Below are 72089 nucleotides of genomic sequence, written 5' to 3' on the forward strand. Positions count from 1 at the left end.
AAGCAAAGCTATCTTAACTTCCTTCTACAGTGCTGCTCCCTTAATCGTCATCAGGACAAAAAGGAGATACAGTGGATACCCAGAGAGCATGACTGCTCACACATGTGGACAACACTAAGATGTGCTGAACACCCAAAGGGTGATACTGTATGCAGCATATGCTTTTTCTAATCTCCCCCCCCCCCCCCCCCAATCCAGCTTCACCTCCGAGGATGACCCTTCCGCATAAAACTGCTCCATCCTCCCAGCATAGCTTCTTCCTCCTAGTGCAGTTATCAACTCTTCTCTCTCACCACCCCTCCCCCTTTCCAACACAGAGGTTTCCTTAAAGAGGAACTTCAGCCTAAAGAAACATACTGTCATAACGTTACATTAGTTATGTTAATTAAAATAGGTAATATAATCTCTTACCCACCTTTTTTAAAAGAACAGGTAAATGTTTGATTTCATGAGGACAGACATCTTTTTGGTTGAAAGGAGGTGACAGCAAGCATGAGACACAGTTCCAACTGTCCTGTGTGCTGATCACCCCTCCCAGTTGCTAGGCAACATGAACAACAACATAGGAGATCCCATCATGCTTTGCACAGAATCAGGGAAAAAAAAGCCTGGGCAGTTTCCTTTGATGGGGCGAAGCTTAAAGAGAACCTGTACTGAGTAAAAATATTTAAAATAAACACGAGGTAACTTCAAATGAACATTGCATTAGTTACCTTGCCATCAGTTCCTCTCAGAAGCTCACCATTTTCTTCTGACAATAATCCCTTCCAGTTCTGACAATATTTTGTCAGATCTGAAATATATCAGTTGCTGTCAGTTATAGCTGAGAGAAAAACTGATGTACCAGGTAATGTCCATGCTTCCCTATGGATCAAGAAGGCGATGTTACAGTTTAACTGTGTGCTGACCAGAAAGCTGTTATGGGTAATGGCCATTTTCAAAATGGAGGACGGAAAATTCCCTTGATCACAGTGAGCAAACCGGACGCGGGACAGGAGAAAGACACTGAGGAGTAGACTACATGGAAGGTAAGTATGACTTGTGTATGCTTATTTTGACTTTTAATGGTCAGTTCAGGTTTTCTTTAAGCTTTTGTGCAGCTAAAAATAAGGCTGATGTAAGAAAAACAAGGTTCTGATGCTGTGAAACTGCTAAAGAAACACCAAGCCTTTTCAGTGCTGCTGAGTAAATTTTTAGTCTGGAAGTTCACTTTAAATATCATCAATGCCGCCATATATATCCAATCCCATCACACTTTTGAAATATGAATGAGGGAACCAGATTTTCCATAGCATCTGGCAGACCTGATGAGGAACTAGTACTAATTTCCAAGGCTTACATATCTATTCTGTGATACATGGCCAGCCTTTGACCTGAGCGACCGCTCAAGGCGCTGACTTCCAGGGGGGCGCACACGTACATTCAACTGGCCCTGCCGACATCAGGCCTTCACGGTGCTGTGAAACCTAAGGCCGGTCCAGTTGTGGTTACAGACTATCAGATGGCAGAAAGAAGCCTCTTCCCAATCGTAATAATGTTAAACAAAATTGCTGTTCTGTCAACAACAAAAAAAGTCATGCAGAAAGTGATATTTCTTGGTAGTCCATATTCCATAAACCACACTCTAGAAATACATGCAATCATAGCTGTCTTTCTTTTGTAAATCCATGGCTAACTGCAAACGGAGCTGGAAAATTATATTCTGACAACAGATATACAGTATATCCACTTGAGGACCGTGGGCTTTACCCCCCTTAAGGACCAGGCACTTTTTTTCCATTCAGACCACTGCAGCTTTCACGGTTTATTGCTCGCTCATACAACCTACCACCTAAATGAATTTTGGCTCCTTTTCTTGTCACTAATAAAGCTTTCTTTTGGTGCTATTTGATTGATGCTGCGATTTTTACTTTTTATTATATTCATCAAAAAAGACATGAATTTTGGCAAAAAAATGATTTTTTTAACTTTCTGTGCTGACATTTTTCAAATAAAAGTAAAATTTCTGTATACATGCAGCGCGAAAAATGTGGACAAACATGTTTTTGATTAAAAAAAACCCATTCAGCCTATATTTATTGGTTTGGGTAAAAGTTATAGCATTTACAAACTATGGTGCAAAAAGTGAATTTTCCCATTTTCCAGCATCTTTGCCTTTTTTTGACCACCTGACATGTTTCATGAGGGGCTAGAATTCCAGGATAGTATAAATACCCCCCAAATGACCCCATTTTGGAAAGAAGACATCCCAAAGTATTCACTGAGAGGCATAGTGAGTTCATAGAAGATATTATTTTTTGTCACAAGTAAGCGGAAAATGACACTTTGTGACAAAAAAAAAAAAAGTTTCCATTTCTTCTAACTTGCGACAAAAAAAAATGAAATCTGCCACGGACTCACTATGCTCCTCTCTGAATACCTTGAAGTGTCTACTTTCCAAAATGGGGTCATTTGTGGGGTGTGTTTACTGTCCTGACATTTTGGGGGTTGCTAAATTGTAAGCACCCCTGTAAAGCCTAAAGGTGCTCATTGGACTTTGGGCCCCTTAGCGCAGTTAGGCTGCAAAAAAGTGCCATGGTATTGCCGTACTCAGGAGAAGTAGTATAATGTGTTTTGGGGTGTATTTTTACACATACCCATGCTGGGTGGGAGAAATTGTTTGATTTTTTTTTTTTACACACCATTGTCCATTTACAGAGAAAGAAGACACCCTAAGGTATTCCGTTAGGTGTATGGCGAGTTCATAGAAGATTTTATTTTTTGTGCGACCACCAGGGCAGGAGGCAGCCTGTATAATACACTTTGTAAACATTACATAGTGTATTTTACACTTTGTATGCGGCGATCCGGGTGCTAGTAACCCGCCGGCGCTTCCGAACAGCCGGCGGGTTACAGCGCAAGGGGGGCGGAGTCATGCGCCGGCGGCCGATCGCATCACGAATGACGCGATCGCGCCGCCCATGCCCTTACAAGGACCGCCGCCATTTGTCAATACGGCTGTCCTTGCGGGGTCCACTTCCCAGCCGCCAATTGTCTATACGGCGGTCGGGAAGTGGATATATATGCAGCATATTTCTCACAAAAGTAGAGATCAACTTTAACCCTTTGACCAGTTTCTCCATTAAAAAAACTTGATGGGTTGGCATGCCCCTGTAGAAGTCATAAGAAAGAAACACTGAAACAGGTTTACCTTTTTTATTTTTATTAGAGAAATTGTGTGACCAATGTTTCCTAAATAAATATACATAAAGTAAACATAATACAAGAAGTGTATTTTACCTTAGTTGACTGCAAGGAAATGTTTCAGGTCCTAAACATAAATACAAACTATTTGACTTGCACAAGTCAGGCTCAATTCAATTGCTCGGTTTTGAATCCATAGTTAAAAAGTATTTTTTTTTTCTTTAACGGACTTCTAAGGAGTAGATCTGTGTAAATGGATATGCATACTGACTAATCACTGACATTTACATTGTGCTAAAAGCGTACATAAAGGTTGCATGAGTTACGCAAATATTGCAAGTGTGCTACACAAACATTGTACATATTACCGATGTGTGTTGAAAGTCTACCAATACCGCGTGTTATATGGGCAAATCATATGATGTTTGCATAACACACTATTTCCATAATGTAAGCTAACCTTTACATGCACTAACACCACAATGTAAATTTATACAGTGCAATGTGTACAAACCAGCACACAATTAAAAGTGCATAAAAAAAAGGATAGGGTAAAACAAGCAGCATAGAAATTAAAGTGTCAAACCATTATAGGATTAATACAATACTGATTAAAAAAAATTAATCTATAAAACAAAACTATTAACCCTTGATGAAAAATCACAGGCACACAATCACACCTAATCAGAAATGAATGAGCAACAGACTTTGAAGCTAATGGTACTTGCATGGGATTTGTGGTACACTGGGGAAAAAAATGAATATCTTCCAATGACTTTCTGAGACTGTACCATGGAGTATTTTGTACTTTGAAAGGCTCATGTAAACTGATGACTATGGCAACTTAGTGCTATCTTTAATGCTATCTGCAGAAGAGACCAAGGATGATCAACATAAAACATTTATTACCTTAAAGAGGAACTCCAGTGAAAATCATGTAATTAAAAAAAAAAAAGTGCTTCATTTTTACAATAATTATGTATAAATGATTTAGTCAGTGTTTGCCCATAGTACAATCTTTTAAATCCCTTTTTTACATTCTGAAATTACATGGTGCCATTTTTACTGCTGGCAGGTGATGTAGCTGCTGCTTGCTTTTTTGGCAGTTGGAAACAGCTGTAAACAGCTATTTCCCACAATGCAGCAAGGTTCCCAGACAGGAAACTGCCAAGAGTACGTACGCAGAATTTCTTTGTGGGAGGTCATCACAATATCAGCCATACAGCACCCCCTGATGGTCTGTTTGTGAAAAGGAATAGATTTCTCATGTAAAAGGGGATATCAGCTACTAACTGGGATAAAGTTCAATTCTTGGTCGGAGTTTCTCTTTAAGTGGTTTGCCATGTGAACTATGCACTGTTAAAGTGGTTGCTTTTGAAGTTCCTTACAAACATACCTTTAAAGAGCTGCTAAGGCCATATTTACCTCTGTCAGAATTGCAGTTCCCTGGCTGCATTACTTTCTGAATTACTCCCTTGAGAACAAGTATGCATATCAGAAAATAAAAGCACCTCAACACTGAACTAGCTTCAGGTGTGTGTTGTAAAACATATTATAGCCAGAGTATCGCCTTTAGGCTGGATTCACACTACAACACAGCCATGCCAAGGACAGTACAGCGAATCCTATGTACGATCTGCTGTGATTGTCCCAGTCAGTCTGGTGTCCGGAAACGTTGTGCAGGACAGGGACTTTGTGTTCTGTCACCACAATGGATCCAATACTTAATGTAGGATCCCGTCAACATGTCTGCTGTATTCTGCTCAGAGAAATGGTACAGCTGCCTTTCTAGTGTGAGCCTAGCCTTTAGCTAGAAAAATAAAATCTTTAAATCTTCATTGTGGTAGGACAGTTTACAAATTCTGCCAGTCAGGCAATACAAAAATAATAATGCAAAAAAGTTGATGTGCATAATGCATTGCAAATTATAATCTACTCCACACAATACGCATTAAAAACACGCAAACCTGGACTACTTCAAGACTTTCAATCAGATGAAAAAAAAAATTACTAAATTGTATTCCATTTATTTTCTGACTAAACAGTAGATGTGCACTAAAGGGTACAAATGACAGGTCAGCTCCCTGCAGTTGAGGTAACATGTCTAAAGGCTCATACACACATCAGACCATAGTCTTTGGAAAATGAAAGATCACAGACCAATTTTACCCCCTTCCATGTAGTATGAGAGCCATACCTACACAGTCTTTTCTATGGAGCTGAACTTCCCATCAGACAGAAATCTTTGCAAGATGCTGCACACAAAGATGCTGTAGACATTCAAAAGATCAGTATCTGCAAAAGATCTGTTCCTGCAAAAGATCCGTTCCTGCAAAATGCATTCATAGTCTATGATATCTGCAGATCCTCATACACACCTTGTTTAATAGACATTCATCTGCAGATCAGATCCACCAGGATGGATTTTCAGATCTGCAGAGGATTGTCTGATCTGCAGATGAATGTCAGTTAAACAAGGTGTGTATGATGATCTGCAGATCTCATAGACTTTGAATGCAATTTGCAGGAACAGATATTTGGCAGGAACAGATCTTTTGCAGATACTGATCTTTTGTGTCTGCAAGATGCTGCACACACCGATGCTGTACAAAGATTTTTTTCTGATGGTGAGTTCAGCTCCATAGAAAAGACTGTGTAGGTATGGCTCTCATACTACATGGAAGGGGGTAAAATTGGTCTGCGATCTTTCATTTTCAAAAGACTATGGTCTGATGTGTATATGTGGCCTATGTGTTGGTCAGGGAGATTCAAGAATGGATTCTCACATGGAAGCACCTTGGTATAACCACCGTGTTTGGATCTCCCAGAAGGAGGCCTTGCCTGAGACCTACACACAAAATATTATACAATATATATATTGCAGCCTAAAGAAAAAATGCATATATTAGGTAAAGAGCCGGACTGTTTATATATTTATGTATCTAGTGGAATGGGTATTTAAGTTTATGATTTTCTTTATTTGATACAGAGAGCACACCCAACTTTAATTTAAAATTTGGATGAAATCAGGAAGAGTATGAATACTAGTCAGGCGTTTATTACAATTTATGTTGGAGATTATTTGCCACCCCTACCTGTCCTGAATTATACTTCTCGTTTACCCAGTTAGTAAGGAGATAACACAATCACCAACCTCTAGCAGAATTTCCAGAAGACTAAGCAAAGAAGGCTTTCCAGAGGCAGGAAACGAAGATTATGACACAGCAGAGCCCTAAAACTGCATTATAACCGGCAATAAGAAAATATCACTGTTGGAGACAAACACCAGAAATAAAAATAAAATCTGGTCTGTCCCCAATCCAGCAACTACAAATTTGGCTTGACGTTTCCCTTTAATAGCTGTAGTATAATGCTACATGTATAAATGCTTATAAATATATGTGAAAAAAAAAAGTATGCAAAAATGACTGCAACTTGAGTAAATGAATCAATTTACAGATATCTGCATATAAGGAATCTGTAAATAACTAGAGTAAATTTCACTGCAAGAGATATGCCCGCATGTTGACAGCCAATATGATTACACAATATATAAGTGTTATACTTTCCCTTGGCATATAGTAACAAAAGATGTATACCATTGTTCAATAAGTGATTTAAGGCAGATGATGGAAGCCTGTATAATTCAAATATTACTTAATAGTCTCCAATGCTACATTATTATATATGTTTTCCTCAGTCTTTTCTTACAGTTAAGTGCTTTTGGATGTTAAAGGCACGTGAATGTTTCTTCCAAGGTGCACAGGGTGCCATTTTATCCACAATAGTTAGAAAAGAGCACTCTCTATAAGCATGCCTCAAAAATGTTTTCACCATGGTTTAATTACTTTCCTTTAAAAAAAAAAAAAAAAATGTATTTCAGAAAAAAACAAACAAAAAAAAAACAAAACACCACATTGTCCTATTTGTCATTAATTTAAATATTATCCAGTATCCAATCCTTGTTGGAACGAGGAGGTACAGTCAGTGTCAGATTTCCTTCAGAGTCTTCTCGGACTCCTTTATGGAGGGATCCAGCTTCCTGGTAATATTCCTCTTCCTCATCAAAGTACCCGTTCTCCATAGCGTATGAGCAATCCGCACTGGAGGCTGCCTGGCAAGCACCTTTATATTCTTGGATGGATTCATAAAGCGAGTAGAGTTGACATAGGAGAGACATGTCAAGTTGCCTCAGTCCAACCTGAAACCACAAAAACAAAGAGAAATCAGTTCAGCTACAAAACATACACGCAGCGTTGTCCCCAGAATTTTTTTCCCAGCTGGGTGGCATTAAAAAGTAGCTGGGTGGGAGAAGGTCACACTGGATGCTACATAGTGAAGGGATCACACCGGGTGCTACTGGGTGATGAAAGGATCACACTGTGTGGCTTGGAATCGGACTGGGGGCTGTTGGTTGGGGACAGTGTGGGGGTGTGGAAGAGGCGATTACGCCGGGTACTGTTTGGGGGGGGGGGGGGGGGGGGAGAATCACGCCAGGTGCTACTGGGTGGGAGAAAAGGGGTTAACACTGGTTGCAACTAATAGAGGAAGGGTGGGGGTCTAAGACATAGTGATGTTGTTGGAGAAGGGCCTTTTCAGTCTGGGTGCTGCTGGTGGATTTGAAGACCTCTCTGACCTCTATCATCTAGCAGCACTCTGAGAATGTCCCTGTCCAACAGCATTGCATCTATGAGACCTCTCTAGCCAAAGGGAGACTCCACCACCTCCATTAGCAGCAGCCAGTGTGACCTTCCTTCCTCACCCCATATAGTACATTCAGCAGGGGGTTGAGAAGTGCTAACTTGAACCCTTGTGCAGCCTCCTACCTGACCTGGGATCTATTCTTAATTCAGCAGGACAAAGCAAATGCTAACATCCCCACCCCCAACCTTCTATAGGGACATGAGTGCAGCACATTCAGATATATGGCAGCCAGGCAAAAGGGTGAGTAATTATTGTTCTTACAGGCACTTTATGACAGAGGCAGACATGCCTGAAAGAACAGAGGAAGAAGAGACAGACATGCCTGTGAACAAAGCTGCGCATCCTCTCCAAACTTCATCTCCCCCAATGCTTGTAACATCACTGAGCTTTACCTGCCCCTCCACACTACTGACAGGAGCTGGGGAGGAGGGCGGAGATCGCGTCCCTGAGTGACAGCTGGCTGGCTGCACAGACATAGCCCTGCCGCTGTAATGAAGCAAGAGGAGGAAAGTCATTCTGCTGCAGACCAGGGCAAATGGTAGCTAGGCAGGGGGACAATTTCAGGTGGGCGCTCCGCCTAGCTGAAAGGCTCTCGGGAGAACACTGTACGCATATGAAATAATTCAGTGATCACATTAATAATGAATATGTAAAAAAGGCAAAAATACATAATTCATGTTTTTTGCAACCAAGAGACTGTTAAAAATTTATGTTCAACATGACTGGATTGTAAGAAACGAACATAGAATACATTTCTTGTTTTTCAGTTCTCAGCAGGGCTGAGGATCATCTATTTTTCTTTTATATACCTATGAACAGTATCCTATCAAAACTAAAAATCCTGTCATTGTGTGATGAAGCCCATCTCCAGGCACAGATCTGAAAACACCATCTAAACCTACATTCAGACCATAGTCTTGAATAGCTAGGAGACCCATTATAGACAATGTTTGCCTTTTCCCGTGCGAAAATATAGCATCTTTAAAAATTCCCTATGTAATTTTTTTTGCTAAAATGGGTTTCTACATCAAATTCAGGCTACCACCATCTTTAAAAATGCAAATTCATGAAAAATGCAAATGCATGAAAAGTGGAAAATGCAAACATGATTTTAATTTGGTTTTGGGGAGAGGCTTCACAATGCAATTAGTTACATCAATGATCATACTTTAAAAAAATACACTGTATATTCTGGCGTATAAGACTACTTTTTAAACCTCGGAAAAGTCAGGGGTCGTCTTATACGCCGGGTGTCATTGATGCCGGGTGATACGCCCTATCCGGGTACCGCCTCTCAGATCTCGCTGCTGAGGACTGTAGTGAAGCAGCGCAGGCACACATGTGCGGGATCTGAGAAGCAGAGGAGGGAAGTAGGATACAAGGGTGGGCCAGCAGGGTGAAAGAGGCATGTTTTATGGGCACATCACGATCTATTCTTCCATACCGCTCTGATAAACAGGTAGACAAGGAGAGCTGACCAATCCACTAAGGGAGAGTTGGCCAATCTAACCAGTCAGTCGCCTATATACTGTTATATACTGGGTACCACATACAGTACAGCACCAGTATATAATTTTTTTTAATTTTTATTTGGTGTGCATTGGAAGAGGGGTAGTCTTATACAGCGAGTATATCCTAAACTCTATATTTTAACTAGAAAAGTTGGGGGATCGTCTTATACGCCCAGTCGTCTTATACGCCAGAATATACGGTAATTATTCAGGATTTCAAATTAAACTGCAATGTTAATTATTGTTCAAGGCATGATCAAGGTTTCATTTGTGTATGCTTTAAAGCCATACTAAAAAAAAAAAAAGTTACATGCCACTGTAGACGCAAGCCCATGGGTGCTTCAGAGGCTTCCCTGATGTTTATGACCCCTCCCCTGCTGGCTGGGATCCTCTTCCTCTCATCTATCCCATCAAGTGTGGCCAAAATGCACAGGTGCCACTAGAGTTCGTGCCCGTGTGGTAGCATGGAGCTCATATAGAGGAAAAAGCTGTGCACAAGCAGCTCCATGCTCCTGAGCAGACTGTACTTTGTGCCTGCATAGTGCACCCGTAATAGTAGACAGGAGAGCAACAGCAAGCACAATATTCAACATTAATATGCAATATTTTCAGGGGGTCATGGGGCATAGGAAGACCAGGGAAGCCTCTGGACTCTGCATACCAGTTTGCGCCTTTGTGACATTTGACTTCTGCAACTCAAAATCCTGTCGTGAAATTTTGATCAAATGACCAGAAGTGGTGTAGCTAGTGCAAATGCCTGGACTGCATCATGTCCACTGTTCAGACTGAAAGGGGGAAGACGGGCTAAATCTGTCAAGAAAGATTGCAGCCTATAGCACAAGCATGTTGGAAGAACCTATCCACTTTTTATGTTTCCTCTACATCTACAATGCCTGCCTTCACAGGAACAAGAATGTTTGCTTGGGTATATGGAACATTTGTCTTTGTGCTACAACCCAGCTCTAATGGCCCATACTCACGGGCTACATTTGTGGCCTGTCGCTAGCACACGTGAGCGTGTGCGCGACAGGCCGGCGACAGCTCGTCACCAGGTCCCTCCGCGTACACATGCGGAAGAGGGATCAGTGGTGCGACGGAAGCTGTCACCGACGTTCCTCCCCCCCACCGCCGGGAAGCGCCGTGTTCTGCATAGAGGTTGCTGTCGCTAGTCCTAATACACATGCGGACTAGCGACAGTTGCAGCGAAGTTGCGGTGGCAACTGTCACCAGGCGATTGACCGCGCCAATCGCCTGGCGACCGCAGCGACGGACGGTTTGGGATGCGCACGCCATACTCACAGGCGACCCGTCGCCGCAATGTGCACGCGCCACGTGGTTGCAGCGACAATTGTAGCCCGTGAGTATGGGCCATAACAGCTGACATCTCTGGATAATCCTACTGTATCTGCTTATATGTCTAATAACCTAATGACTGTGATCGTTCTTTACAATTATTATTATTTATTGTATTTATAAAGCGCCAACATATTACGTAGCGCTGTACATTAATTTAGGTTACAGACAATATTTAGAGGTGACATACAGCAAAATGACAATACCTGAATACAAGAAAGACCAGCTCACGCAGCACAGTATGAGTACAAGGTAAAGCTTAGTCAGTCACTGGAGAGGAGCATGGAGATTAGGCAAGTTAGGTTCACTCAGATGCATAGCATGGGTTCACAGTAATGGAGGTGCATGATCAGGTAGGACACAAAAGGAGGAGCACCCTGCCCAAAGGCTTACAATCTAAAGGGAGAGGTAGGGTCACGAGAGGTAGGAGGCCAGAGTTCAGCTGTGGGTTTAGAGCACTTGTGAGGGGTAGTAGGCCAGAGTGAAAAGTTTTGAGGGCTTTCTTGAAGATGTTGAAGGAGGGGGCTGCCCTAATGGGTGGAGGTAGGGAGTTCCATAGTGTTGGAGCAGCTCTTGAGAAGTCCTGGAGGCGTGCATGGGACTGGGTGATGCGGGGGGCGGTTAGGCGAAGTTCATTGGAAGAGCAGAGTGAGCGGCTAGGTGTGTACCTCTGAGTAAGATCGGAAATGTAGGTTGGACAGGTTTTGTGGACAGATTTGTAGGTCAGACACAGTATCTTGAATCTGATTCTGGACTGGATAGGAAGCCAGTGGAGGGATTCAAGGAGGGGGATCGATGGGAGCAGTGGATAATTCTGGCTGCCGCATTCATGATGGACTGCAGTGGGGCTGTTCGGGTCATAGGGAGACCAGACAGCAGGGCATTGCAGTAGTCAAGGCGGGAAATTATGAGGGCATGGATAAGGAGTTTGGTGGTGGCAGAGGTCAGGACAGGGTGAATCTTACAGATGTTACGAAGGTGGAAGTTGCAGGACTTTGTGAGGTTTTGGATGTGGGGAGTGAAGGAGAGTGCGGAGTCCAGGGTGACACTCAGACAGCGGGCTTGAGAGGTAGGGTAAATGGTAGTGTGGTTAACAGTGACATGCACATCTGGGAGGTTTATGGATGTCCGGGGTGGGAAGATCATAAATTCCGTTTTGTCTAGGTTTAGTTTCAGGAACCTAGCGGACATCCAGGAGGAGATGGCTGATAGACAGGAGGAGACTTTGTCCATGGTAGTGGTGGATGTGTCGGGGGTGTGGAGGTAGATCTGGGTGTCATCTGCATACAGATGATAGTTAAAACCCATGGAGGAGATAACCTTGCCAATGGAGGATGTGTATAGGGTGAACAGTAGGGGGCCAAGGACTGAACCTTGGGGGACTCCCACCGAGAGGTGGTTGGGAGTGGATGAGGACTCATTGAAGGCGGTCGTGAAGGAGCGGTTGGAGAGGTAGGATGAAAGCCAGGACAGGGCAAGATCGTGAATGCCCATGGACTGGAGGAGTAGGGGATGATCTACTGTGTCAAAAGCTGCTGAAAGATCAAGAAGGAGGAGAATGGAGTATTTACCTTCAGCTTTAGCTAAGGCAAGGTCATTGACCACTTTGGTGAGAGCAGTTTCGGTTGAGTGGGCAGGCCGAAATCTAGATTGCAGTGGGTCTAGCAGTGAGTTGGCATTGAGGAACTGGGTCAGGCGTTTGTGAACCAGACGCTCAAGGAGTTTTGAGGCAAAGGGGAGGAGGGAGATAGGATGGTAGTTGGAGGGTAGCGAGGGGTCGAGGGAGGGTTTCTTGAGCAGGGGTAGTACAGTGGCCTGCTTGAAGTCTGAGGGGAAGGTGCCTGTTGATAGGGAGAGGTTGAACAGGGTAGTGAGGACAGGGGCCAATTCCGTGAAGTTAGGCTGGAGTAAATCAGAAGTGATGGGGTCAAGGGGGGGGGGGGGGGGGAAGTAGTGGTATGGGAAGTCTGCAGTAGGTGCATGCCATGATGTATGAAGTTCAGGTGGGTGCTTTCCTTGCACAACATGAACAGCTTGGGAGCTTTAAAGCCTGTAATTTGCACATTAGGATTATCCAAATGTATACAGCTCCTTCTTGTTGAGTGCTGCTGGCCCCCTGCAGTGATGGGTACTGCTCTGACAATGAGATATAAGACAGCCTGAATTCTACATAACTCCGAATGAAAACCCAATCAAAAGCTTTATTAGCTGTACATAGAACTCCTGTATTCAAATGCACCTCAGGAAAGGCCTGCCACCTGAGTGGGCCAGATTATATTCTCTGAAGTATGGGGTATATTTCTAAAAGGTGCAGAGTCAAATTCTTTCTATTTTAAACACTATGCAGTAACTCCAAAGTATTTATAGTGCATCAAATGAATTTGTAAAGGGTCATTTCTAGAGATGTTCAACAAAATGCTGATTGGAGGGAAGGGACGTGGGCGGGGACCGGAGCGATTCAGGAGGCGGGGAGCAGCCGAGACTGACAGTAGTGAGGTAAACACAGCCGCATTGCGCGGCTGTGATTTATGGGGTCAGACAGCGCGCAAGGGGGGGGGGGGGGGTTGGAGGGAACTAACTAGCAACAGAGGCTGGGCTCTATAGACAGACCCAGCCTCTGTATATGGATTGCGATGCAAGAACCCAATGTATGACCAATTCTGATACAGTGAACTACTTTGCCTGGTTTCTTGGAGTTTACTATAAAGTTATTCTGCTGTATAAGAGATAAAAAAAACAGGTTTGGACAAATTAATATAACATTTTGGAGCTGGTTCATCCAGTCCAGAAGCCAAGAGGAATTTTTTTAGGAGACAGCTCCACTGACAACTATTAAGGCTCATTCACACTATAAATAGTATTGTCAGTTATTACACACTGCACATTGTGCACAATTGAGATCTGCATGGTAACAAAAATCCATTGCCTTTAATATTGCCCCAGTTCCCATGCTTTGCGACGGAGCGCTAAGGATGGCGCACACAATTTCTCATCGTTTGTATTGTGTTGCTGCAGTGTATGTTCACGCCATAACACACCCTGCCATGCATGTTGTGGTATAGGAAAACGTGTGCAAGAAATAACACTCATGCACTCATTATGTAGGGTGGATAAGCCCTGAGAGCAAAGTGGTTGAGAAGTCCTGGCTGCCTGGGATTTGTCCATTCAGATATTAGACTGTAGAACAGTACACCGACACATTCTGTGGGTTTTGTTTTTAACTATTCACTGTGTCTGCAAAACAATTCTATGGGGTTTGAAAGCATGGAAATTAGCCGGCCATATCCTCGTATTTATCTTTCTGAGTGAGAAAACAATTACGGTAGGTCATAAATTGCACGGATATCCTAGAATTTCACACGAAGTGCCTCTCTTAACTCTCACAATGTATGTGTCCTGAATTCATACAGGAAATACAGTGAGAAAATACTGCCACTTATCTCACCACATGCACTCACAGGATGCCATTGTGTAGAACTGTATAATATTTTCCGTTTTTTTACATGAAGCTCATATCAATGAAATATACTGGCCTTACTGATTTTTTAAACTATTTTACATACACCTCCTATTGTTTACATTACAAAAATGCCAACATTAGAGCAGAGTTTGCTCAAGTGCTGACAACTTCTGCACAGACAAAAGAGTGCACAAAGCAATTTACAACAAGGAAGGGAATGTGGGAGTGTTTACAAAGCAGTGTGAATAACAGCACACACTCCAGTTATTTATCTATCAATCTATGCAGAAACACCCTGGAGATAGCAAACTTTACACACACACACACACACACACACACACACACACACACACACACACACACACATTAAACATGGCTTTGGCAGCCGATAAACACTGCCTCGGCCAAGATTCAAACACTTTATCATTTTGTAACACAACTCAATTACATGACAAGAATCTAGTATCCATCTATATTGTGCAAAGCAATAGCGTTGCCTAAAGATTCAGTATGGCCAATCACCCCAGTTAACACTGTTCTTCCCACTTACTCCGCCCCCTGGGAAGCCATTTCATCATGTGCCACTCATCACCCCCCCCTAAAGTCTGTAGGCTAGTGAAGTGTCTGAACAGCATTCGGACTCTAATGGTTGCACAAAGGATAGATCCTGATCCCTGCCAGGCAACAGTCCTTGAATGTGTGTCCAAGGCTTTAAGACAGATTTACACAAATTACCAGTTACACAAGATAATTACATACCGTATATATACTCGAGTATAAGCAGAGTTTTTGAGACCACAAAAGTAGCCCAAACGTGGGGGTCTCGGCTTGTACTCGAGTCATAAGCAAGTGGCCCCCAAGCCCTTACTGCAATTTAGAAAATGGAAGCGCGCAGTGACGGCTGTGTCCTCCCCGCCATGTGCAGTGTGCTGCAGACTTTGTGACTTCTTCCGTGCCCGAGTTACTGAGTTTCCCCCCCGTCAGAGCAGAACTTGTACCTTCCGTGCCGCCCATCCCCATTCCTGAATGTCCCACTAGCCAGAGCAGAACTTGTGCCTTCTGTGCCACCCACTCCATGCTCCAGCTGCTTTGTGTCCCCCCGGCATATGCAGCGGTGGAGCATCTTTCACTCACCGATCTTCGCCACTCGGAATCCTCAGCTGCGGTCTCATTACTACGGTGCCCTCTAGTGACGCCTGTCATCACGTGCACCGCTATATGAATCATAGAGATGAGACCGCAGCCGAGAGGCAGGATTGCAAGCGGCGAATATCGGTGAGGGAAAGACACACCACCGCTGCATATGCCGGGGGGACATTCCGCAACGCGAGCACGAGGGTGGGAGGCACAGAAGGAACATGCTCTGCTCTGGCTAGGGGGACATTCGGGAAAGGGGGTGGGCGGCACAGAAGGCATAAATTCTGCTCTGGCTGGGGGAACACTCAGTAACTCGGGCACGGAAGAAGTCACAAAAGTCTACTCACAGGCAGCACACACGGTACTTGGATAAATGAGGGAGTTATAAATATGTACCTCATAAGTACAACGTTTGCTTTCAAAAGTCCAAACATCTTGCCTGGTCGTTTGGCATTGAAGGATGTAATGGTCAACTACATGAACAGGTATGGGGATGTAATACAGTCCTAATAAATGCATCATTATGCAGAGTAATATGGCAAGTCAAACTATAAACCAGCGTGCCCCATGCCAAAAACTATGTACATGCTTGCAGTACTTATACCAAGCAGCTTTGGGCAGCAGTTTTGGAATGATCATTGTACAGACTGATTTGTTCCTGGTAGAGCAGCATTTACTGCTGTACGGGATGCATGAGCTATACCCTGCAGGAATTTAATTTGAAGTTCCTGCAGGAAACAAGAGATTGTGGATCAATGAAATAACACGGAGGGTTGCTGCAGGTGAGTTCTGCAATGTCAGGGGACACCTGTACACACTCTAGAATGGCAGGGGAGGGCACAGATGTCCCCTACACATACCATTCTAATCTGGTAGTTTCCACTGCATATGACCCTTCTACCACCTCCAAGCCACCTCTTTTCTCCAAACAACGCTTCACCTTAAGGCCACTGAATTTCCTACCCTTGGCTTATACTCGAGTCAATTTTTACCCAGTTTTTTAGGGGGGTGTCGGCCTATACTCGGGTCGACCTATACGGTAATTCTAAACACACTTAATGCACAAACGCTTCAAAGTGCATTTGTGGTCATAGGGATAGGACATTATTGTTTTCCATGGGGCCAGACTGATTTTCAGTATCCTATTAGTAATTCTTACCATTATATCATTCCACTTTGATGCACACATTACTGTAAAATTACCCATCTCCCCCTGCCTATTACATTTTTCCTTTATATTACCTCATAAAACACAGCAATAGACACCCAGACTCCCCTGTGAGTGTTCTCTCTTTCCTAAATATTTCGAATGCTTAGGACTCTTTCACACTAGAGGCAGCGGTAGAAAAGGCCAAAACGCTGCCTTTGGCTGTCAGTGTTTTGGTGCGGTTTGAAGGTGTATTGAAAGCATTTTAACGCCAATACATGATTATCAATGGAATGAGAAACGCCGCGGTAGGCCCAGAAAAAGCATCTGGGAGCGTCGAAACGCAACGCTCAAAAACGCAGCGTTAAGTGGAAAAGGTAAAATGAAAGTCTATGGACTCTCATTTTACCTTGGAAAATGCCAACTATGGCCGTGGCATTAAAATGCCGAAAAAGGCCTCTAGTGTGAAAGAGCCCTTATCACCTATGTCCCGGGCTGTGGTGTCAGAGAAATTTGGGGTACCTGGAGTCGGAGGTTTCAATAAACCAAGGCTGATTTTTGTACCAACTCCACAGCCCTGGTAAGAAGTAGACTAAGGAGTTGGAGCAGTTTTGGGTACCTGGAGTCGGAATCGGTGGTTTCATAAACTGAAAAGTCGGAGTTGGATGATTTTTGTACCGACTCCACAGTCCTGCCTGTGTCTGCTAAATTCGCAGTATCAGTGTACATATTATGAAATCAATGACTAGAGCTGTGATAAACTATAAGCAATGGAGAATAAGATCTGGACAAAGCTCAGGTCACTCTAAGTTTCAGTTTAGCTAATAATGGTTGATTTTTAGTGAGATCTAAAAATGATGATGTCAATGGTTCCAGACCAATAATTTTTTAACAAACCCATACCATGTTTTCAACATCATGGTCCAACTCAGAAGAAACTGAAAAAAAGTCTGATGAGTAAAACAGTTAAAAGACAACTGTAGTGAGAGGGATATGGGGGCTGCCTCATTTATTTCCTTTTAAGCAATACTATTTGCCTGGCTGTCCTGCTAATCCTCTGCCTCTAGTGTTTTTCGCCATAGACCCTGAACAAGCATGCAGCACATCAGGTTTTTCTGACATTACTGTCAGATCTGACAAGATTAGCGGCATGCTTGTTTATGGTGTTATTCAGACACTACTGCAGCCACATAGAACAGCAGGGCTGCCAGGCAACTGGTACTTCTTAAAAGTAAAAAAAATATATGGCAATCTCCATACACCACACATCAGTTGCAGTGTTGCCAACTCATCCCTTTAATTACTGTCACATATGAATTATACAGGTTTTGTGGCTAGGTAGATGCAGTTAAAGGGACTCCGAGCTCACCCAAAAAAAGAAAGTTGTACTCACCAGGGGCTTTCTCCAGCCCAGTGCTGGTCGGGAGGTCCCACGCCGGCGTCCTAGCTCCTCTCCTTCTCCCCGCTCCGGAATGGCTGACAGGCCGCAGCCCGGGCGACACTCGGCAGAGTGTCGGGCTGCAGCTTCCGCGTATGACGCAGCTGACGTCACACGCCGGCCGCCTCGCGTCATCACGGCGGCCGGCATGAAAGTACTGCGCATGCGCGATTAAAGCGTGCATGCGCAGTACTTTCACGCCGGCCGCCGTGATGACGCGAGGCGGCCGGCGTGTGACGTAATCCGCGTCATACGCGGAAGGAGCAGCCCGACACTCGGGCGAGTGTCGCCCGGGCTGCGGCCTGTCAGCCATTCCGGAGCGGGGAGAAGGAGAAGAGCCAGGACGCCGTCTTGGGACCTCCCGACCAGCACTGGGCTGGAGAAAGCCCCAGGTGAGTACAACTTTCATTTTTTTTATGAGCTCGGAGTCACTTTAAGGCACTGATTATGTGCAAATAGCCCCAGAACCTGTATAACTTAGATGTGTCAGTACTTAAAGGGATGAGTTGGCAACACTGATCAGTTGTCCTTTAACAGCCCAGCTGCACACCACCCAGACAAGAGTCACATGGCAGGGAACTACTGCTGTACATCTAAGCCCATGTAAATGGATTAACACAACTGGTCACCTTATTATAGCGTACATGGATATGTAAAAAATTAAGTTTTAAAATGTGTGAATCTGTAAACATTCAGAAAAAATACAAACCCAATTCTACTTTCTCCTTAAAAGTGTATAAACAAGGTTTTTATTTGCCAACTTACTCTCTGCATAAGGTAAACAGAGCAGATTTGTGATAAAAGCATAAAAAAAAAAAAAGAAGACTATGGCCTCAATTCACTAAGCTTATCTCCTGTCTTTAATAACTCTTCTAGAGTTGTAACCATGGTGATAAGGCATGTAGTATTCAGGAAACATTTTACCTCAGGCAAACCTAACGTTAACCCTTCTGTCTTTAAGTTAACTCTTTAATCCTTAAAATAACTCCAGAGTTAAAGACAGGCTGTTCATTAACTGCGTGTGAAAAGAAGAAGTACAGAGGTGGTAACTTAACTACAGAGCAGGTAAATTAACTACAGAAGAGGTAACGTAAGAATGAAGAGAAGATAACTCTCTTACTGTGTGGAGGTAAGTTTTCTCTTGCCTTATCTCCAGCATGATCTTAGTGAATTGAGGCCAATGTAAAGAAGAACGAAATACTTATTTTCGAGGCACAAAATTACCAATATCTTATACAATGCTCCAGGATTCGCTCTACCCTCCCCATTGCCTGCAGGCCTTTTTTACCTCTTGGCCCTACTGATTCACAGGACAAAGTTAACTTTATAACACACATACTTGCCTGTCCAAATTCAGTTTAAGGTTTTTCTTTATGGTCATTGTCATGGAAGTCCCTGTCTATCTTTGCCTGCTGGTCAAATACTTTGTCCTTAAGCACGTTTTCTCCTTAATGTACGTCTTCCCATTTTCCTCTTAATAAGATAGCTAAACCAAGCATGCAAGACTGTCGCTGCTTGCAAGGCCAACAGCTGGCTCAGAAAAAAAAAAAAAAAAAAAAAAATGTATATAGTTGTGGCATTTTACAGCATACCGGTAATGCAAGAAACAACAGTGCCTAATGTGTGTTAAGATTCATGCCCTTTTCTACGAGGAAAGATGGAGAGCGGATTTATGAAGATGGATGCAACTGAACCAAACATGAACATGTATGGCTACAAAGCCCCTTGGGAAAAGAAGAAAAAAAAATGCATGTCTTCAGTCTCCAGGGCTGTTCAACCTGTGGTACACGTACCACCAGTGGTACATTGCTGTTGGCCAGGTGGTACGCACACAGGTTTCCTGCCACTTGTCCTGGTCCCGTCCTGTATCCGCAAAGTTCAGCTCGCTTCTCAACGTGCTGCCCTGCTGCATACTTCAGACCTAAGATCAGCAGTAAAGAGACAGGCAAACGGTGCACAATGATGCTGTGTGTATGTATACAGGAAGTGGCATCACTGCTCACTTCCTGTATTTGAAAGTATATGCGCTATCATTGTGCACCGATTACTTGGCTGTCTCTTCACTGCAGCCGGGTTATCACTGATCTGAGGTCTGAAATTTTCCACAGGGCAGCACAGCAAGGAGCCAATGAGGGAGAGCCAAACTTTGGTGAGCAACTGCCCAGCCCTCAGTTGGTGGCAAGAGGCTACCTATATTGGAGGGGGGGGGGGGGGGAGGAGGAAGAATTGGAAAGGCTACCTAGATTGGCAATCTACCTACAGATTGCCAATAATGACAATCTGTAGCCTAGCAATCTCATTTTATTCCTCCCCACCAATACCTCCTGCTTTTCTCCTCCCATAAACCTCTTTTCTTAAAGCATACCTGTAAGAAAAAAGTGCCCCTGGGGGAGTACTTAACTCAGGAGGGTGAAGCCTCTGGATTTTAAAGAGGCTTCCCCCTTCCTCCTCAGTAAAGGTGATCCGGCGATGGGACCCCCATCCTCTACCCCCGAAGATCTCCTTGTCGGCATGCGCAGTAGTGGCTCTTTGCTTGTGCTCCGGCGTAAACAGCCGATGCCGATGGGGTCCAATCTACTGTGCAGGCACACTGGTGGTACTTGAACATTTTCAGGCAATAAAAGTGGTACAATTAGTAAAAAGGTTGGAAAGCCTAAGACATCTAATTACCATAAATTAAGTAGTAAGCAAGCGCTGTCAATCAAACAGCCAACAAGTCTAAAAACAGACATTGTGCCTAACTTTATGAGTCATCTTTAAATAGCACCAGATGATCCCTAGCTCCTTACATGTCTGCAACTTCTGACTTAAATTCTGCATATTCTTCCTTTTAGTAAGGCTGCTTCAAAGTTCACAATTACGCAACATTCCATTATTTCTTCAAAAATGATGGCAAGAGTCTAAACCATAATCCTTTTATCAACTACCAGAGCTCTTTGTTTATCCTTCCAGCACATGACTATCCTCACACAAAGCTTAAGGACACAACAGTCAGGATAGCTGTGCACATAAAAGGAAGAAAATTACAGAATATTTCAACATAACTCAAATGCACACTTTTTCACGTTGCACAATTTTAAGTGGCTCATTCACACTACTTTTGTTGCAGTCAGTTTTGACACACTGCACATAGTGTGCAATAAACATGGTAACATGAAAGTCCATAGACTTTCATTTTAACATTCACAATACAGCAGTGCATTTCAACTTGAGTGGAGTGATTAAATCGCACTATGCATGCAAAGTGCACGCTAATAATAATCTATGGCAGTGCATAGTAATGCATGCTACGTGCGTTTCCGCACATGGATCATGCAGAAAAGCCTAGCTAGTTTCCTGTCCCTCTACGTCACTTTCCATGGAACACGAAGAAACCACTGTGGTTTGACAATGCAGTAAAACATGTAGAAATGTATGAAAACATGCAATAAAATGCACACACACAAAAAAAAAAACCCCACACCGACAAATGCATAAGTTTTTACATGCATTTCAAATGCAGTTAATAACGTGAATGAGCCCTAATGGATGTCTGTTGGTTGAGGTCCATGAAGTTTTTACAACCATGAGACACTCCATGTCAGGCTAGCTTTGGAAACCTACCAGATCTGGAACTCGCACTATTGTAGAATAAGATCCAGTTCATGCTGAGATGTCACACTCAGTGTTTTAGGTGTATAGTGTGCATGAAGCCTATATCTTGGATCCATATTCATCAGACTAAAGGGAGAGAACAGCACAGAGCAGAGCAATGAATGTCACTGAATGTGTATTTTCAGAAGCATCTTCCCTAAGCTTTTTAAAAATCCTTGAGCGTCTTAGTCTGGAGTACTCCTACAGTGGCTTGAGCAAAACAACAATTTTCCTTCCCCAGATTAAATTGCATCAGTAATATTATAATTTGCAGTCTTTGCATTCCAATGGCAAAGTTATCATTCGCATGGAGAGATTTCACAGTATGAAGGAACATGATGCTTAATTACACTCCTAATTAAACATGGGGTTTTTATGAGCCATGCTCAGTTGGCGTATTATTGCCCTTTCTCAATTAAATGGGAGTGACGTTTCTAACTCAATTTTAAAAGCCATGAAAGACAAGACTTAAAATAGCAGATCTGGTTTCTCATTCTTACTCTCATGTCCATATGATGTTAAATACTGAGGACTTCCCGTGCTATTCTGAGTTAAGTCCTTCGTCCTAATAAATTACTTGCTAATATCCTGCAGCCCTAGATCTGTAAAGATTGCTAGGATCAACAGCTATCAGTAAAAGTAAAGTAACCTCATACTGTTCAGAGACAAAATCCAAGAACTGCACTTTAAAATTAGTACAGTACTGTGGTAAAGGACTCATTTTATCCATGTGACTTAAACCTATTCTTTTTCTAGCCTAGAAACGTATTTTCTGATTAACAGCTGCTGTGACAGTGTTAAAGTAATGTCCCCCCCCCCCACACTTTAAAACTATGAAGTGTCATCATTCTCCCGGACATAAGCAACATCGGAACGGATGCTGGTGCAAGGACTTAGCCTAATCACAATGCTACAAAGCCAAATTGGCACATGGTCCAGCAGCCCCTCAATTTACAGCAGAGTTTGAAGGGCATTACACCAAGCTCACAGAGATGGAATCTTCATTGGCAGTTTTCAAAATGCATTTAACCACCCTGGCGTTCTATTAAATGCACCAGGGTGGATGCGCAGCACAATTTTTTTTTCTTTTTCTATCATGTAGCTAACCTAGCGCTAGCTACATGATTCCCCCCTCCCTGCGGCGTCCGCCCAGCCCCTCCGATCGCCGACGCGCCGTCTTCCCATAAGAAAATCCCGTTCTGAACGGGATTTCATTTAGGGCTTCCCCCATCGCCATGGCGACGATCGTGATGACGTCATCGACGTAGTGACGTCATCGGGAGTCCCGATCCACCCCTCAGCGCTGCCCGGCACTGATTGGCCAGGCTGCGCAAGGAGTCTCGGGGGGAGCCTCTAACGCGGCGGGTAGCGGCGCATTGGTGGCGGCGATCAAGGTAGACACGCAGATAGCAAAGTGCTAGCTGCGTGTATTAAAAAAAAAAAATTTATGAAAATCGGCCCACCAGGGCCTGAGCCGCGCCTTCCGGCGGTAATGGACGAGCTGAGCTCGTCATTACCACCAAGGAGGTTAATTATGCTTTTTTTTTTTTAAACTAATAGTTGTATGGGTCAGCTGGATAGCGTACTGGTAAGACGACAGGTAAGGCAACAGCCTTTGATGTGGGATTGAGCCCTTTGACAAGGGTTCAAATCTGAGCTCAAGCCAGTATGTAAAACAGAAAGGAGTCTTTGGGCAAGGCTCCCTAATGATCCAGGTCGCCTGTGGAACTTCAGTTCTGGCACTTAAGAGAAATGCGTGATATAAATGTTCTGTCTTTTGTCTATTAATACAGTAATTATACTTAGCAATTTTTTGTTGAACCACTACGGCCCAAAGGCCATTTTACCCTTATCACCAAGAGCCATTTTCACCTGTCAGTGCTCCTCCCATTCGTTTGGCTTCTCGCACCTGAATAATCTTGTGTTTTTTTTTGTCACAAATTAGGCTTTTTTGTGGGCGATAGTTGGTTTTTAGTAATTACTTTTTCTATGCATTTTATTATTAGGTATAAAACAAAAGAAAAAAAAAATTAATACACTATTTCTCCAATTCCATCCCCTATAGTTTTAAAATGAGCAATGCTACTATAAATAAAAGCCACCCATTTTATTTGCCCATTAGTCCCAGCTATCACAATATTTAAATTAAGTTCCTAGTACAATGTATGGCGACAATATATTTTGAAATAAAGGTGTATTTTTTCGTGATATACAGATTAAAAAAGCTAAGTCCCTAAGGCAACTATTATGCATTATGTTAGACAGGTTTTTTTTTTTTTTTTTTTTGTTTACAAGTGTTCGTTTGGTAACGGTACCCTGACTACATTTTTACTTTTTAGCCACTAGATAGCACTATAAACACTATCCTGTGTTACCAGAAAGTGCTCAATTTTTTTTCTTTACATTCTTTTTATTTTCATTATTATGAATGAACATGGCCCCGGAACGGGGTCATGTCCATTCATTACAGGCACTTTGATTCAGAGAACACCTGTTCCCTTTCACCAATCGCCGCTATTTAAATCCTGCTGTGAACAAGCGGCCATTCAGACAGGATTAAGTGGTAACAAAAAAAAAGTGGCATATGACCTACAAGGAGGCCTAGCATAAGATGGTCAGAAAATCCACAAGAAGCTCTGTAAACACAGAGAGGAGGGATGGGCAGAGAGCGGAGAATAGGATGGCCTCTACAGCTAATGATATAAGAGGACAATCCCCTTAAGAAAGCAAATCTCAACAACAGTCCAAAGTCACATGGGCTGCCATCTCTCTGGACCAGCATGTTCACCTCCCAAAATGCCAAGTGGAAAAGGGTGTGGCCAAAGCAGTCACTCCTCTCTCCCAAAATATATTCTGGAAAAGAACATAACCAGGTTATGACTTGTCTTCTGTCCTGCAGCAGTCTGCAGAGAGGGAGTTTCTCAAACAGTCAGGCTCACATAGAGTCAAAGGATACATTCATGAGGTCTGTACATTCATTAAAGACTGCCTAGGCATGCATATCTCTCCTCCAAGACACTGCAGGACAAAGCAGGGCTGTGGAGTCGGTACAATAATCATCCGACTTTAATTCCTCAGTTTATGAAACCTTCAACTCAAGGTACCCAAGATTGCTCGGTCTAATTTTTACAAAGGCTATGGATTTGGTTAAAAAAAAAAAAAAAAAAAAAAAAAATCATCCTACTCCGACGTTTATTGAAACCACCAACTCCGACTCCAAGTACCCAAAATTGCTCCCGACTCCACAGCCCTGAGACAAAGCCCAATTTTTTGCACTTTGCACTGGCACTACCAAACCTTAAAATCTTCAACATTATCAGTTCATATGCATTAACATCACTGCCTACCTTGGCTTGAGGATTTTAAGATTTAGTGATCTAAAGAGCAAAAGGTTCACACAGAGTTTAGAAGCCAGCCTACAAGTGTGTAGTTGGGGGATTTAAATAAAATGGCATGTGCAGTGAAAACACTGCGCATCAGGGAGTGAGCAGCGCAAAACACAGCGCATCAGGAAGCGAGTGGTGAAAAAAATGTGCATCAGGGAGTAAGCAGGGAATATACTGCGCATCATGGAGTGATCATTGAAAACAGTGCGCATCATGGAGTCAGCAGTGAAAAACTATGCATCATGGAGTGAGCTGCGTTGATAGTTATATGCAGATTCTGCCAGAGAGCAACACTGTATTTTATGTAAAGATAAATACAACATGAGCCTGTACATCTAACCAGTATTTTCATTGCCTTTGAACAGAAATTCATGCTCCACAGACTCAAAGCAGTGGTTTGAAATAATAATAATAATAATAATAATAATAAAGTCTCCTAACAAGTTCGTTTGCATTAGTAAAAACTGGGAAACGTTGAGGTTAAAAAAAAACCCACTACACAAACACAAATGCTGGTTAAATGGATTAGCTGCTGGAAGATTTACTTCCTTAATCTCAATACTGTCTCCTTGGTAGGACTGACGAGCTTATTATAAGAATTTACTTTATGACTAGTCAGCAGATACAATCAATATCAATTCATCAATAGTTGTTTAAATACTTGAAGACATTCTGTCTATGTATGTGTAATAGTGAGGATGCAATTTATTTTGTAGAGAACTTCAGCGTGCAGTTGTTCACTAGAGGAAACTGCCTCTGTGTGGAAAATGTTGCCCCATGTGATTGGGCAGCCAGTGTACAGCAGGGCTAAATGAAGTCTCATCCCAACTGCCATGTAACCATGACTGACAAGAAGCTCAGCAGTGCTTACAGGAGTCCATTCACGGAAGTAGCACTACAACTTACATAGAAGGCCTTCCTCCATTTTTATTTCTTAATTCTCCTGCAGGCTATATCACTGTATCATTCAAATAGCATGTGAAGAAAAGAGAATGGCAAATTATATAATTCACATAGTATGACACACCGGTTCACAACTTTTGTTTGTGTACACCAGCTGCCTACAAGTAATCCTACAGGCCACCCAACTTATGAGGGCAGTTGTGAATCGTCACAAGTCATGTGGCAATAATATGTGCCTTCTACCATGCTCCCATGAGGACTTTCTCAGTGCTACTTGCAGCAGACTGAGCTACCACAGTGATGCATTCATGGAGATCTTAACTTCTTTCCATATGGTGCTAAAAAGTCGTATTCAAGGCACCGATAGACAGGAAATATAAAGAGAGGAGGAGGATGAAGAATCATGTTCATGCGGGAAAAGGAGTTTTTCAGTTCAGGTCCACTATAACTGCTGATGTTGCACTGTTGCAAAGCCACACCACTTTCCCCCTAACACCCCTCACTCCTCAAAGGACACCTGAAGTGAGAGGTATATGGAGGCAGCCATATTAATTTCCTTTTAAACAATACCAGTTGCTGGAAGTCCTGCTGAACTATCTAGTGAATCACACACCTGAAACAAGCATGCAGCTCATCTTGTCAGAGGTTTTTTTTATATCAGACATATCTGATCTGCATGCATGTTCAAGAAGTATGGCTAAAAGTATTAGCTCAGCATGGCAGCCAGGCAACTGGTATGATTTAAAAGGAAATAAACATGGCAGCCACCAAATCATTTCATTTCCCTTTAAGGGTCTGGGTACACGGTCATCTTGAGCATATTCGAGCAATGCATGTTGATGTCGGATAAACAGGTGCATAGATCGGACACACTTTTGTGCTAGGCAGCAGTGAATTCTGACAACACACTGCTGTATGCATTATCTGCACAACACAGTGCTGTCCCATTCAGTATAGTAGAATGGGGTCAGCACTGCAAGTCTGTCATAAACACATTAGGTTAAGAAAAAGAAGCTCACCATCTCTTTCCTAAGTAAAGCCAATGCAGCATCTAGGTTTGGTGGCTTGGGTAATGACTGAGAGCTGCCACTGGAGCCTCCTCGGCTTAAGTCATCCTGAATCCGAGACTTCTGTGCATATACTCTCTCTAGATCTCGCCAGCCTGACCCTCCACTTGAATTCAGCAGACCACTAAGGCTTTTGGGCAGTGGGGGAAGGCCTTCCATGCAGGGTGTCAGAGGAGCAAAGGCTGTATGGGAAGCACTCATGACTTGTTCTGTGAAGATTTCAAAATCTCAGAGAAAGGCACGCCCTAAATGTGAACAAAAGATAAGAAATGCATGTCAAGCATTAGTAACATGTTTATTTCCATTCCTTAATACACATTTCCCATAAAAACAATCTACCGGTAGTGTGCAGAAATGACGAATTGCCCAAGGCGGTTGCATTCTTAAAAACTCACAATCGTTTCAGGTAACAGAAACTGTGTGTCTGTACATATGTATGTCTTTAATTACTAGACTTTCCAGGGATGCAAGATAGTGGCTGAAGGAATATACTGTAATATTTCAAGTTGAAATATACAGCATTTATTACAAAAAAAGACAGACAATGCACTACACTTTTAAGATATCAGAATTTAGAGTCACACCAAAGACTAAATTTCACGGAAATCTAGTCAAATTATGATATTTGCAAACAATATGATTATAATATTGACTGGAAGATAGAAAGGTAAACAAAAGATTATCTGGGTGTCCACCATTTTGGAAACCTTGTTATCAGAACTCTGCACGATAGGCATCACTAGCACAGGAAACACCAGTAGGAAAAAGGCCAGTTCCTTTGCCCACAAGAATAGAAAAGACGCCACCTATAATTTTTTAAGTAAGCCTAAGGTGTATTTAAATTTGCTTTTAAACATGCCCCAGTGAGCTTAAGGAAAGCTCTTCTAAATCACCTTATGTTTATTCCTGTAAGTATAACCATTCTGCAAGCAGCCCACAGTAAAAATCCCCACCCAACCACCAGGCAGCAAGTTAGTCTCTGTCCTGGAAACCAAACTCTCCTTTCTCATCCCATGACAGGAGGGTTCAGCTTCTGGGGCAAAGCTCTATGGTCAGGGAAGTCGGGAGGTTTGCCATGGGTTCCTGCTAGAACAATACAAGCAGTCCCCAGGCTACAACATGATAGGGACTGTAGGTTTGTTCTTACGTTGAATTTGGATGCAGATTGGAACTGGTGTATTTACCTAATACTGTGGATCCATTTGTGCCTTTTCTGTTTCTCCTGTGTCCCTTTTTGTGACCCCACTATGTTTGCCATACAGCCAATCCCTGTTTGTAAGTAACTCAGATGTTCGTAAGCGAGGGACTCCCTGTAATACTTATGGAACTTATTATTCATAAATAAAAGTAGCCCAGTTTAGGAGAACTTTTACTAGCTTTTAAGCAACTTTAAGCAAAATAAAATTTGTTTCAAGTACACTAATACACATACTGGTTACTGATTTTTTTTTTTTCTACTCTCTACCATTATGTGGGATTAAGAAGGTCAAGGCAGGTAAGAGCTCTGGGTGAATGAGACGTTATATTTAGGCCAGACAAAATAGCCATTTTAGCTAACCCTACTCCGTGTGCTCTTGTCCGCCACCAATATGGACTCAGCGTCTCGTCTGCTATACTTATCCCTAAATCGTTACATCAATGTATACCATTGTGAACACCATAATGCCCCTGTGTATGATTGACTAAGGTGGTAATGTCTCCCATATCTATTGGACAGTGCTACATAATAATGTTAGCACTTTATAAGTAAAGTTTGATAATCATAATATCCTTTTGGCTAGCCCCACTCCCCCCCACCCCGCAGAACAAAACTGAGCCTGGACTATGGCTGGTGTAGTTTACTGAGAGTACTACTCTCATTTGCTGCTTGTACGCTTGGTATTCTACAGGAAAAAAGCACTCCATAAAGATTAGCCAATAAACTCAGCATAATAATAATGCAGAAAGGTCAGCATTGCATTGCTACACTTTTTGCAGAGGTTAGTCAACTGAAGTCAGTACCTTTAGATGCCCGTTAATGTTACAATATCCTGAATGATCCACCCTCCGATCTGATCATTGCAATTGCTCAGAAATTATCCACTAACAGGGACAGTCAAACATACAAATCCAAGCTGCATACATTTTTCATTAAAGGACAATTGTAGTGAAGAGAATATGGAGGTTGCCATATTTATTTCCTCCTAAGCAATACCAGTTGCCTGGCTATCCTGCTGATCTTCTGTCCTATTAGCCATAGTCCTATTATGTATGTATGTACAAACGCCTTGCCATGTGCTCCAAAAACAATTCCGGGTATGCCTCTGGCATACTTGGCGAATAAAGCTGATTCTGATTCTGAACAAGCATGCAGTAGATCAGGCGTTTGACATTGTCAGATTTGACAAGATTAGCAGCATGCTTGTTTCTGGTATGATTCAGACAATGCTCCAGCCAAATAGATCAGCAGAGGTGCCAGGCAACTGGTATTGCTTAAAAGGAAATAAATATGGCAGCCTCCATATTCTTCTCACTTGAACTGTCCTTTAAGTTTGCATGCAAGCTGGAATGGCATCTCGTTTACCATCTCTACCATTCACTGCTGCATTGCAACACATGTATGGTAGATGAAACAGGGCCATTGTGCTTATGTGGGAATTAAACTGCAAGATGTATAAGCTGGTCCACAGATACAGTCACCAGGTACCTGCAATTATAGGCATATGGTCTAGGATTAAATATCAGCTTTGTGGATAAGTTAGGGTTACGCTATATATAGAGAGGTTTACTGGCTAATGGATAGTTTATAATGGTTTTGTCAGACATTCTGCAGGTAGCTTGTGACAATTCATGCAAGATAAGCTCTGCACAGCTGCATGTACTTCCCTATGAAGAGGAGAGCAAAAAGGAGAAACAGGAGGCTCCCCTCAGTGCCCAGCAATAATAAAAACAAAAAACAAAAACAACAACTATCAGTTGAAAAAAATAAATAAAAAAATGGGGGGTGCATTACACATGACGCCACATGGCCTCAGACCTGGGACCCACTAGCAGCCTTTTCTAAGCAGTGATTTGTAAAGCTCTCTGCTAATGCAATGCTATGGAGGATATTTATAAAAATATCGCTCAAGTGGGATCACTCCCATAGCATTACATTAGCAAGAACTTTTCAAATCACAAGCAATTATAAATGGCTTAGTAACTTACTGGCAGTGGGTTCCAGGCATTACACCACTTTCACAGTGACCGTTGCATTCCATGTGACAGCAGGAGCGCAATGAAGCATTTATTGGGAAAGCGGCCCTGCATGTTACCAACACATTGCATACAGTCAATGAAAAGGGGGGTCTTTAAGTGAAAAAGAGAAGTGTCAGTGAAGAACAGGGGGGGGGGGGGAGCGGTGGCCATCAGGGCAGCTCCCCCTAAATGCCTTACCGTATATACTTGAGAATAAGCCAAATTTTGGGGCCCAAAAAAGTGGCCCAGAAGTGGGGGTCTCGGCTTATACTCGAGTCTCCTCCCCCCCCCAGTGCATCCCCACCAAGCTGTGCAGGAGAGGTTTTGTACCCACCTGCCGTTCTTGATACCCGCAATGGCAGTCTTCTCCCCACCGTACGTTATGGATGTGTGCCCTTGGGTGCATGCCATTCAAACTCACTATCCGCGCTGTCAGATCCTCTAACTTCCGAGCTCCGGGTCGGGGGACGGCCCTTCACATATGCAGAGCGATGAGTGATTATACCGGTCTGCGCAGAGCTGCATTCGGTTGATTAGCCTGTCAGTCCGTCTCATTGCTAAGATGCCCTCTAGCGGCGCCTCACTAGAGAGATCACGTCAGAGATGCGACCGGACTGACAGGCTAAGGAACGGAGTGCAGCGCAGACCGGTAGAAATCACTCACCGGTCTGCCTACACGAAGGCCACGGTGCTGCGGTGACCCGGAGTATAAGCCGCCCCCCCCCCCCCCCCCCGGAAGTTAGAGGACCTGACAGCGCAGATCAATGAGTTTGAATGGCATGCACCCGAGGACACACATCCATAACATTTATGGTGGGGAGAAGACTGCTAGTGTGGGTATCAATCACAAGAACGGTGGGTAAGACGTTCTACACAGAAGTTGATGCACAGCTCTGCTGTGTCTACGGTGGGGGTGTTACATTTGTGCATAGTGGGGGCACACATCCATTATAAGGGGGACGACACAGCTATTATTCAACCCAGGAGTAAACTTATAGCATATAGTGATAGAACTGTGTAAATGTAATGCCAATTCTGCGCAGGAAGATTCTGCCTATGCTCCACTTTTCATTCAGTTGCTCTATTGGGGCATTTATTTATAGGACTTATAGGCAAGATTCACCCTGAAATTCCACCTGCCATTTCCTACCCTCAGCTTATACTCGAACTAATAACTTTTTCCAGTATTTATTTATTTTATTTTTTTTTAGGTAAAAGTTGGGGGGGGGGGGGGGGGGGGGGGGGTCGGCTTATACTCAAGTATATACGGTAATTTCCCCTTTTCACCAACCTTTTTTGGCTCTGACATCCTTTAAAGGAAACCTAAGTTAAAAAAAATAAATAAATGATAAAATAAAATAGAAAATCTGCCCTTTACTTACCTGGGGCTTCTTCCAGCCCCCTGAAGACTTTCTAGTCCTTCACCATCATTCTGTAAAATTGTACTGCTCATGTGCAAAAATGCTCCAGTTGCGCATGTGCAGTGGCCAGCCAACTCATCAGTTGCCCAGATTACAGAGGGAGACAGCAGAGGGAACAGATAGGCGTGGAGTCACGACGAGGGAGTAGGTGGACTTCAGGGGGCTGGAAGAATCCCCAAGTAAAATGGGCATTTTTTTTTTCACTTTTAAAACATCGCTCAAACTGACATTTTCAGCCCCTTGAAGTGTACCAGAGCTGTGGAAAAAAAAAGATTTGATATTCACCCATGGCTTCCTCGAGCAGCATCCCACGCCATCCTCCTGCGGTCTGCGGTTAAGCAGCGATCAGCCCCAGTTAACAGTTACCAGCGGGCTGAACGGCAGACCATGGGAGGATGGCGTGGGACTCAGAAGCTGCTCGAGGAAGCCACTAGTGAATATCAAATCTTTTTTTCCACAGCTCTGGGTTACTTTAAAGGGATACTGTAGGGGGGTCGGGGGAAAATGAGCTGAACTTACCCGGGGCTTCTAATGGTCCCCCGCAGACATCCTGTGTTGGCGCAGCCACTCCCCAATGCTCCGGCCCCGCCTCCGGTTCACTTCTGGAATTTCTGACTTTAAAGTCAGAAAAACCACTGCGCCTGCGTTGCCGTGTCCTCGCTCCTGCTGATGTCACCAGGAGTGTACTGCGCAGACACAGACCATACTGGGCCTGCGCTGTGCGCTCTTGATGACATCAGCGGGATCGAGGACACGGCAACGCAGGCGCAGTGGTTTTCTGACTTTAAAGTCAGAAATTCCAGAAGTGAACCGGAGGCGGGGGCCGGAGCATCGGTGAGCGCTGCGCCAACACAGGATGTCTGTGGGGGACCATTAGAATCCCTGGGTAAGTTCAGCTCATTTTCCCCAACCCCCCCTACAGTATCCCTTTAAGCCCAAAATACTCCTACAGATATGATTCCTTATCATGCAAGTTTATTTTCCTTTTAGGTTTGCTTTAAAGGAAACCAGAGTCGAGTAAGCATAAAATATTTATACATACCTGGGGCTTCCTCCAGCCCCATCGGATCGCTCCCACACTGCTGTCCTCAGTCTTCTCCCTGTTCCGGTACCGGGTCCCATAACTTCAGCCAGTCGCGGCCAGGTCTGACGCAAGAGAAGTGCACTCTTTACCGCATCTCTCCAGCAGCCACCGGAGAGATATGTAGAAGGGCAACTTTCTCTTGCGCAGAGAAGACTGAGGACAGCGGCGTGAGAGCGATCCGTGCGGATGGGGCTGAAGGAAGCCCCAGGTATGTATAAATCTTTTATGCTTACTCGGCTCTGGTACTCCTTCAGGAAAATGTAGCGGACAAATGTAGTTTTAGGACTAGATAAATCAGGAAGGTGAGCAACTTGTAAAATGAAATTGGTGTTGACAATCAAAGGAAGTCATATAGAAAAAAAGCTAGACACTTACTTCAGTAGGGGGGAATCTCTGGATGGTCAAGAGACTTCAAAGGTCTTCCTATTCCTGCATTGTGACACTTTTTACAATATTCAACATTAACGTTGCTCCCGGCCGGCTCCCCTCTGTGTACGAGCGCAGGCACATTGCGCAGGAGCAAAGTATGGCTCACGCCTGCTCAGTAGCACAGAGCCACTTGTGCATGGCTTTTTTTTCATGCACCATAGGCTCCATGCTACTGTGCAGGTGCAACCCCTACTGGCACCTGCACAGGGCAGCTGCGCTCGTACACGGAGGGGAGCATGGCCACAAAAATGAAGAGGGTCCCAGCCAGCAGGGGAGGGGTCATGGCGAATTGGGGAACACCCAGAGGCTTCCATCTACTGAGGGAAGTATCTAAATTTATTTTTTGTTATGCTGGGTACACATGATGCAATTTCTCGCTTGATCAACGGAAAGCAATCGATTATTTCTGACATGTCCTATCGGCTCTTGATCGATAAAGTGATCGATTTTGCATGCTCATCATTAGAAAATTGATGGTTTTATCGATCAGGTGCACTTCGGACATGTACACACGATGCAACTTCCCATTCGATCACCCATCGATCGGGTGAGAAATTGTATAGTGTGTACCCAGCATTAGGCTTCAGGTTTGATTTAACCCCATAGTCCTGCCCTCAACAGACCTGGGGTCATATGCAATTTACTTTTGCACCCGAGTTTTCCCCTAGGTGATATTTTCACAACTGGAAAATAAAATGCCTTTTAAACCAGTGTTTAACATTTTATTGGTAAGTGCCCCTTTTAACCCTCTGGGGGCTAATCCCGAGCTGAGCTCGGGGTAAGCCGCCACAGAGGATTTCTCAGGCCCTGGTGGGCCGATTTGCATAATTTTTTTTTTGTTGCACGCAGCTTGCACTTTGCTAGCTGCGTGTATATACCGATCGCCGCCGCTCCGCGCTGATTCGCCGCTACCCGCCGTGCCGCTCCCCCCCCCCCCCCCAAGACCCCGTGCGCAGCCTGGCCAATCAGTGCCAGGCAGCGCTGAGGGGTGGATCGAGACTCCCTCTGACGCCACGACGTCGTTGACGTCGATGACGTCATCCCGATCGTCGCCATGGCGACGGGGGAAGCCAAACAGGAAATCCCGTTCTGAGCAGGATTTCCTGTTTGCTTTGATTGCCGGAGGCGATCGGAGGGGGTGGGGGGATGCCGCTGCACAGCGGCTATCATGTAGCGAGCCCTGGGCTCGCTACATGATTTAAAAATAAAAAAAAATTTAAAAAATAGTGCTGCGCCACCTCCTGGGCGAAATAATTGAAACCCCCAGGAGGTTAAAACCCTGTACAGTACGTCCACTGCAAAGTGCTAAACAGTTATTGTAAATCGAAGATGAAAAGTTATCTCCTAGTAGAAAAAGTGAATTGCATATGGCCCCTGGTGTTAGGACTATATATATATATATCCATATAAAAAGGAACAAGTAAACATTATTCAAGGTCTTCTACTGGCTGACTGACTACACCGCAACAAAGACTGTCACCTAATCCTTCCAGAAATGGCCAATCTGACAACTGTCATCCAACAACTATAGGTAGCGAACGGGTAGCAAAATCCCCATTCATACCGGTGATCACCTGATGCACCTCAACAGGGGTACACAAATCGCTATGTATCAACATGTAGTTGAGCAAATGTCTAGGTGCTAGTTTACTTTAGGGGACCCAGCAGGAAACCTCATATGGAACATAAGCTAACGTGATTGGTTGGATATCACCCTCTCAAACTGCTAGGCTATCGTAAACTATGGCCACACTATTCTGCTAATCACAATGCTTTGTGCTGTAGATGGTGCTGTAATTGGAGAACTGTTCCCTATGAGAGTTCCTGCAGGGTCCCCTAAAGATTAGTGCTGATGTCTGTACAGTGATCATTCCTAAAACTTCACACTGTGGAATAACTGTAAAATGATTGTTTTGGGTGACAACTAATGGGAGTGTTTATAGAATAAGTGTGTGTATATATCTCATGGATGGAAGATATTGGTGTTAACCTCAACAGAGTGACAACCTACTATTTTCAGCCAGCTTCAGGGTCCAGAAGTATCAGTGCTACATTGTATTGTCTACACTCTACAGAAAAGAATGTGTAACAGTTTTCAACCTATCAAGTGTAAAACTGCTGGTGTGGCTCAAACTGCAGCAATAACACCGTGTTCAACTGCCAGGCTGCTGAACCATGTGTCCATGTGTGAACTTAGCCTAATCACACTGCCATGTCTGGAGCCAGCACAGAACATCTAGGGATATCTGCTTTATAGGCCACATGTACACCATACTTCCATGTGCTTCGTTGCATGCTACAAGTTTTACATTTTTAAATACATAGCAACTGAACTGTGTACTTGAAAGCAAACATTTAAGATTGTTCTTGTTTTTTTACATAGGATGAATAAGGCTGAATCTCTGCTGTCTAGCACACTTTTAGATAGAGGGTCAACCTAAAACGTGCTTGCTAGAGATGTATGAATTTGTAGCACTTTCTGAAATCTCAGGAGGTAATCTAAGCATATATATTTTTCATGTTGTAGAGTCCACATACATACATATTAATCACATGCTCTGGGCCAGCAGCAGTTTAGTCCCACTGAAAATGAGGAAGGGGCTGAAAGTCTAGCAGCCGCCAGCCAGCACATAGATCTCATCACTGTGAAAATACCGGACAAAAGACAGGCAGACTGCCATTCTGTGGATGCACACTTACAGCTCCTCCTGTACAGACACAGCTGCGGCAGACAGATTGGCTTTGTCCAAGATCCTCTTATAAGAAGATCGCTGTCCTCGTTTATTTGGCAGGCTTGTCTGTTCTCTCCCTAGTCCTCTTTTCTCCTTCCATTCAGTTATTCATCTTCCATTCGTCTTCATCTGATTCTCTTTTACTTGGTATAAGTGTCCGCTCCCAGCTCTGTTTCCGTGCTTTTCTCCTCCCGTCTGGGATGTGTGTGCCCGGATAAGAGCAGTGTATGTATTTGAAGGAGAGCTGCTGCTGATGTGTGTGATGGGGGAGGGAGAGAGGTAGGGAGGGTGCTGTGCTTTGCTGTGTGCTTTGCAGTTGTGGGTGGGGGTTAGCACTGAGCAGGAGGCTCTTGATGCAGGGAGGAGGGAAGGGTTCTATCAGAAACTCCCAAACCCAGCAGCAATCCTACTTGACATTTTACAAGGGAGCAAACACTCTACTTGACAAAACTTAAATTGGCTCAGCAAACGTTTGTGCTCCTGTAATTACTATAACAGACCACAAGTTTTGCCTCTTGGCTGAGAACATTTCTATTAAGTAATAAAATACAGTACATGGTCAGACAAACTTTACCAAATATGAACTATTTACCACCAAAAGATATACACAGATGCTAGATTTTTGATGCATGAGATAATCATTTGTGATTATCTCATGCAGAACTCTTGCTTCAGTGCAGGTGTCCCACAACAATTGCTGAGGCAATAACCAGAATTGTACGCAGTGTTCCCACATGCAGAATCGCACCAGATGTGACAGCCCATTTTGATCAATGGGCTGGTGTCCGTAAAAAAAAAAACTGTACAGTTTCTGTTGCCACCAGTCAGCTGCTGACTGTAGATTGACATGCATGAAAAACATGCATTTAACAAGTAAAGTCATCTAAGGCCTTGTTTCCACTATGCTAGGACACTGAGCCGTGTGTCATTGCAGCTTTGCATTGCACATGACTCTCCTGGGGCAGCGCTTGCGATCCTTTTCATTATAATGAATGCGATTGCAAACACAATCCCCCAAAATGCAGGCAATCGTCCACTGCGATTCAGTGGTGAATTGCAGTGTATATATGGAAACATCAGACAGTGCTGCCTATGCACTCTCTGATGTCCCTGCAATTGCTTTCCATAAGCACAGCTAAAAGCACGCCAATGGAAATGAGCCCTAAGGAAAACACCTGTGGATAAAGTGTGAACCCTCCCTCAGCGTTTGTATGTATTTTAAATGGTATAAAAGTGAATAAAAGATGCCAGTTTGACTTACTTGGGCCTTCTTCCAGCCCCCTGAAGTCCTCCAGGTCCCTCATTGTCATTCCATGCTGCTCTGCGCAAGCCCATAATGGCCACGGGAGCACGATCAGGAGGTACACAGCCTGGGGCCACGCATGCAGCTGGCTATTGCCACTTATCGGAATGCGGAATGATGGCGAGGGCACAGTAGGACTGCTGGGGGCTGGAAGAAGCCCCAGGTAAGTTAAACTTTCGTCTTTTATTTTGCTTTAGGTTCCCTTTAAAGGTTTCATTTTGACAGGCTTTTATTTTCCTTTTGGTTTTATTTTGTCAACTGCTCTAATGGATCTGCCAACTCCCTGCCTAAATCCAAGTTGCCACAAGTACATCCATCAGTAGTGAGGAGAGGAAGGCCTGTCCTTACTTGTATTTGGCAGGATACCTCCCAGATGGTCACTCTCCAAAAATTATATTTATATTCGAATGCAAAATCTCCAAACAGCGGTACTACACATCAACTAGGAGGTGCTCAATGATGATAAGATGATAAAGATGAGAGGCGGCAAGATTTTTTTTGTTCTCTCTCTTTCCACGGAACTGTGCATCTTTTTTCTCTGCAGCACCTTTTTCTCTGCAGCACTTTGCAGTCTCTCTCTCTCTCTCTCTCTCTCTCTCTCTCCCTCCCCCATTTTTATATCTTTTTCTGGGGCACTCAGAGGAGCTCTCTATGTGCAGTGCTGTGAGCATTCTCTCTTTCTCTGTAACATTTTTCACTCTTGGTACATGGCCTTTCTCTACAGCACATTTGTGCTATCTCTTCCTCTCTCTAGTCTAGTTACTAGAGCGAGAAAGAGCAGAGTACTGCTAAAACAGAGAAGGTGCAAAGAACTAGAGTCTAGTCAGTGCTTTGCACCTTCTCTGTTTTAGCAGTTCTCTGCTCTTTCTCCCTCTGCCATTTTGCACTCTTTTTCTATCACCTTGCACTCTCTCTCTCCTTGCCATTTTTCACTCTCTTACGCTTATGTAGTGATTATGTGAAGTTTTCACCTAAGAGATATTATTTCATCTTCCTTAAAATAACTTTTCAGCACTCTGCAACTGAAAAAGTACCAAAAAGTTGGTGAAAAAGTATTGCCAATACTATTGCTTCCTGGTGGCTTAGAAGAATTTTAAAGCGTGAAAATATCACCTAGGAGCAGAGCAGGGACAAGGTCCTCCAGTACCCAAGGCTGAGACACCAAATTGCGCCCCTCCATCCCTCCCACCCCAGCCGTCACACACTGATTGCTATTAGACTAAGAGGGCCACAGGGCCCACAACCTCCCCAACACCTTAATCTCTAGTTATCTGGTCTGCAGTCACTGCTATGTATCCCCTTTTCTTATTTCTTTCTGCTTCATACACAATTAGGAATGACAACTGAATGAATTGTGCACCCCCTCCTACACTGCGCCCTGAGGCTGGAGCCTCTCCAGCCTATGCCTCGGCCCGGCCCTGCCTAGGAGAAAAGAGTGAATGGACTAAGAGCATATATTTTTTAAGTTTTAATACTTTTTGACTAGCTAGGTGCTGAAAATGTATTTTGTATATAAGATGAAAACTGATATGAAAAAATAATTGAATCAGAGTTATTGTCCTGAAGCAGTGTTAATATTTTTTTTTAAAATTACAAAATTTATGAAGGGAATTTGGTGATAAGGAAGTCCAGCAGTCAGTGAACCGATTGCAGCCTATAATTATAAGGGTACATTCTAAAATTAGCAGCAAGGTGTGAAAAGATGCGAATGACAACAGGGTTAAATGATCTCAGACCAGTTTGAATCTGAGATTGATTTAAAGAGCTGTGTTAAAAGTGTTAAAATACAGGAATAATAATAATAACCATTGCATTAGAGGACAGTGAGATGTGAAATAAACCTCTGAACATGTGTACAAATGTGCAATGTACATGTAGGGAGATATCAGCTTGCATCATAAATTGTCCTTTCTCACTGTGCTCCTCACACTGATTAAAGCAAATCTGTAGTGGTTAAAAAAGTCTGATACTTATCTATGGAGAGGGAAGGCTGTCCCCTCTCGGGCCCCTCATTCCATTGCTGCCCCCTGGTGAGGTTACACCACCTCCAGGAGTCCTTGGAAGGCTTCAGGAGCCCAAGCACTTCCAAAGACGGGCGGCTCTATACTACCTATGTTCCCTCCCTTGGAAGCACTCAGAGGCATATTCAACAATTTGCGTGAATACGTGGACCGGCGGTCGACAACAATGGAATGAGGGGATCAAGAAGGGACAGGGAAGGCTCAATCCAGAGCCTTACATCTCCATAGGTAAGTATTAGATTTTTCTTTGCTTCAGATTTACTTTAACCATCACCATCTGTAGTCTGTTTTTGATGATAGGGTTAGTGTTCTTTAATTAGCCCAGTGTAGCTCTTCTAGTAAGATATGTAAGCCTGTAACCCAGGGCCTAATGTGAGGAGAGTGAAGTGCTTGTTCCCTGTAGAGCTCAGTTCCTTGAGTTGTTTGATTTACAATCAGCAATGGGCAATCTTGCACTCCCAAAAAAGTGCCAGAGAATGCTATTGTTTTAACCACTTTCAACGCGAATGAGCCCTTAGGCCACGTTCACAGTGGTGCATTGAGGTACATTGTAATGGTCGCTTTGTAACTTGGCTTACCGCATTGCAATGTACCACCTATGTGACTTTACACAGTATAGCAGGTGCATTTTGGTACAAGGTGTTGCTGTATGGCTACACACTGCATGTCACAGGGAACACAACTCAATGGCCATTGTGGATGTGGCCTTATGGAAACCAACAATTGTTCTCACATACACTGAGGGCCCTGGTATTGTGCGTTGTGTGTTTTTAACGCACGTTAATGCTAGCCTAAGGAAAGTCAATGAGTTATATCACAATATGTGCGGTGCAGTGGCCGCACCGCAACACTAACCCCAATCTGCAGTGTGAAGCAGGCCTGAGGAAGGCAAAGCCAGGGCACCAATTTCCTGTATTCATCAAGAATTCCAAATATGAGTTAAAAAACTTGCAGGCCACAAAAACAAAACCAAACACAAAAAAAAACAGGATCTTTATTGTCACTTTTTTATCTATGTTAAATATTCTTGAAACAGAAGATTTGTTTAATAATTAAGTTTTAATTGAGCAAGTGTGGTTTCTCCCAAATATGCCAATAATCTCTTTGTGCCCATGAAAGGCAAGCACACATCCTGTAGCTTACAAATTTTAAAGAGGCACACCAATCCAACGTGCATACAGCCCCTTTCAGACTTTCTGGTCCTCATCAGTGCACGGCATGAATTTATATGCCATAGGGCTTGGACCAACCCTACAGAGTACCCAGATAGCTCATGGTGACCCAGAGCTACTAGGTAAGTATAGGGGGCTAAAAGAGGCGGAAATGTACAGTATAAGCTATAGACTTGTACATCAGCAGCTCTAGATGTGTGCATGGATTTCAGGGGCATAAATGATATGCATGTTCAGGAGTAATGCATCTTGGGAAATCACACTTGCTCACGTAAAGCTGAATTATTACACATACAATTATATTTAGCATCACTTTTTAATGTTTTTGGTGTCTCTTAGCTCATTTTTCTATATGTACATTCAATTCATCAAGCACATTTGTGGCACAGATTTGATTTAAGGGCTGAATTGTGAGAGAAAATAACCAAAATATAATACAGGTCAGTATGAATGTTACTTAAAGTGAACCAGAGACAAAGCACCCTCATGTATTTTTCCATATATATCAGTGGGAACATTAGAAAAAACACCTACCCTTCTCTCTGTTTTATCCTTCACTGCTCAACCTGCTTGTTAACAGCACTGATAAAATCCCTGACTGAGCATTCAGTCTGGCTTTGCTCAGGAGTCATTATAGCATGGCAGGCTTGGGCTTCAAAAGACATCAGATAAGACAGACTCGGCTATAACGAGCAAAGCCAGACGGAATGCTCAGTCAGGGATATGATATATATGGGAAAATACATGAGGGTGCTTTGTCTCTGGTTCACTTTAAATGGACCCTGAGCTCTGCGTAAAATCTCAATTTGGACTTACTTGGAGCTTCCTCCAGCCCTCCCTAGCACGAGAGGTTCCTCAGCATCCTCCTGGATCCTCTCCCGATTCCGCTGGCAACTCTGTTAATCAGCGACTTTGGCCTGAAGTCGCTTGTGTGCTCCCCTGCTGCACACACTATGTGTCATCACACTGGCCGGCGTGTGAGTCCTATGCATGCGTGGTTTTCTAAGACTCAGAGCCGGGACAAGGTCCTCCAGCACCCAAGGCTGAGACACCAAAGTGCGCCCCCCCATCCCTGCCACCCCATCTGTCACACACTGATTGCTATTAGACTAAGAGGGCCACAGGGCCCACAACCTCCCCAACACCTTAATCTCTAGTTATCTGGCTTGCAGTCACTGCTATGTATCCCCTTTTCTTATTTCTTTCTGCTTCAAACACAATTAGGAATGACAGCTGAATGAATTCTGCGCCCCCTCCTACACTGCGCCCTGAGGCTGGAGCCTCTCCAGCCTATGCCTCGGCCCAGCCCTGCAGACTGAACCGTGCATGCGCAGGACTCTCACGCTGGCCGGTGCGTAGCCACTAGCGGGACCAGGATAGGAGCCAGGAGGACGCCATGGGACCGGGAGAGGAGCCAGGAGGACGCCATGGGACCTCACAGGCTACAGGTGGCTAGAGGAAGCCCCAGGTAGGTCCAATTTGCGATTTTATGCAGAGCCCAGGGTCCCTTTAAAAGGGCTGGTCTAGTGTACTCAGTTCTTGCTCTGAGAAAAGGGCATTGGTGTCTTCAGGAGTGACCAGTTTCCTTGATAATCTGTGCTAGGATCTGCCTGCTGCAGCATGTTTGTATAGCCTCGCTCTGTGACGGAATGCTTACTATCACAGAGAATGCATCTTATGGAATTTTTTTTACAGTAGTTTTGTTAAGTCAGCTTACGCAAACAAACAACAAACTTTTTGTTAATGTATGTTTGCTTGATTTTTAAATACTTGTCTACCACTACTTTCTTTGAGTTAATATCAAAATATTTACCATGTTGTAAAAAGGGACACTTCTGACTGTATGGTTGAGGTTTGTGTGCTTTGATTCACTAGGGATGAGCAAAACCGCCTCTGACAGCCTCGCAAACATGTTCTCAAACTTCTGGTGGTACCACAAATTTTTGGCAAACCAATTTTACACATACCATTAAAGTAAACCAGAGCTGTGGCTAAAAGCAGATTTAATACTAACCCGCAAGCATCCTCCTGCTGTATAAACACGTCTGTTTCCAACACGGTCCTTCGGCGATCTGCCGTTCAGCCGCGATCAGCCCTGGTAATTTGCTCAGTGGTGTCAGTCTGGGTCTACTGCCCATGCGAGGAGGAAGCCGCAGGTGAGTATAAAATCTTCTTTTAGCCACAGCTCTGGTACATTTTAAAGCCCCTGATGAGTTGCTAGGCAACGAAACGCGTAGGGCGGAGCCACGGAGTGACGTAACACGTTGAGCAGAACGAGCGCTGGCAGTTGGTCTAGCGTCTCAGCGGTTTTGAGCAGTGCATGGCGGTTTACTTTGAGGGGATACGTGGGTCATATGGTGGCCACCCAGGATCTGACTCCACTTAACTTGTAACTTGTAGGTTTCTACATGTTACCGACCAGTGCTGGCTCATTTTATCGTTTTTTTAATTTGGAAATTTTTTTTATCAATAAACCAGAATTACACTATAGGAGGCTGGTCTTCCTGTGTTTTTCTCCCCACATGCTCTATAACCTCAAGGACCTAACCAGGCACGGACTAATCTTGCACCCGACAAGGAGGAGTGGCAGTGAGTTCGTAAGGTGACGGGGGGCCATACACCCCGAAGGCGCAGACTTGTCTCATTGAGACCTCAGCATCTGGTGAATGAGTCCATGAAGGGGGGGAGAGGTGGATGTACATATTGTTAAAGTCAAGAGCGCAATTACACCACTATTATCCACATATCGCTGGCAATAACCCAGAGACTTAATTGCAGCACCTGACGAACATTTTTTGCAGAACTTATTGATTGTTACTCCAATCAGTCAAAAATCTATTGACAATTGTCTTGTTGTGTGTGGAGCGAGCGCTTTTATTATTAATTTTTAATACATGTTAAAGTCATTAGGACAGCTTGTGTGATGTACCTGATATGAAGGAGACTGCAGTGTTGAGGACAGCAACTCTTGCTACTTATCAACTATGGCCCCTGGAGTGGTAACAGGGACCAGCAGTGAACAGGAGGCAGGAGCACTTACAGAACCATTGGCTTGGCAACTAGGCATGTGACCAGACAGGTGAAAAAGTGCTCCCACGGGCAGGTGCTGGAGCCCTTCAGCAACCAAACAAATGCAGGAATGGATTCAGAGTCGGCAACAGGACAGATTCACAGACAGACTGGGTTCAACAACAGATCAGGTTCTCCTACAGACTTAAAGTGAAACTGAAGATTTAAAAAAAACAAAGAGTTTCATTTACCTGGGGCTTCTGCCAGGCCCCTGCAGCCACCCTGTGCCCATGCCATTTCTAAATGATCCTCTGTTCCCCCACTGCAGCTCACTTTTCTTCACGCTGACTTCTAAGTCGCCGTCCACTGCGCCTGCTCGACCCTGGCCGTGCGCATCCTCGTAAGCGCTCCTGTTGCCAGGAGAGCCCTGCACAGGCGCAGTATGAGAAAATATCTACTGCGCCGGGAGAGTGTGCCTGCCAGGGCCGTGCAGGCACAGTGAACAGCGACAGCCAGAAGTGAAAGTGAGCCACAGTGGGGGAACGGAGGATCGTTTGGTAACTTTTTTTTAATCTTCAGTTTCGCTTTAAGGTTGGATAAAGTAGTCAGACAGGCAGGATTTGATAACAGGATGGGCGCTCGGACATAGAAGTCAGCAGGAAGTCACAAAGGCCAGGTTCAGCATCAGAAGTCTATCAGGAACAGGAACAGGCAGATGCTAGATCACTCACGGGTAGAGATAACCCGAACGGTTTGCCGGCGAACTTCCGGGGGTTCGTGATCGCGGAGAACCGCAAACTTTACCGGAAGTTCGGTTCGCCCCCATAATGCACCATTAGGGTTAACTTTGACCCTCTACATCACAGTCAGCAGGCACATTGTAGCCAATCAGGCTACACTCCCTCCTGGAGCCACTCCCCCCTTATAAAAGGCAGGAATCACCGGCCATTTTACTCACTCGTGTGCGTGCAGTAAATAGAGAAGGGACAGCAGCTGCTGAAGACTCTCATAGGGAAAGATTAGTTAGGCTCTTGTAGGCTTCTTAGCTTGCTCCTTGCTGATTCTTATTGCTAAAATAGCACCCCACAACAGCTCTTTTGAGAGCTAATCTTGTTGATTTTTTTTTTCTGTGTGTCCCACTGACACTTGTGTTGCATAGACAGCCTTGATAATTCATACTGTGTGTGTGCCACTGCCAGGCCCAGCACATTCAGTGACTACCTGTCTGTGTGTGACAGGTGCACATTGTAATACCCATTACTGCATATACCTACCTATCTGTTGTTCACAGTGCACCCACCTACCTACATGAGTTGAGCGCACGCGGTGTCACTGTGCCTGTCCGCTACCTGTCTGTGTGTGACAGGTGCACATTGTAATACCCATTGCTGCATATACCTACCTACCTGTTGTTCACAGTGCACCCACCTACCTACGTGAGTTGAGCGCACGCAGTGTTACTGTGCCTGTCCGCTATCTGTCTGTGTGTGACAGGTGCACATTGTAATACGCTGCACAGAGAATTTAAATGTGTGCATTAAACACCAAGTGAACACCTGACACAACTGGCTGTGCAAATTTGGCCTGATTGGCTATTCATGAGGCAATGCTCATGCAAATATGCATTTGCTTTCGCATGCCAAATAATGCAGGGTCCATTGAACCAATGCCGCAAAGCGGTTTGCCCTGCGGGAATTAGTTCATGCTATACAGCACTATCCAGGAGCGCCTCGGGGAGGCTTCCCAATGCCCCCATACAACCGGGGGACCGCGGGGTCCCAGGCGCTCTCACTGCCTGGGAACCACAGCAGCACCCCGGAGGGGGGGGGGCTGGGTGGCGCAGGCGGCCCCCCCAAGCGTGGCCAGCGCCGGGGAGAGCCATCCGCACCTTTCACCTCCCAATATTTAAAAACAGGCACTTACCTTGACGTCCATTGCGTTCTGCTGCTGAGCATAGCTTGGGTGCAACACATTTGAAAAGGAAAGGAATGAAGCATGGGTCGCACCGAGCTTTGGAGCTCAGGGCTGGCTCACACACTGCACTCCAAGGGGGGTGGAGGACAGGCACTGACAGCCCACTCCAGGACTCACACTACCTGGAATGAGCCATCCGCCACCCGCCTCCAAGGGAAAGAAATTCACAAATCGCTGCACAGAGAATTTAAATGTGTGCATTAAACACCAAGTGAACACCTGACACAACTGGCTGTGCAAATTTGGCCTGATTGGCTATTCATGAGGCAATGCTCATGCAAATATGCATTTGCTTTCGCATGCCAAATAATGCAGGGTCCATTGAACCAATGCCGCAAAGCGGTTTGCCCTGCGGGAATTAGTTCATGCTATACAGCACTATCCAGGAGCGCCTCGGGGAGGCTTCCCAATGCCCCCATACAACCGGGGGACCGCGGGGTCCCAGGCGCTCTCACTGCCTGGGAACCACAGCAGCACCCCGGAGGGGGGAGGCTGGGTGGCGCAGGCGGCCCCCCCAAGCGTGGCCAGCGCCGGGGAGAGCCATCCGCACCTTTCACCTCCCAATATTTAAAAACAGGCACTTACCTTGACGTCCATTGCGTTCTGCTGCTGAGCATAGCTTGGGTGCAACACATTTGAAAAGGAAAGGAATGAAGCATGGGTCGCACCGAGCTTTGGAGCTCAGGGCTGGCTCACACACTGCACTCCAAGGGGGGTGGAGGACAGGCACTGACAGCCCACTCCAGGACTCACACTACCTGGAATGAGCCATCCGCCACCCGCCTCCAAGGGAAAGAAATTCACAAATCGCTGCACAGAGAATTTAAATGTGTGCATTAAACACCAAGTGAACACCTGACACAACTGGCTGTGCAAATTTGGCCTGATTGGCTATTCATGAGGCAATGCTCATGCAAATATGCATTTGCTTTCGCATGCCAAATAATGCAGGGTCCATTGAACCAATGCCGCAAAGCGGTTTGCCCTGCGGGAATTAGTTCATGCTATACAGCACTATCCAGGAGCGCCTCGGGGAGGCTTCCCAATGCCCCCATACAACCGGGGGACCGCGGGGTCCCAGGCGCTCTCACTGCCTGGGAACCACAGCAGCACCCCGGAGGGGGGAGGCTGGGTGGCGCAGGCGGCCCCCCCAAGCGTGGCCAGCGCCGGGGAGAGCCATCCGCACCTTTCACCTCCCAATATTTAAAAACAGGCACTTACCTTGACGTCCATTGCGTTCTGCTGCTGAGCATAGCTTGGGTGCAACACATTTGAAAAGGAAAGGAATGAAGCATGGGTCGCACCGAGCTTTGGAGCTCAGGGCTGGCTCACACACTGCACTCCAAGTAATACCCATTACTGCATATAGCTACCTACCTGTTCACAGTGCACCCACCTACCTACGTGAGTTGAGCGCACGCAGTGTCACTATGCCTGTCCGCTACCTGTCTGTGTGTGATAGGTGCACATTGTAATACCCATTACTGCATATGCCTACCTGTTGTGTTCAGTGCACCCACCTCATCACTGCATATGCCTACCTGTTGGGCAGGATGATTATGATGATACGGATCCCACATGGGATCCTAAGAGACAAGATGACCAAGGGGACAGTTCAGAGGGGGAGTCAGAGAGGAGTAGGAGAAGACAAAGAAGCAGGGGGAGCTAGTCGTCAGCAACAGCTGGTGGCAGTGTACGGCGCCATGTATCGCTACCTATGTACAGCCAGCCAACATGCCCTTCAACATCAGCTGCTGATGCCACCATAGTGCCATCACACCAGGGGGGCTCAGTGGTTTGGAAATTTTTGAATGTGTCTGCCTCAGATCGGAGCAATGCCATCTGTTCTCTCTGCCTCCAAAAATTGCCACCTCCTGTCCTCCTGCTACATCCTCTTCGCTGTCGTTCTCCTCCTCCTCCTTGGCTGAGCGGCAGTTCAACTCTACTGGTAAGGCGATCTCCTCTCCAGCTTCACAGCCCCATCTCCCCAGGGCCTATGCTTCATGCCAGGTATGACGGTGTCACGCCATCTTAGACATGTCTTGCCTCAAAGTGGAGAGTCACACTGGACCAGCTCTCCTGGCTGCTCTTAACAAACAGGCGGATCAGTGGCTGACCCCGGACCAGCTGGAGATCGGCAACGTGGTGTGTGACAACGTCAGCAATCTCCTTTCTGCATTGAATTTGAGAAAGCTGACGCATGTACCCTGCATGGCACATGTGCTCAATCTAGTCATTCAAAGATTTGTGTCAAAGTACCCAGGCTTAGAGGACGTCTTGAAGCAGGCCAGGAAGTTGTGTGGGCATTTCAAGTGGTCTTACATGGCCATGGCAAGCATTGCGGACATTCAGCGGAGAAACAACTTGCCGGTGAGACGATTGACATGTGATAGCCCGACTCGCTGGAATTCGACCCTGGTCATGTTCGCCGTCACCCAGTACCTGTACAATTACAGTAAAAGGACACAATCTGGGGAGATGGGGATGTTCTGGCCCAACAACTGGACACTGATGCAAAATGCAAGCATGCTCATGCGGCCGTTTGAGGAGGTGACCAACCTGGTGAGTCACAGTGAAGGCACCATCAGCGACTTGATCCCGTACACCTACTTCCTGGAGCGTGCCGTGCGTAGAGTGGTGGATCAAGCTGTGGAGGAGCGTGAACAGGAACAGTTACGGTAGGAACAGTTGTGGGAGCAATTTTCATCAGAATCAGATGTTTCCTTAACACCTGCGGCAGCACAGAGGGGGAAGGAGGAGGAAGAGTTGTTTGGAGAAGAGGAGTCAGACTCGGATGATGAGGAAGGTGTTTCTTTGGAGGAGAAGGAGGTGGCGGCAGAAGAACAACCGCAGCAGGCGTCGCAGGGGGCTTGTGCTGCTCGACGTTCCCGTGGTATTGTTCTTGGCTGGGGGGAGGAGGAGGACTTACCTGACGTCACTGAGGAAGAGCAAGAGGAGATGGATAGTATGTCTGGATCCAACTTTGTGCAGATGGTGTCTTTCATGCTGACCAGCCTGTTGAGGGACCCCTGTATAAAAAAACTGAAGGGGAATGAGCTGTACAGGGTGGCCACGCGACTAGACCCTCGGTATAGGCACAAAGTGGCAGACATGTTACCAACTCACCAGAAGGCAGAAAGGATGCAGCACATGCAGAACAAGCTGGCAACTATCCTTTACAATGCGTTTAAGGGTGATGTCACAGCACAACGCAATAAAGGTACCACTGCCAGTAATCCTTCACCCATGTCCACGCAGGCAAGAACAGGACACTCCAGCGATCTTATGGTGATGTCGGACATGCAGGCATTCTTTAGTCCAACGCCTTAGCGCTTCCAGATCCACCCTCCACCAACGCCTGGACCAGCAGGTAGCCGACTACCTGGCCTTAAGTGTGGATGTAGACACTGTGAGCAGCGATGAACCCTTGGACTACTGGGTGCACAGGCTTGACCTGTGGCCAGAGCTGTCCCAATTTGCCATCCAATTTCGGTCTTGCCCTGCCTCAAGGGTCCTGTCAGAAAGGACCTTCAGCGCAGCTGGAGGCATTGTCACTGAGAAGAGAAGTCGCCTAAATCACAAAAGTGTTCAGTACCTCACCTTTATCAAAATGAATGAGTCATGGATCCTGGAGGGCTACTGCCCACCCGAAGACTAAGTCAGTCCCCACACACAGCATCTCTGCCTGCAAGCCGTATGACTGGCTGCCTGCCTCAAGATTAAGTCGCTCCCCACACAGCATCTCTGCCCGCAGGCCGCTTGACTGCCTTTTCCGCCACCACCAACAGGGTCCAGGACTCCAAGCGGATTCCTGAATTTTTAAAGCTGCTGCTAGCAGTGGCTGCTATAACTTTTTCTGGTGCGTGTACATGCCTGCCTAATTTTTCTGGCTGCACTGCAGCTGCAACAACAAAACAAAAGGCATGATCATGTGCCCTTTCCCCTTCGTGATCATTACCTTGCTGCAGTGAAGGGGCTTGCGTTTCACAATGAAGCAATGACCGCCGGCTACATGAGTGTCTCGGGGGGGGGGTGGCACACCAAAGATAATAAGGTTGTTGCTTCATTGTGGACAGACCAAATTTGATCAGCTGGGCAGTCACTGTTGTTCTATCATTGAGCTACCACAGCTTGGTGACCATATGGGCTTGAAAACCGCCCTGCACTCTGGCCATGGTGCGCACCAGTCCAGCACAGCCGTCACTACACAAACAACAGTGAGTTTGGTGTGTCAGTGTGAAGCAGTACTCTAATTACACTCCCTGATTGATGTATACACATGCAATATGTTTTAAAGGACTTTAGGCCTGCAATTTAGCATTCAATGTGATTTCTGCCCTTAAAACACTGCTTTGCGTCAAATCCAGATTTTTCCCTGGGACTTTTGGCATCTATTCCACTCATCCATGCAAAAACTCAGATGTTAGACCCCTTCATAAATATTTAGCCACGGAGGCGGGGCCTAAGCTTGAGAAACAGTGGTGCTACATCTCAGCACAACCCACTAGCAGCAATCTCTGCCCTTAAAACAGCATTGCTAGCTAGATAACATCTGAAATAAATGCTACCCACAAAGGTGACATTTTGGGCCCAAGGATGGAGGACTTGAGACGGAACATGGGTCAGTGAGAGCAGTAGCAGTGTGTGGCCTCTGGTCAGCTACTACCAGGGAGGCCACATTGCTAGTTGACAGCGTGAGCTGCATCAGCAATTCCACCCAAAAGTGTAAATCCAAGTTGTGTCAATGGGGTACTGAAAGGCGTTGACAGCAGGAAGTCTATGAAAGAACCAAGAAGTCTACATACAAATATCAAAAACATTAGTGTAATAATTAGGACGGCCAGACCAAGATGGTGTATGTTCCAGCACTGCTGCAGAACCAGCAGAAATGGAAAACACATTTCTAGCTGGCAGCATGGCAAGCATGACATTGCCACTGATTGCCTCTACACACCTGAGCTCCCCGTGTGGAGCTCAGGTGTGAGGTAATAGTTTAGTCTTATTGGATAATCTGCTTTCCAACCTTCCTCTAGCCCAGGGGTGCCCAAGAGGTTGATCGCGACCAGTAGATCGTAGTGATGGGTTGTTCGCGAACGAGCCGGCTCTAAGAGCCGGCTCTTTGCTGTGAACGACAAGAGCCGGTTCTCAGTTTCAAAAAAGCCGATGTCTCAGCCGCCCTGCTTTGGTCTGTAATAAAGGGTGCTGAGGCATGCTGGGAGATGTAGTCCTCCTCTCGCAGCTTGTAGGAGTGTATGGGGCGGAGCAGAGCAGTAGCAGGAGGGATTGCACCAGTCAGAGAAGCAGTCTGGAGTTGTCATGGAGACGGGGGCGGGGCTTTTACTCCGATTCTGAGTGGTGTCTAGTGATATTTAATGCAGAGCCGATTCAGAGCCGTAAGAGCCGGCTCTTTAATGGGAGCCGATTCAGAAGAGCCGATTCTCTGAGAAGAGCCGGAATTCCCATCACTAGTAGATCGCGACTGCATGCCGAGTAGATCGTGGCCACGTCCTGTCAGATTTTGCTGCCGCGTAGCCATGGCTGTCAGACTTTGATGCCGTAGCTGCATCAAGGAGGAGAGGGGAGGGGTGCAGCTGGAGGGAAGAGGAGCGTTTGAAGGTCTCTTCCCATCCAGGCTGTGAGACGTGCACAGTGTCGCCTCCCCTCCAGGCAGCACATAGGCAGCAATGTGGTCCTTCCCCTACAGTGTAGTGAGTACAGATTACGGTATATTTAGCCAACAGCTTTGTTTCTACCTGTGTTTGTGCATGGCTGTCACAGGCTGCTGGCTGGGCAGACTTTGGGCTAGACTACCATGAATTATTGTTTTGGCTTTATTGGATTAGTGACTGTACAGACCTACATATTTCACACAATTTTTTTTGGGGGGGGGTGGGGGGGGGGGAAATGATAGATCACCCTGCCCCTGTAACTTTTAAAGTAGATTGCAAGCTGAGAAAGTGTGGGCACCCCTGCTCTAGCCCATCACCATCACCCTCATGAGATAGTCAGAAAGGAGCTGGGACGGGTCCTAGCCAGTCTCTCCCTGAGTGCACAGATCACCTGATTGCGCTCATCTTCTTCCTCAGAGAGATAACTTCTTTGTAGCCAGAACTGCAGCACTTCAACTGAGCAAAGTCTTATTTCCATATGCTTGTGTCCTTGTTCAGTACATATATATAAAAAAAAACTTTTATCCTTCCATCATAGTTTGCTAAACTATGACATAAACCAGGCAGCTCAACAGACAAAAAAAAAAATCAGATCTTCAACCCTCTCGGTTTGTTTGTTAAAATATAGAACATGATGTGATGTGGCAAAGCACAAATAGCTGTCTTGGTAATACAAAATGAAGGATGAAGGGTACAAGAGATAGAGTGGTACTGTACATTAGATGGATCAGGTGTTGGCTTGGCGATCGAAGCAGCACCATTCATTTACAGTATATTATTGCAGACAGGCTGCAGAGAGAGTAGTAGCAACAAAAGCACCATCAGTATCACTATAATAACAGCATGTTCTCTTCATTTTGTAAATATATGCTCTGCCACAGATAATAAACTGAAGAGTATGTGGCAGCTAAATGGTGGAAGTACCCAGGGGTGTGGAATGCATCTGAGACTCATTTGGTTCATTTAATAATAAAGGTCAGCAAGTCCACATTTCCTGAGGACAAGTGGCAGTGTTGCCAACCTTTCACGTTATTTTTTACTGACAAATACCTAAAAATTTACTGACAAAAGATTTTTTTTACTGACAAAACACCCTGCGCCGAAAAATGGGCGTGGCCACGCAACAGAATGTGGGCGTGGTCATGGGTGGGGCAAAATATACATGATTTTAATATTGCTGTGAAAGGTCTGCCAGGGAAGTTTGAGCTCTGCCATAGTGTTTCCCCCCCTTCCCCCAAAATACATGTAATCTTACAGCATTTCACCAAAAATCCACGTAATCTGGCAGAGGTTCTTCCAAAATACATTTAATCTGACAGCAGTGGTTCCCCAAAAATAGGTAGCCCCAGGTCTATAGGTGTCCCCAGAATAGGTGGCCAGGGGTATAGATGTCCCCAGAACAGGTAGCCAGGGGGAGAGATGTCCCCAGAACAGGTAGCCACGGGTATATGTGCCCAGTATATGTAGGCAGGGGTACAGGGCCGGTTCTAGACTGGCACATATGAGGGGGCAGTCAAATGGGTAGGGGGAAACATGTTCGAGGAAATTTGCGGCGACTAAAGTGGGCATGGCAAGTAAATGCACATAATGAGAGACAGCGTTTCACCAGTAAATGCACATAAGAGACAGCCTTTCACCAGTAAATGCACGTAATGACAGACAGCTTTTCACCAGTAAATGCACATAAGAGACCGCCTTTCACCAGTAAATGCACGTAATGACAGACAGCTTTTCACCAGTAAATGCACATAAGAGACTACCTTTCACCAGTAAATGCACGTAATGACGTACAGCTTTTCACCAGTAAATGCACGTAATGAGAGCTAGCTTTTCCCCAGTAAATGAACATAAGAGACAGCTTTTCACCAGTAAATGCACATAATAAGAGACAGCTTTGCACCAGTAAATGCACATAATAAGAGACAGCTTTTCACCAGTAAATGCACATAATAAGAGACAGCATTTCACCAGTAAATGCACATAATAAGAGACAGCTTTTCACCAGTAAATGCACATAAGAGACAGCTTTTCACCAGTAAATGCACATAAGAGACAGCTTTTCACCAGTAAATGCACATAATGGCAAACAGCCAGTGTCCTCAGTATATGTAGCCAGCAGATATATGTGCCCAGTATATGTAGCCAGAGGTATATGTCCCCAGTATATGTAGGCAGGGTCATATGTGCCCAGTAGATGTAGCCAGGGGGTATATGTGCCCAGTAGATGTATCCAGGGTTATATGTGCCCAGTAGATGTAGCCAGAGGTCTATGTGCCCAGTAGATGTAGCCAGGATTATATGTGCCCAGTAGATGTAGCCAGGGTTATATGTGTCCAGTAGATGTAGCCAGGGTTATATGTGCCCAGTAGATGTAGCCAGATGTATATGTGCCCAGTAGATGTAGCCAGATGTATATGTCCCCAGTAGATGTAGCCAGATGTATATGTCCCCAGTAGATGTAGCCAGGGTTATATGTGCCCAGTAGATGTAGCCAGGGTTATATGTGCCCAGTAGATGTAGCCAGATGTATATGTGCCCAGTAGATGTAGCCAGAGTTATATGTGCCCAGTAGATGTAGCCAGAGGTATATGTGCCCAGTAGATGTAGCCATGATTATATGTGCCCAGTAGATGTAGCCAGGGTTATATGTGCCCAGTAGATGTAGCCAGAGGTATATGTGCCCATGGGTAGCCAGGGTTATATGTCCCTAGTAGATGTAGCCAGGGTTATATGTGCCCAGTAGATGTAGCCAGGGTTATATGTGCCCAGTAGATGTAGCCACGGTTATATGTGCCCAGTAGATGTAGCCAGATGTATATGTGCCCAGTAGATGTAGCCAGATGTATATGTGCCCAGTAGATGTAGCCAGAGGTATATATGTGCCCAGTAGATGTAGCCAGATGTATATGTGCCCAGTAGATGTAGCCAGATGTATATGTGCCCAGTAGATGTAGCCAGATGTATATGTCCCCAGTAGATGTAGCCAGATGTATATGTCCCCAGTTATGTAGCCAGATGTATATGGGCCCAGTAGATGTAGCCAGATGTATATGTGCCCAGTAGATGTAGCCAGAGGTATATATGTGCCCAGTAGATGTAGCCAGATGTATATGTGCCCAGTAGATGTAGCCAGAGTTATATATGTGCCCAGTAGATGTAGCCAGATGTATATGTGCCCAGTAGATGTAGCCAGAGGTATATATGTGCCCAGTAGATGTAGCCAGAGGTATATATGTCCCCAGTAGATGTAGCCAGATGTATATGTCCCCAGTAGATGTAGCCAGGGTTATATGTGCCCAGTAGACGAGTGACTGGCAGTGGCAGGCGGCAGCGAGTGGAACTTACCTGCGTCTTCTCTCGTCGCCGGCGCGGGATGATCTGCCGCTACTCTGGTCTGGTCCAGACCAGAGCAGCAGAACTTCCGGCGCAGGAGCGAGACGGACGGTAAGTCCCGCCCGCTGCCAAGCGCCACTGCCAGTCACTCGTTGGAGGGGGACAGTCAGCGAGGAAGGGAGAGCAGTAAGGTGAGAGAAGGGGGGGGGAGATTGCCCCCCTTCTCCACCGCTGCCCACAGCTCTTCCTCCACTGCGCTGCTGTCCTGCAACAGAGCGGGCAGCCGATTGGCCGCCCTTTTACGGACGCTGCTGAATTCCTTACGGAATTCACGGGCAGCTTAATTTGTATACAAATTTACGGGCTGCCCGTAAATTTACGGGCGGTTGGCAACACTGAGTCAAGTGGATGAATCTGTCAATCACCACCCATTCTGCTGTGCCCTTTCTGATAAGACAGAACAGGCCAGCACCTCTCATGCATGTTGTACAAGTTCTAGCCATGGGTTCATGTTATGCACCAGGTAATCCAAGAGATGTGTGTCCACTTCTCAGGACGCTGCCTGGAATTGACCTGGAGCTGAAATGCTTGTTGCCTGTGTCTGCTGCCTAGAGCCCTAGACTTCCCACTGCGCCCTCACGTGCTGGGATGCATTTAACCATTTTCGATCTCATGCAAAAGGCTCTTGATATTAAATATTGCTGCAAGTCTTTTGTCAAGCAAGATGTTTCACAACGATTGTGTTCACTTTTGTATGAAACTGTTGGCTTAGAATTAAGATTTGCAGTGTCTTCTAGCATAATAATGAATCATGACACCCAACAGTTCAGTGCAGAAATACGCTGAAAGGGACTAATGTACCTAAATCGTGCCATACCCAGTTGTGCCTATCTATATATATAATAGACTAAGTGCCTCAACCTTCAAACAAGAAGAAGAAGTACTTTGCATGAGAAAATTTATGCGTGCTCAAACACCAAGTTTAAGGCCTCTTTTCCACGGACTGTTGAGCTGTGTGCTCAGCAAGCAGTTACCAGGCAGCAGTGAGCAGATACCAGGCAGCAACAAGCAGTTACCAGGCAGCAGCAAGCAATTCTCAGGCAGCAGTGAGCAGATACCAGGCAGCAGCAAGAAGTTACCAGGCAGCAGCAAGCAGTTACCAGGCAGCAGTGAGCAGATACCAGGCAGCAACGAGCAGTTACCAGGCAGCAGCGAGCAGTTACCAGGCAGCAGCGAGCAGTTACAGGCAGCAGCGAGCAGTTACCAGGCAGCAGCGAGCAGTTACCAGGCAGCAGCGAGCAGTTGTGAGAGTTTGAGAGCCATTTCACTGCCTATTCACAGTCCATGGAAAAGAGGCCTTACCCTAGCAAGTTTGACATTGCAAATCTGGCCTAATTGGCTATTCATGAGGCAATGCTCATGCAAATGCATGCACAAACCAATACCACAAAGCAGTCACCCTGCTACATGCTACATTAGCACTATCCTGCTTAGTGCACACCAGAGCGGTTCGGCAGCGTTTTGCGATCCACTTGCGGCTGCGGATACGCTTGGGTAATGTATTTCAATGGGCTGGTGCACACCAGAGCGGGAGGCGTTTTGCTGAAACGCATACTCCCGAGGTGAGGCATTTTTTGGATTGCGGAGGCGTTTGCCTCCAATGTAAAGTATAGGAAAAACGCAAACCGCTCTGAAAAACGGCAGTTCAGAGCGGTTTTGCAGGCGTTTTTGTTACAGAAGCTGTTCAGTAACAGCTTTACTGTAACAATATATGAAATCTACTACACCAAAAACGCTTTACAAAACCGCAAAATGCTAGGTGAAATGCTACAGAAAAATAAGAAAAAGCGTTTCAAAATCTGCTAGCATTTTGCGGATCTGCTAGCAGTTTTTGGTGTGCTCCAGGCCTCCAGGAGCGCCACGGGGAGGATTCCCAATGCCCCCTTTTTATACAACTGGGGGGACCGCAGGGTCCCAGGCTCTTTCACTGCCTGGAAACCACAGCGGCACCCCGGAGGGGGAGGCTGGGTGGCGTGGACGACCCCCTCCAAGTGTGGCCAGCGCCGGGGAGAGCCGTCTGCACCCACCTCCCAATATTAAAAACAGGCACTTACCTTAACGTCCATTGCGTTCTGCTACATGCGCATTAATTTGGGGGCACCACATGAGAAAGGAGAGAAGCATGGGTCACCCCGAGCTTTAGAGCTCAGGGCTGGCTCACATACAGCACTCCAGGGGGGGGGGGGGAGGACAGGCGCACTCACTCCAGGGTTCACACCACCGGAGCAAGCCATCCACCACCTGCCTCCAAAGGATACAAACTGCACAAAATGCTTTCCATGAGAAAATTAATGCGCATGTAGCAGAACCCAATGGACGTTAAGGTAAGTGGCTGTTTTTAATATTAGGAGGTGGGTGCGGACGGCTCTCCCCAGCACTGGCCACGCTTGGGGGGGGGGGGGGCGGCTGCGCCACCCAGCCTCCCACTCCGGGGTGCCGCTGTGGTTCCCAGGCAGCAAGAGAGCACTTTGCAGTATTGGTTTTTTGACCCTGCATAGTTTGGCATGCGAAAGCAAATGCATATTTGCATGAGCATTGCCTTATGAATAGCCAATTAGGCCAGATTTGGAAAGCCAGACTTGCTAGGGTTAAACTTGGTGTTTGAGCACGCAAAATTTTTCTCATGGAAAGCATTTTTTGCAGTTGTATCCTTTGGAGGCAGGTGGTGGATGGCTTGCTCTGGTGGTGTGAGCCCTGGAGTGAGTTGTCTGCGCCTGTCCTCCCCCCACCCCGGAGTGTTGTATGTGAGCCAGCCCTGAGCTCTAAAGCTCGGGGTGACCCATGCTTCACTCCTTTCTCACGTGGTGCCCCCAAGTTAACGTGCATGTTGCAGAACGCAATGGACGTTAAGGTAAGTGCCTGTTTTTAATATTGGGAGGTGGGTGCTCTCCCCGGCGCTGACCACACTTGGGGGGGGGGGTGCAGCTGCGCCACCCAGCCTCCCCCTCCGGGGTGCCGCTGTGGTTCCCAGGCAGTAAGAGAGCCTGGGACCCCGCAGTCCCCCGGTTGTATGCAGTGGCGTAGCAATAGGGGGTGCAGAGGTAGCGACCGCATCGGGGCCCTTGGGCCAGAGGGGCCCTGCAGGGCCCTCCCTGAACTTCAGTATTAGCTCTCTATTGGTCCGTTGCTCATAATAATCACTTCTATAGATGCTTTGAATAGTGGTAATTATTAACAAACTGTTCCCCATCCCCTTCTTGCACCTCTGACACTGTAGTTGCCATTGGCAGGTTTTGGTACGCCGTGTCAATTGTTATGTATAGAGCGCTTGAGGGGCCCCAATGTAAAACCTGCATCGGGGCCCACAGCTCCTAAGTTACGCCACTGGTTGTATGGGGGCATTCCGAATCCTCCCCGTGGCGCTCCTGGATAGTGCTAATGTAGCATGAACTAATACCCGCAGGGCGATCGCTTTGCGGTATTGTTTTTTGGACCCTGCATAGTTTGGCATGCGAAAGCAAATGCATATTTGCATGAGCATTGCCTCATGAATAGCCAATTAGGCCGGATTTGCAAAGCCAGACTTGCTAGGGTTAAACTTGGTGTTTGAGCACGCATACATTTTCTCATGGAAAGCCTACTTCTTCTTGCTTCAAGGTTGAGGCACGTACTCTATTAGATAGATAGATGCGGGTTGGCTAGTTCATTATATCACACTAAGGCCCATATGCAATTCACTTTTTTCCCTGAGTTTTTTTACTAGGTGATAATTTTAAACTTGTCAATAAAATGCCTTCTAAGCCACCAGAAAGCAAGAAAATACTCAAAATAATTTTCATAGAACATTTTCGCCTACTTTTTGGTACTTTTTTATATGAAAAGTGCTGGAAAGTTATTTTAAATCGAAGATGAAAAGGAGATAACTCAGGTGAAAAGTGAATTGCATATGGCCCCTAGAGTAAATATAAGGTATGAGCTTAAAAATGTCACATTCACAAGGGGTGATTTGGGTTGATGTCTCATTTCCACGAGGGGTGATTTTGAAACAATTCCTCAGACACAATTTTGGGATGGGAATTGACAACCTATTGAAATCAATAGGCTGCTTTTTTAAATTTGTGTCCAGGGAAAAAAACGGACACTTTGCAGCATTTTTACACATCACACATGTGAATCGCCATAGCCGCGCATAGCATGTTTAGAGGGATTAAGATGAATGCTCACATCAGAACAAGTGCTGGAGTGCCGGCATTAAGGGAATTGGCACCGTACCCATCCCTCTACCCCGAAACTGATCACAGCTGAGGTGCATTCCTATTAGAAAATGTATTTATAGGGTTTTGCTCTTTGTCTGCAATAGTGCTGAGCCCTACCTCATTTCATTATAGCAAAACGCCATTTAAAGAGAATCTGTATTGTTAAAATCGCACAAAAGTAAACATACCAGTGCGTTAGGGGACATCTCCTATTACCCTCTGTCACAATTTTGCCGCTCCTCGCCGCATTAAAAGTGGTTAAAAACAGTTTTAAAGAGTTTGTTTATAAACAAACAAAATGGCCACCAAAACAGGAAGTAGGTTGATGTACAGTATGTCCACACAGAAAATACATCCATACACAAGCAGGCTGTATACACCCTTCCTTTTGAATCTCAAGAGATCATGTGTGTGTTTCTTTCCCCCTGAAGCTATCTTCCACTGAAGTGTCAGGCTGTTTCTTCCTGCAGAGTGCAGACAGCTCTGCCTGTATGTAATTCCTCACTATGTGAAAGCCCAGCCAGCTCAGAGGAGGATTTATCCAGCTTGTAAAAGATAATAGAGCAGAGAGAAGCTGCACTAATCTAAATAACACACAACAGTGTGCAGAGAGGGGCCAGGAGGGGGGAGATGCATCACAGAACCACAACACTGAAGAACTTGGCAGCCTTCCAGACACAGGCCGACAAGTCTGACAAGAGAGAGATAAGTTGATTTATTACAGAGATGGTGATAGTAGAACGTGCTGCAGTAAGCCAGAACACATTAGAATAGCTTTTGGAACTTGTAGGATGATAAAAAACAGGATGCAATTTTTGTTACGGAGTCTCTTTAAGGAGACTTTTTGATTTATTATTATTTTATATTTATTTAGCACTGACACCTTCCACAATGCTGTACAGAGTGTATTGTCTTGTCACTTAATTGTCCCACAGACGGGCTCACAATCTAATCTTTACCATAGTCACATGTCTGTATGTTTTTGGAATGTGGGAGGAAATTAGAGTGCCCAGTGGAAATCCACACAGGAAGAACATACAAACTCAGTGCAGATGGTGCCCTGGCTGGGATTTAAAACAGGGACCCAGCACTGCAAGGCAAAAGCCCTAACCACATACCACTGTACTGTCTTTTTGATGAGTTTTGAAAAAGAAAACAAGACACCATAAACTAGCAGTGAGCATGTAAGCACATTGTCCAATTAGTGGTTTTTGTGATCTGAATATGACTTGCTGCATGACTAGATTTCCTGCTAGGAAAGTGAGTTCTGTTTTTGTGGAAGACAATATGAGAAAAAAAAAAATAAAGGCCGGATGGTATCCTTGTCACTGCCTATTGTTTCAACTTGTTATTGCACCTGTTTGTTCACCGCAGTATTTGTCATTAAACACATGCAGCTATTATTATTATTGTACTTTCACAAAGCTAGATATCTTCTCAGAAAAGCTCAGAAGCAAGTTGTTGTAATAACTTATTTACAGCAGTACTGTATTTAGAGTCATTAGACAAATTACCAAGTCTATTTCAACTATATCAATGTGCCCTGAATTCATTGATTCATGTGCCACGTAAAATATCCTTGACATTCACAGTAGGTGAGGAATGGATGTCTGTACAGGATTCCCCTGACTGCCTGGTCTGACCTTTCTAAGGGGGACAGCTGTCAAGTAGGCAAGATTTTCTCAGTCAAATACTGTTGTATTCCCTTGGTCACCCTTTCTGCTTCCTTCCACAGCCACATGATATGTTGCCTGGCTACAAATCATTTTTATATGGCACTGCTTGAATGGAAGATCCGAGCACAATAAAAAATATATCCACTTACATCGGACTTCCTCCAGCTCCTTGTAGCCGTCCTGTGCCCTCACTGCAGCTCTGGTGGCTTCCGGTCCCCTCCGATGCAGTTGCCGACCTCGCCAAGTCGGCATCTGCTTGTGCTTCACCATGGCTTCACCAAGCACCACTGAGTCGTACTGATGTCATCCGGACTGTACTGCGCCTGCAGAGTACAATCTGACGTCAGTGCGACTCTGAGAGCCACTCACGCAGGCTCAGCGGACATCTTGTGCCGAGGGGGACCCCAGGCCACCGGCGGGGAGCAGAGGCAAGGGCACAGGATGTCAAGCAGGGGCTGGAGGAAGCCCCAGGTAAGTGGAATGTTTTTTTTTTTTTATTGTGCTCGGATGTGTCCCTTAAAGGACAACTGAAGCGAGAGGGATATGGAGGCTGATATACTTATTTCCTTTTAACCACTTAACGACCGCCTAACGCCGATAGGCATCGGCGGGTCGTTAGTGGTATAGCATGGAAACGATCGAGCGGCCTTTCCATGCCAGTTCACGGAGACTGCCTCCGTGAACAGTGTGCGAGCCACCGATCGCGGCTCACACGCATAATGTAAACATGCAGGGAAGGAATCCCCGCTGTTTACATCACACGGCGCTGCTGCGCAGCAGCGCTGTGACGTAGATCGGCGATCTCCGGCCTCTGATTGGCCGGGGATCGCCCGGCATCTGATAGGCAGAACCCTATCCTATCAGGCGCAGGAGAGGAGAGGTTTCTGGTGTTGTTCAGACACTACTGTAATTAAATAGCTCAGCAGGACTGCCAGGCAACTAGTATTGTTTAAAAGGAAATAAATATGGCAGCCTCCATATTCTCGCTACAGTTGTCCTTTAATCAGGCAGTTAGATGTCACACAATGAAGAAATGGGAATAAAGTAAAAATAATGGCTTTGCTATTGTTAGGTTAATTGACTCACTGTACCATATTGGCCCCTTTAATTCTGTAGAAATGTTAGATTGTGACCCCACCTGTGGGTCAGTGATTTATGTGAATGGTTCAGTAACAGTGTTCTCTGTAAAATGTCATGCATGGCTATAGGGATTTGTGTGCGTGCTGCTGTAAAATGCAGCATGCCGTGCAAATTGTGGCGGTGTGCAATTCAGACAGCAGGGTCATTGGTGAAATACACAGCGCTTGCCTGCTCAAACCCTAAAGGTACTCCTATGTGCCTGAAAAGTCTATTAGTGTTATTAAAGGGTTGAACTTTTTGTTTAATGCTTAAGGATAGACTAAAAGGTAAATCTGAGCCAGCATTCTGCTTGGAAATGATGGCGTGGTGAAGGAAGCTTCGGGATGAGAGTTCTGAACTTCCACTGACAACAACTGTGTTCTGATACACAATACCCACAGAAATGGAATTTTAGGAATGGCTGTCAGGGAAGGTATTCTATTTCCTATGCTATGCATCAGGAAAATATTTGTTCAAAAGTTGCTGCAAAGGTCACCAGTATAATATTTGCATAAGTTGCACTTTTTAAAAATGGCAAGTAAGGACTGTTTATTAACACCACAGCTAAGGCTAATACAAATATTTATTATTTTCTGAATGCAAATAGCTGTTTTAGTTGGACACATTGTGGTACAGTATATTTACTAAACAATTTACGTAAAGCCTTACTGCACGATGAGTAGAGTAGATTGCAATATATTACATGGAATGCATTCCACTCTACTCATTGTGCGCAGACTTTCTGCATGTTATTATGCTTTCTATAGTTTAGTAAATATATACCCCAGTGCACCTAAAATTACCTATAGGCATGAGACTTTAGATTATGGCGATGGGCAGCATTAACCATTCCTCAGAAAATCAGGAGAGTACTTTTTACTGCAAATGAAAACATCTGAGGCTATTGGCAGGCTGAATATGTGTGCAAAGTGAATCTATGCAGATTGGAGCCAGTAATAAATGGACTGCATCTAAAAAATGTTATAGGGTTAAGATGGCAAAAGGTGACCATCGGCTAGGGTTATCATCAGTGGCGTAGCTAAGGAGCTGTGGGCCCCGATGCAAGTTTTACAATGGGGCCCTCCAAGCACCCTATACATAACAATTGATACGGCGCACCAAAACCTGCCAATGGCAACTACAGTGTCAGTGGTGCAAGAAGGGGATGGGGAACAGTTTGTTAATGATGACCACTATTCAAAGTATCTATAGAAGTGATTGTTATGAGCACAGGACCGATAGAGAGCTAATACTGTAGTTGAGGGAGGGCCCTTCAGGGCCCCTCTGGCCCAAGGGCCCCGATGCGGTCGCTACCTCTGCACCCCCTATTGCTACGCCCCTGGTTATCATTTAAAGGGTAGGTGCAGGTTAGATTTATCAATTTAGTTTAGAATTCGGTATCAGGAAAGACAAGACAAATAGCATTTATATTGCGCTTTTCTCCTGACGGACTCAAAGCGCCATAGCAGCAGCCACTAGGGCATGCTCTATAGGCAGTAGCAGTGTTAGGGAGACTTGCCAAAGGTCTCCTACTGAATAGGTGCTGGCTTACTGAACAGGAGGAGCCGAGGTTCGAACCCTGGTGTCCTGTGTCAGAGGCAGAGCCCTTAACAATTACACCACCCAGCCATCACTATGGAAAGGGGTTACTGCTAAGAAAGAGAGTTAGTTAGTGTGTCTGTACAGCCTCAGCCCTGCAATGTTGACCAAAGGAATCAGGTCCTAATCCTCACTGGGTTACATGCCTTGTACATGTATATGAGGCTTTAGTTGTTAGGAAGGAGTTATAACTAAGAAGATGGAGTGAAGGAAGAATATTAAAGATAGGCATCAGCCCTGGTTTTTTTTTTGCTTTAAAAACTGCATTTGTACCTTTTCCAATACATTTTATTGATCCCCCATATCCTCCAGGACTACACTCTGAGAAGGATTCCCATTGGTTTGTTAAGGGACCAGTGGCACAAATAAAAATGCTTTGCCAGGGCTTGAAATTCTTTAGTATAGCAAGCCCCAACCGCGCATGACTACCGCCGGCACCGACCTCTCTCTCCTCCAGTCAACTTATAGCACCCCTCACCAGCACCCATAGAAAGAGCACCCATAGCACCCCCTGGTGCCCTGTACACTGTTGTACCACTGATACACTATCCCTGACATTCACAGCTGACACCCCAGCAAAAGCTTCTCCGAATTTGCAGCCAGAATTTCCCATTGGTTATTACAGTAACCAATGGGATACCTTTAACCACTTGAGGACTGTGGGCTTATACCCCCCTAGTGACCAGACTATTTTTTCCTAATTAGGCCACTGCAGCTTTAAGGCCTTGCTGCAGGGCCACACAACTCAGGACACAAGTAATTCCCCCACTCTCTTTTCTGCCCACCAACAGAGATTTCTGTTGGTGGGCTATGATCTCTCCCAAGATGTTTATTTTTTTTATAAATATTTATTGTGTTTTTTTTTTTAAATAAATAAAGCTATTTTATTATTATTTTTATAACCCCCCCTCCCGCCGCCAGACTATGACAGCGATCGCCTTTCATAGGCATCAGCCTAAGAGAGCCGATCGCTCCTGTCTCCCCCAGGGGGTCAGCCGTGTCACACGGCTATCCCCAGTACAGTGCTTTCTTAGATCGCAGCACTGTACAGTGTTATTAGATTGCGGTTTCACTGTCTAACAGTCTTCTAATGGTGATTGCCACTGGGAGACTGATGATGGAGCGGAGCTCCGTCATTCAAGTGGAGATGCACCTGCATCAGCACGTGTGATCTCCTGCAAAACCCTGCCCCAGGACTTGACGCCAAATGGCGTTAGGTGGTCCTGGGGCTGCCACCACGTTCACGCCCATCGGCGTAACGCAGATGTTGTCAGGTTAAATGGAGGGATAAGGATCTTTAAATAGGCACAGCAGGTGTTTTCCCTTTTTATTTTGCAAGAAAACTGGAACATCTGATTTAGGATTTTTTTTTCATAATGCATTGTAAAGTAATACTCTGTTAATTGCATAGAACACTACCTGCACTTGAGCTTTAATAACTGTACTGACTTTGCTTACAAAACTAAGTAACTCAAGATTAAACATAACAGTCATTGATGTATTGCATGTGTCATAGTCATTACAATAACAAAGTAAAAGACAACAAGGGTGGACTCTGCAGTTTGTTTATCTATTGTGTAACAGAAGAAGAGAATACAGTTTGGGAAACTACATATGAAAAGACAAGTGAAACCTATCTGGCTGTGTATCACCCTCAGGCACAGAGAAGGTATTGAGAATAAACAATGGGCTTTGCCTTTCAGTGTAATGTGTTTTTACTTGTCATTTATTTTGTCTTTCTCTGCTCTTTGTGTATGAAGGGGTGTGACTAGAATCACAAGTCTTCAGAAAGAAGCCATTCTGTGCTAATGAATAGTGACAGCCACTTCTTGCCAACATTGCAAGAAAACTACTGCAGCAATGTTTAAAATGTCATTAATATTCCTCTTGACTAGCATCTGCAAGGCAATAACCCTACCCATTAAAAGAAATCCTTATCACCTCATCAGTTACAATTATTGTTTCTGTTTATTTTAGTATTCATTTTTCCAGGAAGCTAAAATGAGGAACCTGGCAATTTGTAGTCCTCAGTAGGAGGTGTCTTATGTCAGTGGACAACATTGCTGTAGCCTGCAGCAGTGATGCTCAGCAGAGCTCGAATATTCGAGTAGCTCGAATATTCGAGCTCTTTTTCAGCTATTCGAGCTCGAATACCGAGCTCGAATAGCTGCAGCTATTCGAATGGGCTATTCGAGTGAACTCGAATAGCCCACTCACTATTCGAGCTATTCGAGCAAACAGCGCTATTCGAGCTCGAATACCAAGCTCGAATAGCGTCATAGCCCAGATTGATGTCCTTAGAGCCAATCAGAGGGCTCCCAGGCCCTCTGACGGCAGCCAATCACAGAGGGGGACCCTGGCCAGCCCCTACCCTATAAATAGCGGCCGCCATGTTCGGTTTTTCCGTCCTTGCCTGACTTGTACAGAGAGAGATCTGCTCCTTTGTGCTTTGGCTTAGCAAGTGCTCTATAGTGGTCAATTACCTAGCGTTTGTGCTCACATACACCTGCTATATACACCTATATTGTTGTTAGCTAGATAGAGATTGTATTTTAGTTAGTAGCTTGTGTGTTACATAGAGACAGCTGCTGCTGCAGGCAAGCTTACACAGCTTTAGGCCTCAGGGCCTTGCCTGTGTGGGCAGCTGTCCTCCTGTCCTCTGTTAGTTTATTTCTCATCTATACCAGTGTTTCTGCTGTGTATTCTACCCTGTCTTGTCCTTTACTTACTGAGTGATTCTTGTATTTTGTAGTTATACTACTGTACTAGGGACACTCACTGTTACTGTTCATAGCTCCTGCGTGTGTGTGTGCGTGCACTGTCTGTAGTGTACAGTACATAGTATTCCCTTCTACTGAATCATCTGATTACTACTGAATCTGATTATTGTATTTTCTAGTTGTACTTACTGTACTAGGGACACTCAGTCACTGTTCATAGGCTAGCTCCTGCGTGTGTGTGTGTGCGTGCACTGTCTGTAGTGTACACACACTCTATTTCCTTCTACTGAATCTGATTACTACTGATTATTGTATATTCTAGTTAGTGTACTAGGGGACACACTCACTGTTCACTCTTACTGATTACTGAATTATTGCATTTTGTATTTGTACTGTACTAGTAATCACTTAGCGATCTAATCACTTAGTGATTAGTGTCACCTCACCCACTAACCCACTCCATTAAAGTACCCCACTTTTTCACCCGCCCTTTTAAAAAACTTTTTTGTTTACGCCCAAAACATCTAAGATGTCTGGAAGTGGCAGCCAGCGCGGTTTGGGCAAGGGGAAGGGCAGCAAGGAAATCAGGAGGAGAGGGAGCAGCATTGTGGCAAGCAGCGGCTGCGCCACCATGCACAGTTCCGCAGCAGCAGCAGCTGCGTCAGTGGCTAACATTCCGCCTATAGCCACTGGCCGTGGACGCCTTGGGCGCCGCCCAGCAGGAGCATCTGCAACTCACGCTGCAGAGACACAGCAGCAGCAGCAGCGTGTAGTACCTGCTCCTATTTTCCTCCAGCCGGGTCGGAAACGTCCCATTGAGGAAAAGGATGCAGCCACTGTGGTGCATGACGGAGGATGAGCAGCCCGCCATCAGCTCTGCATCCGAGGCCTCCACCCTCACCACCACCACCACCCCTGTTCGCAGCAGCCGCCCAGCAGGGCCTGGGGAGGAGGCCAGTTCACCGTCAGTTGGCGATCTGTCATTCAGCAGTCTTTTGACCCCAGGCATTATGAGTAAATTGTCTGCTGTTGTTGGCGATTTTGAGGAGGAGATGCTGATGGGCACTTTGGGGGAGGAGGGATTGGACAGCAAGACTGTGGCGACAGTCAAGCAGCCCATCCATGCATCAGGAGAGGAGTTTGGGGGTCATCATCCCAGCAGGACATGTTTTCAGGAGGGGGAGGATGATGATGATGATGAGGATGATGACGGGGTGACAGACAAAGACTGGGTGCCGCCACCACCAGCACCTGGGGATGTCATCATCAGCAGCTCTGAGGAGGAGGAGGAGGATGCGCTTGTGGGCCTTGCAAGGAGGCGCATCATTGCAAGCATTGGCAGCAGTAGGCAGGTCCCACAGCCTGCTGGTGTCTCAGGCTCAGCAGCAGCAGCAGCAGCATCTGCCAGTACCACCACCAGCAGCACCCAAGCCCCCCCCCCCCAACCACCACAGGGAGACAGGCAGCAGCGGCTCCAGGCCGTAAGGGGGTTTTCTTGTCACCAATCTGGCAATTTTTCACCATGCCCACAGTTGACAGCAAGTACGCCACTTGCAACCACTGTCAGCGGAAGTTGAGCAGAGGTGCAGACCCCTTAAAGTTCAGCACCAGCTCTCTGATCAACCATCTTGCTGCTAAACATTACCACCAGCATGAGGAGTTCCAGAGGCTGAAGGCATCTGGTGCTGGCAGTGGCACCACACCCATCACTGCACAGCCTTCAGCAGCAGCAGCAGCAACAGCAGCCACCCGCCCTCCTGCTCCTCCAGCACCACCAGCAGGAGTGCGGAAACACACTGCTCCTCCCCCCTCTGCAACTCCTGCCGCCGACACTGAGGCCTGTTCTGGCAGCCAGTCCTCAGTGGCCTCCTCTGCTGTCTCCGCTGATTCCCGTGCTAGCAAAAGGCAACGCCAGAGCCTTTTGAGCGAGTCCTTCCAGGGGGTGGTTAGGGCTCTGCCTCCCAGCAGCCATCGCGTGCGGCAGCTGAACGGCTTGCTGGCACGGGCCATGTGCTCCCAACTTTTGCCGTACACGCTCGTGCAGGAGGGGAGCGACATTCGTGCGCTGCTTGCTTGTGCAGCCCCAAAGACGGACCAGAAGAATACACCCACGATTAATGTATCTAACCCACTTCATTCACATAAATTTGTTTTTTCCAAACTACCACCATCAAATAAACCGATAGCCTCCCTCTTTAAAAATTTGAATACCAAACCACGGAAAACCAAGAATGCCTTACCCAAGGCCCCTAATCAATTCCCTAATAATTCACAACAGAAAACCGTCACACAACCGATTATAGGTCCTTTGGACCCACCCACATACAACTTCATCAAAGGTCCACCGCCACCCACTCTATTCAGACACACGTACAACCCACCCATGAGCCTACCCCCCGCCACCGGTCCCAATCACACGGATACATCTCTTACTTCTATATCTGACGTACCTGCCATAACCCCCACCACAGTTGGCGGGGACACCCACAGAGACAATAACCAATGGAACACACATACCCCCACAGTGAAGGATCATACCACAAACAACCCTGGAAGCCTAACTTCGAATTCCCAGGACCCCCAGCCAGACCACGATCAATCCATTGATGGGGATAACCTCACACAATACAGCACTTATAACACTCAAGAAAACACCACTTCCTCACCCCATACTGATATTCTCAACAACAATTCGTTGGAAGAGGATGCACTAATACTAACCAACCCTGCACTAGACACCCCAAGTGAACATTCGGAGTCTTTTTTAGACCTTCCTTCCACATTAACGAATCACCCACCAGATCCCCTACACAAACAACTTCCCAGCCCACAAGCATCCCAGACCCTCTTACAACCGAGAAGCGTTCGAAAACGTCCCCTCGGAAATACCGAAAGCGAGGTTCAAGGGGTAAAGGAAAGGGGAAAAAGAAACAAAATATAACCACACCAAATAGTGGTGAGATAAAATCCATCTTTAATCTTTCTGACTACACACTTAAAGAAAATGAAACCAAACTATTGAGCAAAGGCCTATCTTTTTGTCCTACAAACACAGCCCAACTAAGTGAATTATTCACGGACCTTAATACTTTTATACGTAAATTGACTTTGAAGAGGCACTTCGCCCTGAAAAAAACAGACAAGAACACCAAAATAATCCATACCCAGGCGCCAGATACACCAATCATTATGGTTAACGAGCAGGAAGTCGCTCTAGAGAAATGCATAACCACCTCCCTCAAAGCCCGGTCCCGTTTTTATCCTACTGCATCAAAAGGAAACTTTATAGAAACCTTTTATGCATTAACCTTGGAAGATTTGCAAAAATTATGTCAGGAACAAACATTTTATCCGTCCAATCTCACCCCATCTGAAAAAATTGCGATCAACAATCTTAGGAACAACACCAACCTGGTAATTAAACCAGCGGATAAGGGTGGGGGCATAGTTTTACTCAATAAGGAGGATTATATTAACGAATCACTTCGTTTACTTAGGGACCCCACAAGTTATACCACACTGGTACAAGACCCCACCACCCTTTATAATATGGCCCTCAAAACATTCATCAATGAGGCCTTTTTGGAGGGTCTCATCACCAAGAATGAAAGGAATTTTATACTCATTGAACACCCTACTGTTCCCTATTTTTATTACTTGCCCAAAATACACAAATGTTTACAAAACCCCCCAGGAAGACCAATAATCTCCGGAATAAATTCGTTAACCAGCAATCTGTCCAAGTTTATAGATCAACACCTACAAAAACATGTCCATAAACTAGAGTTCTACACCAGAGACTCTCAACATCTAATCGAGATATTGAAAGACCACGAATGGAAACCCAACTACACCTGGCTAACATGTGACGTTACAGCACTCTATACAAACATCACACATGAGTTTGGGATTGAAGCTATACAATTTTATTTACTAGCAGATTCAGATATGCCACTAAAACAAAAATACTTTTTATTACAGTGTGTTGAGTTTATACTCACACACAATTATTTCACATTCATGGAGACTATGTACCAACAAATTGGGGGCACAGCCATGGGCAGCAGTTTCGCGCCCAGCTATGCCAATCTAGCCATGGGCCTACTGGAAACCATTTACATTCATAACAACAATCCATTCCGAGAACACATTGTACTGTACAAGCGATATATAGATGATCTAGTGTTTATATGGCAAGGTGACACGTCACTCATTCCATCGTTTGTTAGCTACCTTAATTCAAACAGAGCCAAACTCTCGTTCACATCACAACACAGTAATATTTCACTGGAATTTCTTGACCTAGTTCTATTCCACAACAATAGCCAAATCAAAACAAAAACGCACTTCAAACAGGTAGACTCTAACAGTTATATCCACTTCAGCAGTTTCCATTACAAGCCTTGGACAACCAACACTCCATACAACCAATTCAGACGTATACATAAGAATTGTACAGACGTCAAAGACTATAAAATGCAATCGAGTATCCTAGTTAACAAATTTAAGGAAAAGAAATACCCAAAGAAACTGATACAAAAAGCGAAACACAAGGCCATGGAACCCCCAAAACCGAAAACCACACTTGATACCATACAAGACAGCAACTCAGACACAACACTACGATTCATTACAAAATATAATACCCAACACACAGCCATAAAGAACATTCTCACCCACAGATGGGAAATCCTACAACAGGATCCCTATTTACGCGACCACATCCCCAACAAACCCATTATGACTTACAGGAGAGCGGCCAACCTCCGGAATCTATTAGCCCCCAGTAAACTCAAGTCCGATAGCAAGGCTGTAACATTACCAGCAGGGTCCTTCACCTGCCTCAAAAAATGGTGCCTAGCTTGCAGTTTCGTCACCATCACAGATCATATCATATCCAACAGTGACGATACAGCGTACCCCATACATAAACATATAGATTGTGATACCAGGTTCGTCATCTACGTGGCCACCTGCCCCTGCAAAGTACAATATGTAGGACGCACCAGCCAACTACTGAGGGAAAGAATTGGCCAACACAAACGGAATATACTGAAGGGGCTCGCCACTCATAGCCTCTCAAGACACTTCGATCAGGCCCACAGTAGAAACGTGACAGAGGTCTCATTTATAGCATTGGAAGCCATAAACCCCATGAAACCAAACGCGATTCAAACACTTAAAAATAGAGAAATATTCTGGATCCAAACACTAAAAACACTTGTACCCTTGGGGCTGAACAAACAACTAGAGAAGACTTTTTGAATGCATAGATCCAATGCCCTTACTCTACATTTCTTCCCTTCCCCCATAAACTTGGACAGAGAGGAGACCAGGACACACCCTTAGTACCCACCATATGAAAACTGTTGTCCCCTCTTTCCTCACACACCCGACCAGCTAATTGGTGATATGCTCTGACCCAAGACTACTCTGGACAGGTACTGACCAGGTATTAAACTCACAACAGTCGCTCTTTTTTAATCATTTGAATTATCTTTTTTATCTATTTTATTCCAATCTCCCATAATTTTACTTTCCCCCCTTACCTTTTATAAGATATAAAGATACGTCTGGTGTGGCCCCGGGCCTTGGGGGCCCATAGCTCTCCACGTCCGTTAGCACTACCAGAAGGCTCCTACATATGCCTGCTCAGGCGAGCTGTGTGTACATATAGTGGGTAGATGTACAGGATGTATATATTGTATGTTTATACAAATTTTATAATTTGAGGTATTTATATATCTTTATCATTTATACCATATGCTATAAGAAATGTCACTTACCTCCCCTTCTTCCAACTACAAAACAAAAAACTCCCCCCCCCCCCTTTTCCCCTCTGTTCCTCCCCACCCTCCCTAATTATTTACTTGGGTGTATGACTGCAAAATACAATGGGGTACCTCTATTCATCTATCATCCCACCCATTCATCTGTCCAACTAATTGCACTATTACATATACATGAACGTATTCATGATTTTATTCATGCATTATGCTACCTCTACATTGTTTCCTTTTTTGGGGCTCACCCTGCCTCCGACAACCCCCCCCGCTTACACATTTCCCTATATCTCTGTGAATCATTCACTATATGTGCCATTTGGAAGGCTTGTATGGTCATTCCGTTTATATAATATTACGTTTTTCCGTTTATTATACCATAAAAGAGCTCATGTGGCTTTAAAAGCCTTTCCGTATGTAATGTTACGTTTTTCCGTATATAAATAACTACAAGCCCATAAGAAAGATGGCAGCTCAGCCATCATGCCATTAGCCGACGCACTTCCGCTCTATGACCATACGAGCGGCGTGCGCGGCCTATGACAATCAGTGGTGCTCAGCAGAGCTCGAATATTCGAGTAGCTCGAATATTCGAGCTCTTTTTCAGCTATCCGAGCTCGGTATTCGAGCTCCGAATAGCTGTAGCTATTC

The 72089-nt window shown here is 45.3% G+C and overlaps 1 protein-coding gene across 1 annotated transcript; it reads right to left on the reverse strand.

Moving 5' to 3' along the window:
• Positions 1 to 5405: 5405 nt before the first annotated feature.
• Positions 5406 to 36108, reverse strand: FAM89A (family with sequence similarity 89 member A). Its single transcript, XM_068231961.1, has 3 exons — positions 35773 to 36108; positions 26875 to 27167; positions 5406 to 7384 (listed from the first exon to the last, which is right to left on the reverse strand). Exons 2-3 carry the CDS (start codon positions 27121 to 27123, stop codon positions 7121 to 7123), a joined length of 513 nt encoding a protein of 170 aa, XP_068088062.1. The 5' UTR covers positions 27124 to 27167; positions 35773 to 36108; the 3' UTR covers positions 5406 to 7120.
• Between the last annotated feature and the right edge of the window lie 35981 nt (positions 36109 to 72089).

This window comes from Hyperolius riggenbachi, chromosome 4, assembly GCF_040937935.1.
Source record: "Hyperolius riggenbachi isolate aHypRig1 chromosome 4, aHypRig1.pri, whole genome shotgun sequence".
Taxonomy (NCBI): Eukaryota; Metazoa; Chordata; class Amphibia; order Anura; family Hyperoliidae; genus Hyperolius; species Hyperolius riggenbachi.

Coding starts and splice junctions, on each gene's coding strand:
- FAM89A (XM_068231961.1), bottom strand. CDS start 27,123: ATGAGTGCTTCCCATACAGCCTTTGCTCCTCTGACACCCTGCATGGAA. Junction 7,385..26,874: donor CTTTACTTAGGAAAGAGATG/GTGAGCTTCTTT, acceptor TTGTGGTTTCAG/GTTGGACTGAGGCAACTTGA.